This window comes from Artibeus jamaicensis, unplaced genomic scaffold, assembly GCF_021234435.1.
Source record: "Artibeus jamaicensis isolate MK-2021 breed Jamaican fruit bat unplaced genomic scaffold, CSHL_Jam_final contig_233, whole genome shotgun sequence".
NCBI classification, from domain to species: domain Eukaryota; kingdom Metazoa; phylum Chordata; class Mammalia; order Chiroptera; family Phyllostomidae; genus Artibeus; species Artibeus jamaicensis.
The window spans coordinates 48,041,841-48,110,900 of NW_026521486.1; the positions used below are offsets into that span (position 1 = coordinate 48,041,841).

Below are 69,060 nucleotides of genomic sequence, written 5' to 3' on the forward strand. Positions count from 1 at the left end.
GAGATAGGGACCGTTTATCTCAAAAGCCTGGCTTGTAATTTGACCTTTGGGGTTTTGTTTTTTTTTGTTTGTTTTTTTTGGGGGGGGCCTGACTTCGTCCTTGGAGTAGCCAGTGCTCTCGCCACTATTAAAATTTCCTCTCCAACCTGAATCTAGTATCTGCCAGTTACCTCTCAGAATAATATGCTTATGGGGGAAATGTAAAGGACAATTCAGGAAAACAAAGGTGTGCATTGTGAAGTTTTATATTTTGGAATGGACAGCTTTGTCCTTTGTTGTATTTCGGAATGAAAAACAAATTTGGACACCAACCAGGTAAGCTGGAGAAATATTTTAAGGGTCCACCTCTGGGCTTTAAGTCACACTGGTGTGTTAGTCCTGCCTCCTGGAGGCCATTTCCGGTTACAGAAGGACACAGCCACCTTCTACACCTTGCACAGAAGGTCTGTGTCTACCACTACAGACTGTGCAGGTCTTAAACATGATTCTAGTCTCTTGCGTCATAGATAGTGCTAGGCACATTAGAAATAATCATTTACTCTTTACATGTATAGGATATTAGGGCAGAAGGGATCATAAAAATGGTCTAATTCAGCTGCTCTACTTTTAGTCACTATAATAGGAAGCACTTATATAGCATATCGTGTATGCCAACTACTCTTCTAAGCCCTTCTGATTCTCAGAACAACTTCGTGATCCCGTTATCATCATCCTCACCTTAGAGATGTGAAAGGTGAGGCACAGAGAGGTTCGATCGCTTCTCTAAGGTCAGAGAGGAACTAGTAGATCCAGATTTTGAACGCCTGCAGTCTCGCTTCAGAGTCTGTGTTCATAACCACGATGCTGCACTAACTACAGAAAACCGAGCCCCTGTGATGGGAAGTGACGTGCCCAGGCCACACAGCTGGTTGGGAATAACAGAAGTAGGAGCAAGACTCACAGCCACTGACCCCCACTCATTGCTCTCTCCACTCTGCCTCACTATGACATATCCGTGCATATCACAGACACAGAGAGTGCCAGGCCTTCCCTGTGACTCCTCGGGAGCACGGATGTTCTGCTGCTGGTGGGTAGGCTTTATCCACATTCCATGCGGACGTTCAGAAAGAACCTCCTTATCCCAGGATGGAAGAGAAACAGCAAGGCAGGGATCAATGGGAAGGTTTTCAGTCTGACCAAAAAGAAGAAAAGAAGAGAGGGAGAGGCAGTGGGCACGAACTGTTTCTATTTCTCCAACTCTGACTTGGTCTCAAATGAACAGGTTATTTTCTCTAATACAGACCACAGTCACAGAGTGATGTACTCTCAACGTCTCGTTTTCCGGAAGAGGAAATTCCTACAAGGACAGGGGACTGTATGTAAATGCAAGTTCCATATAGCCATAAGTGTATCTGGACCGCACTCTGAAATATCTAGCCTTGGAAACACCCTGTAATGTAGCAGATGGACGGGCTTGAGTCTCCTGAGCCTCATTTGGGAAACAGCTAAGTGAGCCTCTGCCTACTCCCTTTTACAAAGCAAGGATTCCTTTTACAGTGCACATAACCATTCCCTAACTTTTCTTTCTTAAAGATCAGATTTCTGCCAATTACATTTTCTGAAAGTAAGAACGATGTGTAAGACAGCCCACATTCATTCAATCCAGCAAATACACCCTGTCTACTTCACCACCCCTAACATGACCGCTGCTCCCACTGCCGCCCAGGGACTCTTGGCTTCCTCTGGGCCCCAGGGGTGGAGGAAGCCTTGGCCACCACCAGCCTCACAGCCACTTACACCCGCAGCAATGGAACCACTGACTAAACTCCAGAGGGATACAAACTTCCCTCCTTGTTCCTTGGTTCCACATCCATTCTGTCCACAAATATTCATAAGTAGTTGAATATTCATGAATGTGCCTACTACATTCCAGGTACTGTTCTATTAATAGGTGCTCGGGATGCAGAAATTGAACACAGACAGGCCCCCTAGTCTGTTGGGGTGATAGTTGATGGTGACAAGTGCAATGATGACAATTAGAAATGAGGATGGATAGAAAGTGACTGGGAGAGAAACACAGGCTGGGTTGTCCAAAGGCCTCTCTGAGGAAGTGACATTTACGTAGAGACCTAAATGACAAGGAATCAGTCATGCAAAGAATCTGAGTAAAGAGCATACCAGGCAGAAAGGACAGTTCATGCAAAAGTCCTAAAGCAACAGGAAGCTCACCGTGTTCCAAGAAAGAGAAAGTCCAGGAGGCTGAAGCCTTGTGTGCCGCAGGAAGCAAGTACAAGGTGAGGCCAGAGAGGGGGGCATGCCCTAGAGCACCGCTCACAGGCCGGGGTAAGGAAGGGATTTGGATTTCATTCAAAGTGTGATGAAAAGGCTTCGGAAGATGTTAAGCTCCGAAGTTACATGATCTGGTGTATAGTTTTAAAAGATCATGTTGGCTACTGGGTGGAGAGTAAATCTAGGGATCAAGAAATGCAAGAGAAACCACTTAGGAAGCTACTATAATGGTGCAGGTAGAAAGAGGTTTGACGAGGATGGTAATAGTGAACCGAGAAGTGGAAGGACTTGGGAAATATTTTGGAGTTGGAGTAGCCTAATGACTGGCCTTTGTTCCCTCTGCATGGTTTATCTGTATCAAATAATTATCAAAAACTAACAAATATTTATCTAGCACCTACTATATGCCAGGCACTGTGCTAGGCACTAGAAGTTACGGTCCAGAGAAGACAGACCCCACCTCCTCCCACCCTACTGCCATAGGAAGCTCTAAGTTGGGGGAGCTCCTGCCCATCCCACCCCATTTTCAGGGCTGGAGGCACACCCTTCACCCCACCCCTGCAGTCTACTCCAGTGCTGAGCTGGGGTTGACGGGTGTCTAAGGAGTGTTTACAGCTGGAAAATTGATGCCATAAAAGTAAGAGTCCAAAGTTCTCCCAAGATCTCAGAGCAAAAACCAGGGGAGCCCAAGGGCTCCTACACTGGGGACAGCCAGGGCCACAAGGACAAATGAAACCTGTTGGTTGCCATACTACTGCTCATCCTTCTCTGGGTCCCCGGTGTTCTGCCTGCCAGAGTGCTGGTCAAGGCAGACTTCCTCCACTTTCTCTACCATTCCGTTCTCCCTGTATTTTCCCCCCAAGCTCCCTCAGTAGATTTCTGAGTCTCGTGTGCCCTCTGGTGGCACCTTCCTGACACTGCACCCCATAGTTAATCTCAGCTTTTCACTACTCAATCTACAAACTTCTCTGGCTACCTGCTCCAGGGAGCCATATGGGAAATCCTAGAAATTCTTGGGAGGGTTGAGAAGGCGATTGTGTTAAGGCAAAGGTTCACACCAGTTTCTAAGCCTTAGAAGCATGAGCCAGTCCTCCATCTATTGCCAAGCTCACCTCTTGTTTACTGGTTAAACAAACTATAATGTGCACCCATGTTTTAGGCCCAAACTTTCAGGAAAAAAAAAAATTGCTTTAATTTTTAATTCAATTTTGTATTTATTAATATTTAGATACTTATTTTGTAGTATAAAGGAATTTTAGCGTTTATTTTTAACATATTATGGTACAAGAAACTTTATGTAACAAATCATTACAAAACACAAGAAGAGATACAAGGTATTTCAGGTACTACCCATGTATAATGCACATCCTTATTTTTTCCCCTTAAAATTTTGGGCAAAAAAGTGCACATTATACACCCAAAATATGATATCTGAGCACCACGTGCAAAGCTGACTCCAGCTCAGATGACCAGACATTCCCCCCAGGGCTGTAAGTCTGGGGCTGGTAGTGTAAGGAAGCTAGAGCGGTTTCGAGCCCATCCTGGTCAAGGCGCAGTGCGTCCAGTGACAGCGGCCCCAAGCCAGACTTTGCCACTGCTCCTGCTGCCTGATTTCCTTTTGTCCCTGCCCCTTCATTTAAGCCTGGTAATCTGTCCTTTCCATCAATTCTGTGAGCAAGTTACTCACTATCCTTCCAGGAACTGTCTTTTCTGCTCAGAGTTGGAGTCTGTTTTTCTTTTTGTGATCAAGATAATGACTTGTGCATCAGACAGTTAGGCAAGCCTTTCTGAACCTTAGTTTCCCTCTCGCTAAAACGGAAGGACAATAGGGACTTCCATGTGCAAGGCTGGAAGTCTTGCTGCACAAGTTACCAGCTTAAAGCAGCACACATTTACCATCTCTAGTTCCTGTGGGTGAGCAGTCTGGGCCTGGCTTGGCTGGGTGCTTTGCTTCAGGATCTTACAAAGCTGCCATCAAGGTGTCAGCCCTGGACCAAGTCTCATCTGAGGCTCACATGAAGAAGAATCAATCCCAGGTGGTTGCCAACGGGACTGAGTTCCCGCAGCTCATTGGACTGAGGATCTCCGCTCCTTCCCACCTGGGTCTCTCCAACACAGCTGTTTGTTTCATCAAAGCCAGTGAGGGAGGGTCGGCTAGCAAGAGGAAAGTCACAGTCTCTGGTAGTCTAATCGCAGAAGTGTCATCGATCACTTAATGCTGTGTTCTATCAACTAAAAGCAAGTCACAAGGCCAGCAATTAAGTAAGAGGAGGGGATCACCCAAGGCCATGAACACCCAGAGATAAGGATCACCTGGGGCTATCCTGGAGTCAGCGTCCCACGGGATGCAGCTGTTAGTCATCATTCAAGGCCTTGATCAAAATCCCACTTTCTTCTTGAGGGCTTTTCAAGTCCCTCGTGAACCCAAACCCATCAAAATTAACCCCTCTTACAAAAGGGGAAACTTGAAGATGTGCTAGTTATTAGATGTGATTATTTTTTGTGTTGGGAGGATGTTATTTTGACACTATAAGATGTTCTTTTCAAGAAATACTAGTGGTAGAATATCATGATGCTCACACTTGTCTTTAAAGTATCTTAGAGTGTCCTGGCTGGTGTGGCTCAGCACACTGAGTGCTGGCCAGCAGACCGAAAGGTCGCCAGTTCCATTTCCAGTCAGGGCACATGCCTGGGCTGTGGGCTGGGTCCCTGGCTGGGGGTGTGCAAGAGGCAACTAATCAGTGTATCTCTAGCACATTGATGCTTCTATTCCTCTCTTTCTCTCTCCCTTTCCCTTTCTCTAAAAATAAAATAGATAAAACCTTTATTAAAAAAGAAAATTGTCACAAATGCCCCATTAACCAAGTGATTAAATTTAACCACACTAAAAAAGGGACAAAGTGGCCATCGTATACCCCCACTCAGATGTGCTGGAAGGACTGAACGTCGGTGCTAATCTTACCTGAAAGTCTTTAAACTGAATCCAATCACAAGGAAACAAATCGAGGCATGTTTCTAAAACGATTGGCCTGCACTCTTCAAACACATCAGTATCATGGAAGGAAAAAACCCAGCTGAGGAACTGATACAGTTTTAAGGAAACTGGACAGACAGCTAAATGCAATACATGAGGCTTGATTTGGTTCCCAGATTTGTTCTTAAGCCACAAAGACATTAATGGGACAATTGGGGAAATTCGAAATTTGAAATATGCTAGAAACATGACATAAATGTTAACGTCCCTGAGTGTGGTGATGTTTTGTGACTATGTAGAAATGCCTCTGTTCTGGGTCAACACATGAGGAAATATTTAGGAATGACGTTGATGTCACGAAGTGGTTCAGGGAAAAAACACCCATCAGCCTCGGTTCGGAGCAAACACAGGGAAACACCGCCAACCAGGGAGTCCGGGGGGAAGGTCCGTGCATTTTTTGGTGTTATTCCTGTAACTTTAAGCCTACAAAAGGGTTTAAAATTTTTCAAGATAAAAATCTGGGGAAATGCCAGACCTTCAGAGTTGAACGTCAGCTGAAAAATACTCCACATGAGCAAAGCGACAGGGCAGGCAGTTCCCCGAAAGGTCCCACGGAGGTGGGGGCGGGGCGCCGCCGCGGGTTCGGCCCAGCAGGCACCCAGCCTGCTAGCTGCCAGCAAAGCAGGAGCGCTGGAAAAATATTTATTTAGAAATAATGTGGTATTTGGTATTGTTCCAAAAACATCCAATTTGTCATGGAAATTTTTTAGCATTTTATTTGACTTCTTACATTTGTTTTACAGTCGACTTGTTTTTCACTGCGAAGGGACTGTCACAGTCCCGTTCATCCTTAAGACGTTTAAAGTCCTCCTGTGCCTCCCACCGCCCACCGGGGCGAAGGGGCCGGGAGCTGGCAGCCGGGGACCGGAGGCGGCGCGGGGACGGCGAGGTCATCGGAAGCGCTTTGGAACTGGGCAGCCCGAGTCTGGGAATCGGGCGAGAAAGCAGGCTGTAGTGAGAATGGAAACTTTATACTTCAGTCCATCCTGGACTGTTTCAGAGGCTGCACTGTTTGTTTATTTTCTTTTTGTTCTTCCTTAACATTAGATTTTTGTTGGCCGAAAACAAACGAGAGCCTCTCTCAGCCACACTGAGAAGAACCGAGAGGAGGGGGTTGGGCCCACGCCCTCCACCAGCCGTGGGCACCGCTCTTAGGGGAAAGCAGAGCCTTCCAGGGCGGCCGCCTGGCCAGGTGCGTTTTGTGGAGAAGCCGTTTGCCTCCTGCCCTCCTTCCCTCTCCCCTCCCTCCTCCTGCCAGTCCCTTCTCTGCTCCACCCACGCCACCTGTTCCTTCCCAATGCGGAACGATGACTAGGAGGGGTTGGGCTGTGAAGTCCCGGACACCTGGGGTTCAACTCAGTTGTGCCAGGGACCTCAAAACCTGTGCTTCCTTTCAGCAATACCCATTAGCGCCAAAGAGGCAGCAGGCACCACTCACCACTCTGGGGCCCCGGGACAGCTCGGCAAGTCGAGAAGGCAGACAGGGTTCCTGCCCTCGGGCAGCTTGCGTTCTAGTCCAGGGAGGCAGATGATGAACACGAGGACAACTGAGTAAGAAAGGTAAATGCCATGCGAAGTGTGTTGTAGAATCTAGCTACACGTTGTATGAATTCACCTCTCTGCCATTCTGGAAGAGGTGACACTGTGGAGGCCGTGTGGTGGTTCCCGGGCCCTGGCGGAGGAGGGTGAATAGGACAGCACAGAGGGTCTTAGGGCAGTGAGCCTGTTCCAGGTGCTGCCATAATGATGGGATGTGTCGTTATACACTTGTCGAGACCCACAGAATGCGCAACATCCAGAGTGAGCCCTGACATAAAGTCTGGACTTGGGGTGACTGAGCCATGCGGACCCAGGTTCGCAGACTGGAACGGAAGTGCCCTTCGGTGCAGGGGGGGGGAGGCTGTGCGTGGTGGGGGCCGGGGGCCATGTGGGAACTCTGTACTTCATGCTGGGTTCTGCTGTAAACCTAAAACTGCTCTACAAAATAAAGTCTATTTTTTAAAAAAGGTGTCTTGTGGGAAATCAACATGTGATCAAAGGAAACTGGAGGGCCTTGCTTCAGACAGGGTGAAAAGGAAGCCTCTCTGAGGCTTTCTCAGCTATAAAATGGAAGTAGGAGTATTCGCCTTCGCATGTATATGAAAGTGCTCTTTAAATGGCTACCTCTCAGCCCTGGCTGGTGCAGCTCAGTGGATTGAGTGTGGGCCTGAGAACCAAAGGGTCACAGTTCAATTCCCAGTCAGGGCACATGCCTGGGTTGCAGGCCAGTTCCCAGCAGGGGACACACAAGAAGCAAACATACATTGATACTTTTCTCCCTCTCTCCTTCTCTTCCCTTCTAAAGATAAATAAATAAAATCTTTTTTTAAATGGCTATGTCTGTCTCTTCCCACGTGACAAAGTCTGCGACGGCACCAGCAAGTGCTCTGACTTGGCTCCTGTGACCCCTGCCTTCTGGTGTGCAAGTTGCTCCTTCGGTCCGCACCTGCTGAGCCAGGGCCGGATCTGGTGACTTGCCTCTAAGGAATAAAATGCAGCAAGGGTGATGAAAAGCCACTTCCAAAGTCTCAAAAAGACTGCAACTTCTACCTCCTCTCTCCCTCTCAGAAGCAGGCTGCCCCGTTGTGTGTGACCCTATACAGAGGAAGTGATGTGTCTGGGCGACCCGGCGAGGACCTGTGCGGTGAGGGCTGACAGGTGCAAATGCCGAATGCAATGTGTGGTCCTGGACGGGGTACTGATCAGACATATCAGCGGCAAAAGACATTGTTGGGCCGATGGAGGAGACCCAAACATTGACTGGGATTAGAGAAGATGAAAATTAATGAAATAGAAAGGTGAAGGTCACTGACTGAGAAAAAGTAGGTTCAAAATAGTGTGCTCATTATGATATTGCTTTACTAAAAGATCATTTGTGTGTGTGTGCATTTAAAAGGATACAACCTACTCTACTGCCCAGCAATTTCATTTCTAGCCGTACGTATCCAAGAGAAATGAGTTCCAATGTCTACCAAAAGGCTCACGTTTAAGAATGTTCATAGCAATTTTATTCATTATAGACAAAATTGAAATCATCCTGAATGTTCATCGACAGGAGAACAGATAAATAAATTATGGTGTATTCCAGCAGTGGAATACTACACAGCAATAAGAAAGAACCAACTGCTGATAAATGCAGTGAGGACAACTCTCGAAAATAGACCGCCATGGGAAAGCAGCCAGGTGCAAAGAGGACACTGTGCACAACCCTCCCTTTTTTCTTTTCACTTTAAATATTTTATATATATTTTTTTAAATTTTAATCGTTGTTCAAGTATGCACAACCCTTTCACGTGCAGTTCCAGAGCAGGAAGATCTGCTCTGTGGGGACAGGAGCCCGAAGCGCCGGTCCCCCGGGGGCTGCGTCCTGACGGCGAAGGGCCTGGGGGAAGTTTCTGGGGGAGGACGCTGCGGGCCAGCGGTGTTCGACCTTTTTCATCCCGTGGCGCGCATGAACTAATTACTAAAATTTGGTGGCACACCAAAAAGTTTTATATTTTTGGCCTATCTGACAAAAATAGGTATAATTCTGACTGATTTACAAAAAGTAATATAATAATAGTAATAACCTACCCTTTTTGCTCCAAAGTGACTTTTTAAAAAAAAAATCAGGTGCCTATACTTACAGACAAGGATTTCTGGTACCAAGAATTAGGCAATCAGACACTCCTTTACTATGGGACATGACAAACAAATTGCAACTCTGTTAGCTGACCTATACACATAAGGTTCAAGACAGGACACTCGCGCCGGACAGCCATGGTTGCATTGACTGTTGTCATTGTTTTATTTGACCATCTAAGGGAACAGAGGTCAGTGCCCCTGATGAAATGGTCAGATTGAAAATCGCTGTTGTAGACCTTGATTTGAATGTGGTTACACAGATGTAGATATCTATGTCCAAAAAGATGTACTTTTAATATTTGTGTACTTTATATCATTGAGTTGTACCTTGAGTTTTTAAAGATGTTAAGAACAGCCCTGGCTGGTGTGGCTTAGTGGATTGAGCACTGGCCTGTGAACCAAAGGTCGGCAGCTTGATTCCCCATCAGGGCACATGCCAGGGTTTCGCGGGCCAGGTCCCCAGTAGCGGGTGTGAGAGAAGCAACCACACACTGATGTTTCTCTCCCCCTCTTTCTCCCTCCCTTCCCCTCTATTAAATAAATAGAAATTTTAAACAAAATTTTAAGAATGAAACATCCATAAGGATTACACTTAAAGTGTTAATAACAATCATACCTGGGTGATGGGAATACTGTGTTTTAATTTGTTTTGTCTTGTTGCTTGACTGTATTTTCTAATTTTCTACAGTCCATAAGTACGGCTTCTGTAATAAAAGGTTACTTTTTAAACTGCATTCCAAATACTTGATAATATTATTCCTGCTGCCTGGGGAGAGTCCAGAAATGTGCTTGCTGAGTTACTCCCGAAAGAGGTGGGGTGCGGCCACGGACAACAGGAGGGAATGAGGTGCTGATCACTGCAGCATCCAGGGGAGGGCACTTCCCAGGGCAAGTCCCCAGCGCTGAGCACGCGTGGAAGGGCAGAGCAAACCCGAGTTTCTGGCCCACGCAGTGTAATGGAAAGAACCCAGGAGGCAGAATCTGAAGGTCTGGGTCTGAATCCAGATCCACCATGGACTGACTATGGCCTCTGAACCTCAGCAGAGGGAAAACTGAGGGTCAGTCACAGGGCACGGGCTGACACTCCGGCCATGACCATACAGTTTCCACCACATGCTGCTCACCTGTTTACCTGACTCACCCCCTGGTAGTAACAATTAACCTTGACATGGCCATTCCGTTTTCTGAAACAAACGTTCCTGTTGAATTCTCACAGATCCTCTGTTAAGCAAGCACTGCTCTTTCCCCTTATGAAGGGTAAGAAACTCATTTGCTGAAATAAGTGATTTGCCCACAACTAGTGACAGAGTTAGGACTTGCCCTCTGGCATCAGACTCCCAATTCCTGGTTCCTTCTCCAGGCCTGGCCTGACACTGACCTGCACTCTCCTCACCTTCACTTGCTCCCAGAAGGTCTGTAGCTCTCCACTGTCAGCAGGACACTGGCTCCCGGAGGGACAGAGGCCTCTGCACACAGCATCCCTGAATGACCGAATGGCTTGCTGGTACTGACTCCAGGTCCGAAGAGGCTGCAGGCCCCTTCTGGCTCTGTGTAACCCCAGGGGCATTTGGGAGTCTAGGCCTCCAATGCTGGGGAGTCACTGGAATCAAGGGTCTTTCAGTCCCACTTCCCAACCTGGCTGCAGGGCACCCACCAGCTCCCTCTGCCCTTCTGACCCTGACAAGGAGCGAGGACTTCCCTCCCGCCCAGGGGCTCCTCGCCAAGGCCTGTACTTCCCTGTCCAGGCCCTGCCTCTCCCTGACAATTCCTCCCAGGACCCTGGGCCTCACTGACCCCTTCCTCCCACCCCTGCCCCCGACAGCTAGTGACAGAGCAGTGAGACGCAGAGCACAAAGAGGCGACAGTGGGCCCAAGGGGCAGCAGCCGTGAGCAGCTAGCGCTGGCTCTCTTCAATAATGCATTGCCAGGAAGGTTGAAGGCACATGTCCTCGTTCTGAACTGGAGGTGGCTACCACAGCTCAGACCCTTCAACTAAAAGTGGTGGGAGTGGGGGGCGGGCCGGGGATTGAGTAGGAGCCAGCAGAGGGTTAGCCTCCGGCAACGCGCCAGCATCGGCACCTTTCCCTCTACTCTGTATTAGAGAGGGTCTCTGATCTGGGCTGAGCTCAGGGATTTGGTGACAGATAAAGGAACGACAGTGAGCCAGAGGGGTAGAGAGAAAGGACCCAAACACAGGGAACACAGGGCCTCGCCCGGACTCGCTCTGGCTGTGCAGCCAGGGAGGGTTAGGTGAGCCTCCTGGGGCCAACCTCGGCCTCTCGTCAGCAGCCCCTCACCCCACAACCTAAAGGAGGCCCAAGTCCCTTCTGCCCCAGACTTTTAGGAGCTCTGGGAAGCCCTGCTAGGGGAACAACTTCCCCCAAAAGCTGTACCCCTTAGGCCTATGGTCTGAGTCAAACATTTCAGAAACCCTCGCCCTCACCTGCACCCTCACCACTCCGCCGCCCCACCCCACCTCTTTTCGAGCCCAGCTTCCCTGGCGTGTAGACATGTGGGAGAGGAGGAGAGGCAGAAACCGACCCTTTGCTGTGATTCAGAGGTTTCAAGAGTTCAGACTTTGGCCAGAGTGAAGGAGAGCAGGAGGTAAGGTCTAGACCACCCCCCTTCCCCAGACCTCCCTGGGATCTTGCTGCTAATACCCTTCCCCAACCTGGGGCAGCCCTAGAGTTCTGCTCCTGCCCCAGCCTCATTCCTCACTCTGATCCATTCTGTGCAATTGGAATCACCCATCACATTGACCCAGAGGGGAAACTGAGATCTAAGACTGAAGTAAACTTATATTAAGCCCCTACTATGTGCCAGACTGACCCAGACCGAGCCAGACTCTGTGAAGCAAGAGAGTGAGAGCCCAGAGTCTCAGCCCGCTCACCTTCCCTCCTTGTCAGGTACCAGAGATCCCCCAATCCACAGAGCAGTCGCTCAGCCAGGCCCAGAGTGGGCAGGAGTCATGGCTTCAAGCCATAGCTGAGAGCCCAGCGCCTCCAGAGAGTCCTGGTGTGAGAAGGAAGGTGCAATCTTACTGGGCACTGTCAGCAAGAAACTCTTCAGCATATTTATAGCAAATGCTGTGTCAGGGGATGGAGCCTGAAAGTGCCTCGAAGCATCAAATATCACCATGAGCCCAGGGCCCAGCCCAAAAAAAGAAGACGGAGATCACAGCAGGAGTGACTGAGGTTCGATGTTGGAAGAACTTCCCCAGAGTAACATCTGAAGTTGGCAATGGGGATTCCCTGTGGAAGTTACTTCTGAGCTTTCTCAGAAGAGACAGGCAGCCCCTTTTGGTCTTGGTGGGATAAATACAAAGTGATGAACATGGTGGTCTCTGTTCTCTGTCCTTGTGGTTCACAAGTTTGCAAATACGGTCACTAAGTGACATTGTGCAGGTTAGGCCTGGCTGAGGAGGTAAGAGGGGACTGGAACCCAACTCTAGATCGGTAGGGCAATCCCCTAGTGCAGGGCTGCGTCTGCACAAAGACCAGGCAAAAGGGCTAGCAGAGGCCCTGCCCTTTGTCCCGAGGTCTTGACAACCTGGGGACCTGGCCCATCAGAGAACAGGGTGAGCTGGCCCCAGAGAGGAAGGATGAAGGCTTCCCTGCGGGCTGCACACTAGCGTGGACCTGAAGGAGCCAAGCTAAGGCACGGCTCCCAGGACTGTGTCCAGGCTATAGGCCCCTCTTAGTGGAGTGCCAGGTCCTGTGAGGTCAGGGCCAGAGACAGGGACCCAAGGGAGGGTGAGTAGGGGGAGAGAGGGTGTAGGTCCCAGACAGGGTCCAAAGAGGGTTAAAATTCTGCCTGTCATCTCACACTGAGGGGAACAGGAGAGGACAGTTCTAGGGACCTGGGGGCTGGGCTCCCCACTCTAGTTCTGAGGTTCCTACCTTCTCTCCGTGGGGAAAGGGAGAGGGGTGTATGGTCCGGCAGCTGGAGTGGAAATGAGAAAAATCGAAGGCTGCCGAGCTGCCCTATGCACCTCAGATTCCCTCTGATAGGCTAAGTGAGAAGTCATTGCTATTTCCATTTTAAAGTAAGGGCTGGAGAGAGATGGTGTTCCAGACTGTAGGTCCTGGGAGAGTGGAGGGAGGGAAGAAGGGAGAGAGGGGAAAGCCAGGGACAATTGCTTGCCTTGGCCAGTACCCTCCACCCGCCTTCTCCTATGGAAATTGAAGCTGCCCCAAGGCCCAGAGGAGCTAGTCCATTAGCGTGGTCAGCAGGGGTGTGTGGAATGGGGGGTGGTTCTCTTCCCCCAGGTCTTACTGCCAAATGAAAGGCAAAGCTTCTGCTCCATTAGAGCCAAAAACAAAAATCAAAACAAAACAAAACAAAAAATCTCTATGCACATTTAAAAAACACACATAACCTCTTTATAGCCTCTGAATAGTTCAAGTTGAGTAACTTAGGGGTAGGTGGGTGGCGAGGGAACCCTTGGACCTGCTGGACTAAACCACACAGAAAGAGGGAGATGCCCTCCCAGCGCGCTTTCCGGGTTAAGTCCAGCCCGAGGAGGAGCTGAGAGGGCAGAGTATTAATTCTCTCCCAATTTAGCTCCCTCTGGAATGAGGCCAAGTGGAGGGTCAGCTAAACAGAGAGGGAGAGAAGTCTCCCGAGATCCCCAGGGGATGGGAGGATTAAGGGAGCCCCCAGGGGTGCGGGGGCGGAGGGAGTAAAAAGAAGCCCGAGGACAGTAGAGCGCCCTAAGGGAAAGAGTTCTAGCTGGTACCGAGAAGCGGGGGACCCCAGTCCTTCAGCTTCAGCGTGTGTCCGGGTCTCCACAGGGGTCTACTGCCCCCTCCTGCCCTCCGTGGCCACTGTCTTTGGTATGGAGAAGAGTCCAGCCTGGTGGGTGCCGGGCGTGTGGAGGGACCAATGAGAGGCAGATCCGCTCAGGGGGTGCAGGGAGAGCGCTGGCTGGGGCTACACCCCTGCTCCCCCTTTCCCCTGCCAGAACTTGGGCTTGTCCTCTTTGACGTGCCCGCGGAAAGGGGCGGGAGGGGGTGCTGACCCGGGGATCGGTCCCGAGACCGAACTCCCTGCTGCCCGGGCCCTGCCGGGTCGCTGCCGGGCTCAGCGGAGTTGCCCCAGGAGACCAGGATGGAGGTAGGAGCGCTCTAGGGCTCCAGAGGGGCCAAGTATCCAAAAGGATACCTGGGGTGGGTACAGAGTACAGCCTGGAGTCCCAAACGAGGGGTCTGGAGATGAGACTGCAGTTCCTGCAGAGAGAGGGGCGCGTCCGTCCTGGGTTTGGTGGGGGTCTGGCGCAGCGCCTCGGGCCCCTCTGCCCCGGCCTGGGCAGCGCCTCCTGCTGGCAGGGCCCGCCCCTGCGGACCAACAGACGGGACCCGGGGGAGGGCACCGCCACCTGGAGGGTGAGGGAGTCCAGGGGACGCTGCAGCCGGTCCAGAGGAGCCACCTCGCCTCCGCTTTTCGCCTTCGTGGGCTCAGTCCCGGGACGCCAGCACCCAGGGGAGAGGAGTGACAGACTCCCCGGGCCGGGCCATCTCCAACTGGATCCCGCAGAAGCCTCGGGGTGTGGACGTGGGACGGGGGGTGGACGTGGCTTCCCCGGCTCCCAGAGGGCGAGCCTTGACGCAGAGGCTAGCAAGCTGTACACGAGCGCTCTTCTTCGGTCCGTTCCCCCGCGAGGTCGGTCCGAGCCGCCGCTGGGACCGCCGCGCTCCGCTTCCTCGGATGCTGGAGGCTGGGCGGTGGCGCGCGGAGCTGGGGCCGCGGGCAGGGAACCTTCTGCCCGAAGCGCGGGAGTCAGGCGGCCCTTGAGCTACTCCCGCCCTTCTGCCTGTGACGGCGGGAGCTCCGGAGCCCCTTTTCTGGGGAGGGGGCCCTGGGAGAAACGGAGGAGGAGGGGGCAGAGACGGGAGGCGCGCTCTGCGAATGGAAGGACAGTGGGAGGAACCCTGATAAACAGACCAGGGACCGTAAAGAGGAAGAAGAGATGGAAATGGAGAGAGCAGACTGAAAGGCGACGGGAGAGGGCGAGAGTGACAAGGGAAGGCGTGAAAGGGAGAGGGAGGGAGGCAGGGAGGGAAGAAGGAAAGGGGGAGGGAATCCAGAGAGAGGAAGGGAGCAGGCGGTGGAGCCTGGAGGGCGTGGGGCGAGGCCAGACGTGCAGGCGGGAGCCCGTGTGCAGAGCCACGGCCGGGTCCTGCTCCCGCCTCGGAGCCTGTGGGCTCGGGGGAGGAGGCGAGACCACTAGGTTGGTCTATGTCTTTTTCTGATTCCAGTGCAACCTTCCTGCTGAATGAGGTAAAGGCGGGGGTCCCTCCGCAGTGGGTGGGGGGAGAGCCCCACTCCAAGCTAGGAAGTGGGCTCGAATTCGGGAGAGACTGCAGTGATGGGGAGGGAGACCTAGGTGGGGCTAAGGGTGGAAGAGGGCTCAGCCAGACTCCCCGGGTCCTCTCCCTGTGTTCCCTGGGAACAGCTAAAATGCTAGGGGTTTGGGCTTTGGGTTAATCCAGCTCTTAAACGTTGCTGAGGAGGAGGACTTCCCTGAGGTCCTAGCTCCTGCCTCAGTTTCCCCACTCAGTGCCCAGGGATTGGGATCTGTCCAGCTTCCTGGTACATTTACAGGAGCAGCTAGTTATCCTGGAGGCTCCCAAGAACTCCAACTCCCAAACCTGGTTCGGGCTGCTCACCCCTATATCCTGCTTCCATATCTTGGGTGCCTGCCAACTGCCAGACTAACAGCTCTCTCCTTAGAAAGAACAGGGCAGGAGGAGCCTCTCCTCAAATCCTTTTTTTTTTTTTTTTTTTTTTTACCCTCAACTCTCTCCCCTTATGCTCACAGAAAAGCAAAGGGGTTGGGGCAGTGACAGGCATGTGTCTTACAGGACGGACAGTCACTGGGTTGGCAGGAGAAGTGGACTAGGCAGGTGTGGGTGAGGAGAGAAATGGGGGGGGGGGGACATTGGGTTGCAATTCAGAAATAAGGGAAAGAGAGAGAGGCTCTGAAGCTCCTGAAAGACCCAGGGGATGGGCCCAGGTATGAAGAACTTGAACCTGTCTCCTGAGGTTGGTTGTCATGGCAACTCAGGCTGCTGAAGCACACTTAGACACCACTGTCCCAACAGAGGATGAAGACAACAAGGTGTGTGAGGAAGGCATGAGGCTGATGGTAGATCCACTGTTACCTACAGTATCCAGGACCCCCTGGCAGTGGGGAGGGTTCCAAAAGGAGAGGACTGGGGAATAGATTCAGGGACTAGGAGGGAAGCAGATGCCTCAGCAGGTGTCTTTTTTTTTTAATTTTTTTTAGATTTTATTTATTTATCTTTAGAGGGGAAGGAGAGAGGGAGAGAAACATCAGTGTATGGTTGCCTCTAGTGCATCCCCTGCAGGGAACTGGCCTGCAGGGAACCTGCCTGCAACCCAGGCATGTGCCCTGGCTGGGAATCAAACCGTGATTCTCTGGTTCACAGGCCCATGCTCAATCCACTGAGCTACACCAGCCAGGGCTTTTTTTTAAAAGATTTTATTTATTTATTTTTAGAGAGAGGGAAAGGGAGGGAGAAAAAGAGGGAGAGAAACATGGACCAGTTGCCCCTCTCGTGTGCATCTGACCAGGGGCCGAACCCACAACCCGGGCATGTGCTCCAGCCAGGAACCCACCAGTGACTCTTCCCTTGGGGAGATGACGCCCAAGCAACTGAGCCACACCGGTCAGGGCAGCAGCTGTCTTACTAGCGCTATCGCCCAGCACCTAGAGGGTCATATTCTTCCACGCCTCATGCTTTCTTTCTGCCCTCGGGAAGAACAGGAGGCACTGATAAGGCAGAGAATAAAAAGAGGATATAGGAACGCTGAGGAACTAGGAGAGGGCACGAAAGTGGGAAGAGGGTCTGGGAACTTCCGGTACAGAATTCAATATAAAAACAACCCCCTGTGGTGTTGGACTCAGGAGAGGGAACTGTGAAAGCCGACCACCGCCCCTAGTAATGATCAGTCCCCTGGGCCATAGAGGATCTGACCAAATCCAGCAGGAGGAAGAGGTTGGGCAGGGCTGGACTACACCACTCACAGAGCTAGACAGGCTAAAGGCAGGCTTAAGATGGTCATAGGATGAGGCTCTTTCTTTTTCTTGCCAAGGGAACGTGAACAAGTGGCTGCTGTAAGTGGAAGCCAGTTGGTTTGGGTGGTCTTTCTCTGTCATGCACAGCGCTTTTCTCCCATAGATCTCATCAGACCCTTTCAGAGCTTTGGTTTTCTAATTCCCCTGTAGCCCTGGAAGGCTGATTGATTCCCCCTCCTCGGGGTGAGAAACGGGGTGTGGAGAAAGACTGTAACCCTCCAGGTACAATCCTCTGTCCCTGTCACATCGCCCTCTGGGGGTGAGGGGTGGGGGTGGAGGGGCAGGATGGCGATCGAAATTCAAAGGAATGTTTTCGCTGAGGAGATGGGGAAAAAAGGAGGGGACCCCAACGGGTGGATCTTTGGGGTAGCTTGCTCAAAATAAAGGCTGCTGTTTGGTTTCTAATCTCAAATCTCAATGCTCCTTTGAAGGAGACGGACTAGGGCAGTGTGGTACCTGCGGTTCCAACCGGGGTACCAGCCGCCCACCCGCCCCCGCCCCCGCATCCTTTTGCTAAGGAGGGAATCTGGCCTTAAAGCTGCCGGCGCTGGGGAGACTTGCCCGTCCCCCTACTAACCCCAGTGTGGCTGGACTGCCACCTTCTATCCCAGCCACAACAATCCCCCTACCTCCACCCTCTGGTTTCTCTCCCGTCGCTTTAGGCTCTCCTAAGACAGCCCCTCCTGTCCCAGTTCCCACGGATACCTTGGCAATGCCCGCCTGGCACAGCCCTTGGCAAGGAAGTGAGGAGGGGAAGCCCCATCCCGGCCAGACTAGGATGAAATCTGCCTGCGCAACAGGTGTGGGGCAGGCGGACCCAAAACCTGCCCCTACGCGCGGGGAGGGCGGCTCCGCCCTTTGTTGGGGGGGGGGGTCTCACCCCTGAGAGGGCCGATCACCTGGTAGAAGCAGGGGCTACTTCCACGGCATTGGCCTGTAGTCGCCAATCCCATTCCTCCTCTGCACCAATGCGGGGTTCGCTTTCGGAGTCTCCGGGACCCCCAGGGCGCAGACGCGCCGCGCGCGCACCTGAGACGCCTCCGCCGCCCGCCCCCGCCCCGCCCCGTCTGTCTCCCCATTTTCCAGTCTTCCCCGCTCCGCCTCTATTCTTCTTTCTCTCTTTCCAGCCTCCCCGTAACCCGCGCGCGCGTTCGCAGCCCGGGTCTCGTCTCCGCCGCGGCTCCCCGCCGCGCCCCGCCCCCGCCCCGGCCCTTTGTTTCCCGGCGGAGTATTTCCTGGGTTGCCGAGCGTCCCTGTCTCCGCATCTCCCCTCGCCCCGCCTCCTCCCGGCCCGGGTCCGCCCGCCCGCAGTCTCTCCTCCCCTTCCTCCCGCCGCACCTCCGGCCCCGCGGCGCCGGGGGAACCCACCTTCCACGCAGCCCGGGTCCGCCACCCTCTCCCGGCCGGGTCCCGGGCTCCCCCGGTGGCCGCCGCCCCCGCCAGCTGCCGGCGGGGGGTGGGGGTCAGGTGGGCGGGCACCATTGTTTTAGGAGCCGGCGCCAGATTCTCCAGCCGCGCTCGGGGTGGGACCGGCAGGGTTTGGGGGGTGGGGTGGGGGGGGAGCGGTGATTTGAGCTCGGAGCAGCTGGTCTTCCCGCTGGCTCCCTCCTTCGCGCTCTCTCGCTCTGCGCCGCCGTCCGCAGGGCCGCAGGGCTCAGTGCATCTCCCGGGCGCGGCCCGCAGTCCTCGCCCCTGCCTCTGGGCCACTCCCGCCCCCCGGCGCCGCTCGCTTCCCCCCGCCCGGACTCCCCATGTATGACGACTCCTACGTGCCCGGGTTTGAGGACTCGGAGGCGGTGAGTGCCCGCTGTGATGGTGGGGGTGGGGAAGTTGGGGTGACACCGCCTCTCCTTTGGACCCTACTCCCAGTTCAGTACTTTGGAAAGACGCCTCAGCGTCGGGGCAGGAAGCGTAGGGGTGGGGGGCGCTCCAGGAAAGTAGGAAGATGGATTTTCGTGCCAAGGGCTACTCTGTCCCGCCGTCCTAGACCAAGAGACATCGGTTGTGTGCAGGGCGCGCTGGGTGCGGGGAAGGGCTGAGCAGGTGTCTCCAAAGCCCAGGGCAGAAGGGTAGAGGCAGGGAGGGCTGGAGGCTGAGGGCACAAGGGCTTTAGAAAGAGCTCACTCAGTGCCTGGAGTTCCCACAGGAGCGTTTATGGGGTCTGAACACAACAGCTCCAGGGAAGCTGGGTCTCTTGGGTCCCAGGGGGACCCAAGTAAAGGATAAATTTAAGGAGCCTGGGAGAACAGAGAGTCAGGTACCAGCCTCTTCAAACAGAAAGATCACAAAACTTGAAGATCTCCATTATTCCCTTCTGCTGTCCATCCTGAGCTTGCCTGATATCTCATCCCCCAGCCCAGCTTCTCTCCAAGGCTGGAAGCTGGACGCCCAGCACATGGGTGGGCCAGCTGTCTGAGCCCCATCTAGTCCATGTCTCCCACTGAGGTGTCCTCAGAGCAGCGGGCATCCTGAGCGCCTGCTCAGCATGGAGGACCTGGAGGTGAAGCCAGAGGAGCTGGGCCTGGGAATGGAGAGGAAGCTCTTTGCTCAGACAACCAGGCAACCGATAAATATTTAATTCTCCTCTTTGCTTTTATCTGCTGACCCACTGAGACAAATCAGCTCATTAGGCAGTGATTCCCGGAGCTCAGAGAGCAGGGAGAGTGCCTGGAAAGAGGGGGCAAGGATGGGGAGCAGCTTCTCTCATGCATCCTGCAAGAAGGCCTCCGCAGGAGAGAACCACTAAGTGGTTGGAAGGGGTCCCTGATAGGTGTGAAAGGGAGAGCCCTCCAGGGTCCAAAATGGAGTGATGCAGTCTTCTCCCACCTCTTGCTGCCAAGCCCGGGATGGATGAGTTCTAGGGTTCTGAATAGGCAGCTACCAGTCCTTTTCTGGGACTAGGCTCCTGCTGGGCCAAATTCCTCATTAGGCCTCTGGGACTAATTACATGGCAGCAAGAGCAGACGATTTTCAAGGCTCTGGTGGACATCTCTCTCTGACAGTTGAAGGGACAGCTGGCATGGCCCAGGGTGCCAAAGTGATCTTGAGAACAAACCTTCCTGCAGGGCTGGAGGTCCCTAGGAGGTTCTTCCTGTCCCTGGTGGGAAGGCAAGAGCTGCTGCAAGATAAAGGCTGACATAGAGATGGCTTTGGGGGCAGTCTGTTAACCCATCACATGCTCCCCAGCCCTCTCTGGTGCCTGGGTCACCCTCCCCCACTTTGCTTTCTCTTGCCTGGCTCCTTGCTCTGTCTGAGGCCCCCTCTGAAGCAGTAGGAGGGAGATCAGGCTCTAAATAAATCCACCGGCTCATCTCCCTCCTCTCCTTCCCCCGTGCCAGGCAAGAGTGGAGCTGCATCCTGCCCACACACTCACCAAGCAAGGGGGGCACCACTAGGGCACTGTGCCAACTCCTGGCAGCTCCAAAGTATTGAGCCTTTGGCTGTCTTGGTATAACAGGGTAGGGGAGGCAAGACCCCAGATTAGGCTTGGGGAGGGCATCCTGCTCCCCCCCAAGCGATACCAGAGCGTGAAAGACAGGTGAGCCCTGAGGACTTGGGAGTAACGGAGAGGGGGCTCCATTCTGAGCCCGACTCATTAACCATTTAGGGAGAGATCCCGTCATTCCCTTCCTAGGGCAGGAGGCCAGGTAACCCAGCGAGGGATATTAAGATGACTGAATTAGGCTGAGACCCTGGAGAGCAGAAAGTAAAGGCTGGACTCCTCTCCCGGCAGAGGTCCAGGCAGCTAGGAGGCATCTGATGGGCACTTATCAAGGCGAATGGTCATCCCACCTCACCTGCTGCCTCCCAGTCTGCTGGCCCTAGCCCCTGCACCCAGCCGCCTCCCGCGGAGGTATAATCTGTCCCTGAGCCCCTGGGAGGAGGCCCCCCACTCTACAGACAGTGCAAAGGTTCTTCCTGGGGCTCAGCCGTTCTTCTACTGCCAAGCCGGCCTTATGTGTTCTCAAGAGAGACAGGAAAGAACATGAGATGCTACTCCTCTGTAAAACAAAAAACCTTCCCGCCGTGGTGTCTTCATGCCTCCCGTCTTCTTCAGATACAACTTTAGCCCAGGCTCTAAGGCCTGGGATGACATCATGCTGACCAGCCCTCTTGCCCCTGGTGGGGCTAGGGCTGGGGCAGAGGGCATGGTGGGTGTGTGAGTCTGTTGTCCCCACGAAGAGTCTGGCCTCTGCTTCCTTCTGTAGGTGGTCATGCACTGTGGGCTTGTGGGAGTCTTCCTCGGTCCGAGAACATCCTAAAACCCCTTCCGCAGACATGCATACAACACACTCGCTCCCACGTGGGCTCGTGTCCGCCGTATCTCCGCCACCTGCACCTCCGAACTGACAGAAGTACCACTCAGGCCTCTGTTCATAAACAGGGGAAACTGAGGCAGAAAACAAAAAATTTCCCTTTCCCTCAACTGAGAGGGACCTCAGCCATCCTGACTTCTGTCCTCCTGTCCTAAGGCCCAACTTTCCTTGTTCATTTGGGCATCTTCCTGAAGACAGGGAAGGTGATCTTCATGGCCCTCCAAATTCACCCTCACTGCCCAGAGACCCCCACTCTGGGGAGGACACAGACACTCTCCCGGCCCCGGTTACAAAGATCCCCTCCTTAGGACCCCAGGGTCCTGCTCCTCCAGTGCTGGGTTGCCTGGCATTGACATTGCCTTCCTCCAGAGCTGATATTCCCCTGGAGAAGGGGCAGGAGAGGTAAGCCAGGTGGTGGGTGTGGCCCAGCCTTACAGGCCCATGGAAATAGCTTTGTGTTGCCTTCAGTCTGTGTCTTTTTGCTGCCCACACCTGGCAAGTTGCCCCAGCGCTGTGAGAGGACAGTGGAGTGGGGAGTAGAGAGGAGTAACTTCCAGGAGTCGGCAGGTCTGTGTCCTCTTCATCCTGGAGCGGTGGGGACTGGGAGATGAGATCTAAGGGGGTGCATGGCTGTATCCTGACCCTCAGGACCAGTGCCGTGCCCAAGGGCAGCTCTCGCCCATTCCCAACCGGCTGCACATCTGCCAGGCATTTTAAAGGGGTAATGTCTAGGCCCCTTTGCAGGCTGATGTGAACTAGAGGGCTAGGTCACCTGCATTCACAGTCCTCTTCAAGTACCTCTCCCTTCCCTCTGCCTCAGAGGAGGACGTGGCAGAGGGGAGAGAAGGGAGGGAGGGGGGAAGCCAAGGCTCTATTCAGAGCTGCAATATTAATAGGCTTGGGAGGAGGGGGGCTCAGATCTTAGCACACGTGGATTGGATGGCATTCCTACAGCCCCAGAGGCACTGGGGCCCTTCTCAGGGAAAGCGGGGGGACTGTGGGGGTCCAGCCACCCCTGTAGACAGGGAGAGCCTGGGGTCTATGGCGGCACTGCTGTAGGGTTGGGACAGTGCCGCTACACTTCCCGCCTCCAGGGTTCGGCCGACTCCTACACCAGCCGCCCATCTCTGGACTCAGACGTCTCCCTGGAGGAGGACCGGGAGAGTGCCCGGCGAGAAGTGGAGAGCCAGGCTCAGCAGCAGCTGGAGAGGGCCAAGGTATCCTCTTGCTTGTGGGCTGGGGGCAGAACAGGCCAGGCCAGGCGGAAACCTGTGCTCTGTCCCGAGTCTCTGGAGGACGATGGGCAGGATGTACGTGAGAGTGAAAGGCTGTGTGTGTGTGATGGGTGGGCGATGGGCAGTGAAACTGGAAGGGGTGCTCTGAGGCTCCCCTCACTAGCGCTGATGGCCAAATTCTCCAGCACAAACCTGTGGCATTTGCTGTGAGGACCAATGTCAGCTACTGTGGCGTCCTGGATGAGGAGTGCCCAGTCCAGGGCTCTGGAGTCAACTTTGAGGCCAAAGATTTTCTGCACATTAAAGAGGTGACCAACATTCCCCCACACACAGAGAAGCCATTTAATTTCCCTTCTCTTTCCCCAGTTCCCACGCCTCTTAGTTCAGTCCTCAGTCTATAAACGAGTCCCCAAACTCCTCAGCTCTTGTCCCCAGCACACACCTGTACACCCCTCGTGTCCAAAACCCAGTCCTTGGGATCTCCCCCCTCTGAGACCTGGCTTAGGCCCCAGTCTCCATATGTGTAAAGTGAGCAGTAGATTAGCTGCCTCTCAGGGCCCCTGTGACAGCTGTGGTGCCTCACAGGAAATCTTGGGGGTGGCTCAAACCTGGCTGCCCTTCCCTCTGGTCCCTGCCCTTGCCCCCTCCCCTTGTGCTGCTTTTGTCAGCCCGCTCTGTGCCTGCCTCCCTGGCCCTTTTCACACTGGAGAGCCTGGACAGAGGCCTGGGCCACCTCCACTCACTGCCCCTTCCTGCTCCTCCCCACCCCCAGAAGTACAGCAATGATTGGTGGATCGGTCGGCTAGTGAAAGAGGGCGGGGACATCGCCTTCATCCCCAGCCCCCAGCGCCTGGAGAGCATCCGAGTCAAGCAGGAGCAGAAGGCCAGGTGAGAGCGGGGCTGTGACTCAATGAACATCCCCCCCAACTTGGGCACTTCACCCACAATTCACTTTACTACTCATGCACACGTGTCCCACCCCGCAAATACACTTATACCAGCTACACACGTTTACACTGCACAAACACACTTGTCACACCTTCCTCACTTGCTAAAATGTAAGAAACATACAACGGTTAAGTATGGTGTAGAACATAGACACACAAAGGCGTGTACTGACCTCCCTTTCTGCTCTCAGGAGATCCGGGAACCCCTCCAGCCTCAGCGACATTGGCAACCGAAGATCCCCTCCTCCGTCTCTAGGTAGCCTCCCCTACCCCACTTGTCTTGGGTGGGTGGGTCACTGGGACACAGGGGCAGGGAGACTGTCCCCAGGTGAACTGTGAGGGAATGGTCGGCGGAAGGGGAAAGGTCAGAAGAGCGGGGAGAAGCCCAGTGTCTCCCCCAGGGAAGGGAATACATGCCCACAAGGCCTTTTCCCCCTTCACCAACTTTAATCTTTTATTTCCTTTTCTAAAAGCCAAGCAGAAGCAAAAGCAGGTGAGTCAAGGAAGGGACCTGGGCTTGGGGGCTCATGGCTCATGGCTGTGGGAACAGACTTTCGGGCAGTCACTGTGGAGGGGCAGCAGCACGGGGGAGGGGGGCCAGAACTTCTGAACCTGCCCCACATTCGCCGCACATCAGGCAAGCCACAGGGCCATGGCTTCACCTGACCTCAGGTCAATTCTGCAGGCAGAACATGTTCCCCCGTACGATGTGGTGCCCTCCATGAGGCCTGTGGTGCTGGTGGGGCCCTCTCTGAAAGGTTATGAGGTGAGAGGAAGTTTTTGACCTCAAAGAGTCACATCTACCAAGCCTGCCATGGGAAGGCCCCCGGGACGGTGGGAGGGGCTGTTCTCCCCCACACTACCCCATGTGTGGAGGGGGTGGGCTCCAGGGCTGTACCTGGGGATGCTGCCCCTCTCCAGGAGGGCCCTCAGTCAGTTCCATTCCTTCCCGCCCACCCAGGTCACAGACATGATGCAGAAGGCTCTCTTCGACTTCCTCAAACATCGGTTTGATGGCAGGTAAGCTGCACTGGCACAGGGTGGCGTGAGGACCAGGGAGAACATCATTGTCTCCTACCAAATGTCTGTAGCAAGGTCTTTTCTAAGGGGACAGTTAGGAGTTAGAAAGTCCTGGGTCAAGAGCTTGAAATTTAGAAGTGAGCTGTGATTCTGCATCGCTACCCCAGGATCTCCATCACCCGCGTCACAGCGGACCTCTCACTGGCCAAGCGGTCTGTGCTCAACAACCCTGGCAAGAGGACCATCATCGAGCGCTCCTCCGCCCGCTCCAGCATTGGTGAGAAGCCCCCAGCTCCTGCTTCTCTGCTCACTCGGGCCTTCCTGAGCACCTCCGTCCTACCTTCCTCTTCCCCAACGCCTGCTCTGCCTGCACCAGGATTGGCAGGAACTCACCCCGTCTCCTCAGTCCCCTGTTCTTCTGCCTGCCCAGGCCTTGATGAACGTCCTCTCTTTTTATTGCCTTCCCTTCCACCATTGGGGAGACCCCCAAACCCCATTGGAGGAAGAAATGGGTGGAGCCACTGGTGAGCACTGTGGCCCGCTTGCTCCCTCCCTAGCTGAAGTACAGAGTGAGATCGAGCGCATATTCGAGCTGGCCAAGTCTCTGCAGCTGGTAGTGTTGGATGCTGACACCATCAACCACCCAGCACAGCTGGCCAAGACCTCACTGGCCCCCATCATCGTGTTCGTCAAAGTATCCTCACCAAAGGTAGGCGGATGAGGTCCCTGCGGCTGCCCTCCTAGAATGTGCCACCACTCAGCTTGGTCCCTGCCCCAGAGCTCCTAAGTTCCCTTTTCCTGGTGCCAGATCACACATGAGGGATGTGCCCAGTTCTTGTTAAGTTCAGCTCTGCCCGAGTCCCCAAGACTCCAGGCCTCGTCCCGCCCTTCCCCCTCAGGTACTCCAGCGACTCATCCGCTCCCGTGGAAAGTCACAGATGAAGCACCTGACTGTGCAGATGATGGCTTACGATAAGCTGGTTCAATGCCCGCCGGTGAGTGCCTGGGGCGGGTACTCCTATGCCCACTCTTGCTTTCCCAGAGCTGGGGCAGTGACGGCGTGGGCTACTGCTGCTTAGAAGAAGCCAACATTCCCCCGTTCCCTCCCTGCCCAGGAGTCATTTGATGTGATTCTGGATGAGAACCAGCTAGAGGATGCCTGTGAGCACCTGGCTGAGTACCTGGAGGTTTACTGGCGGGCCACACACCACCCGGCCCCCAGCCCTGGGCGTCTGGGCCCTCCCAGCGCCATCCCTGGACTTCAGGTAATCATTTCCACTGGCCACTGTTGCCTAGGCTAAGCCAGCTTAACCCTAACCCTGCCCAAAGGCTGTACTTGGCCTCCAGTTTGAAGGCCAGAGGGTCAGAGAACACAGCTCTGCTTCACAGAGCTAGGGCAGATGGGCTAAGGAACTTCCTGACAAGAGAGGAGATAAATCGTTACAATGGGTTATCAGAGGTTACTTTTCTAGGGCTGAAAACAAACACTCGTCAAACCTTTCTCTGGTCTGTCTTGAAGGCAGAGCCTGAATTTTGCAGGCATTGAAAGCTACAGTTTTCTTTATCTTAAGAGGAAGAATATGCCAGTAGACTTCCCTTCCTTGCACTATTTCCTCTACCCAGGAACTGAGGGTTGAGGGGGAAGAATCCCCCATTCTAGAAGAGGCAGGAGGGACACCGAGGCGAGGTCCGTACTGCCTCACTTAGAGCTGTTGTGTTAACCCAGAACCAGCAGCTGCTGGGGGAGCGCGGTGAGGAACACTCCCCCCTGGAGCGGGACAGCTTGATGCCCTCCGATGAGGCCAGCGAGAGCTCCCGCCAAGCCTGGACAGGATCTTCGCAGCGCAGCTCCCACCACCTGGAGGAGGACTATGCAGACGCCTACCAGGACCTGTACCAGCCTCACCGCCAACACACCTCTGGGCTGCCTAGTGCTAATGGGCACGACCCCCAAGACCGACTCCTCGCCCAGGACTCGGAGCACAACCACAATGACAGGAACTGGCAGCGCAACCGGCCCTGGGCCAAGGATAGCTACTGACCACCTCCTGCTGCCCTACCCTGGCAGGCACAGGCACAGCTGGCTGGGGCACCCACTTCAGGCAGGCTGGCATTAGACTGGCATTGGGCTGGCACTAGGCTCAGCCCCCATAGCCCCCTGCATAGCCCCAGAGCTGCCTGTGGTCCCAAGGTTCTGGGAAAAGCAGGGGCCCCCTTACCTCCGGGCAGTGACTCCCCTAGGCTCCCATTCCAGGTACTAGCTGTGTGCTGCTCCCCTGGCACCTTCCTCTCCTGCACAAGAAGCTGCCCCACTGGGCAGTGCCCTCAGGCCAGGATCCCCTTAGCAGGGACCTTCCCACCAGACTCAGGGAAGGGATGCCCCCTCAAAGTGAGAAGAGGCTGCAGTGTGGGCAACAGGGCATGCGGAAGAAACAAGGCCCCCTGAGGCAGACACAAAGGCAAGGGACTCAGGGGTTATGCTTTGGGGTCCGAGGGCCTCCACTCACCTCACTGCCACATACCAGAGGAAAGACAATCAAAACCCAGCTGTGTGGCACTCCTATCCTTCAGCTGGGCAGGGCACCCGCATGCAAGGCTGGGGCCAAAGGCCTGGAAGCTGAAGCTCTAGAAAAGAAGGGCTCTCCTCACCCTGCCAGGAATTTTCCTAACATCTCAAAGGACCAGGAGCATGGTCAAGCCAAATGCTGGACGGGAGCCCACCTAAGTTGAGGGTTTGGGGAGGGCATGTGTAGCAGAGACTGAATGGAACAGCTTTGGGGCCTCTTTGCCCCGCTCATCCTTTTGCTCTTGCATCTTGTCATTTCTTGACCCTCATGCCTGCTGGGGCACATGGGCCCGATTTACTCCCTCATTCATTGCTGCTTGTTACGTTAGGGTCAGATGGGGAGAGACAGGGCACAACAGACGGCCCTCAGAAGCCCTGTCTACCCAGCTACCCTTGCCTTACGGCTCTAGTGTGTGACCTACAGAGCATGCTCCACAGACCCTGCCCCACCTCACTGTCATCACTAATAAACACCATGCACAGTCCCTCAGGCTCCTGTTCTGTCTGCTGGCTCAGGTGGCTGGTTCCTTACCGTGTGGCCCAAGTCCGGAGGAGGCCAAGAAGTCTTCTGGCCTCCTTTCTCTCACGAAGGACCCACTGAGTGGAAAGGGACACAGGAGAGCTGGGGAAGAAACCATTCCCCCGGGCACCCCCAGGGGCCCCCACACACCCAGGTGCCCGGAGGGCAACATTCAGCTGCGCAGAAAAGATGCATTCTGAGAGGTGGGAAAGGTTTAATCGCAGCTTTCCCTGCCTCAGGCCCTAGTAGTTGCAACTTGAACTCCACAACAAATTGCTACTTGCCCAACAAATTGCAGGGTAAGGAAGAATTAAGAGCAGTGTTCTGGAGTGGGGGGAATGACAACAGGCCCGACAGCCTTCTCCCCACACCTACCTCAGCCAGGCCCAGCTCCCACTGCTTGATGCAACTCATGCCCCATCTTTGCCCCACCCCCCGCCCCACACTGGGGAGCCAGGAGCAAAGGGACTGGAGACTGGGCACCAGGCACAGTGCACCAGGGCACGAGTGGTCCCAGTGGTGCCTCGCCTGCCAGTTTCACAACTGCTTTCCTTCCTCACCCATGCAAAGCTCCCCAGAGGTTGTGCAGGCCAGAGCAACAGTCACGTGAGGCTGGAGAAGGGGAAGAAAGAAGCGTTAGGGTGCCACTCTCCACGGTTCTCCTGCCTCTCGCCAAGGGCTTCCTGTAGACTCAGACCACCAGCTGAGACCCTAGGCTCTGTCTGGATGGGTTGGTTTTTTTTTTTCATTCCTAAACCTGTTTTCTGTGGTTCCATGAGAGATGAATTTAGCTGTAACTAGACACAGCCTTAATATTCATGTATTTATTCTCAGAACATACAAACTCATCTTTTCAGAGAATAGAAAACAAGTTTCACTCAGCGACTTCAAGATGAGCACAGCCAGCTCACCCTGTCCCACACCTACTAAAAAATTCTGGGCGAGGGATGCCTGGAGCGCACAGCACCCCTCGGCACGGGGGTGCACAGCTCTATAAACAAGGCTCTCATTTTGTCTTATAATCCCAAAAGGCAAATGCTATCAAAATGACAGTAAGGGTCCAAGGTCCACGACCCTCACAGTGCCAGAGCCCCTGCCTGAGTCCCCCAGGGGAGGGCGCAGCTGCAGCTCACGAGGTCGAGTCTGTGCTGCAGCGGTGCCCGCCTGGTGGCAGGTTTCTCTTCAGATGAGGGGCAATGCCAGTTGGCTACCCCACAACTGGCAAGAGCCAATGACCCAATGCAATCCCGGTGCCCTCCAGAGGCGCAGAGCTGGGCCAAAATCCACGGCCACTTGTTCTCCCCGCCTCCTGCAGGGCTTCCCTCCTCTTGCAGCCCCACACTCATGCCTTCAAACCGGAGGGTCCAGCCAAGGAGTCTGTTTCCTAAGCCCCCATAAGGGTGAGGACCTGGAAAGACGACTGTGAGGGTCCTGAAGAACAGACTTTGGAGTCTGCCCTTAAACCCATGGAAAGAGTCCTGTGTCAGGCAAAGATGGTCTCTTCCCGGCGCTTCTTGGTAAGAATAGTGCCTGGCTTGTGCTGGGCGTCTGGGTGGTTGGCTAGCTCTGGGGGGCAGGAGGACACTGGGCTCTCGAGAATGGCTTGCTTCAGTTCGTAGAACACAGCAGAATCCTCTTTGGTGAGGAAGGTGATGGCCACACCACTCTTGCCAGCTCGTCCCGTGCGGCCAATGCGGTGGATGTAATCTGGGCAAAAGGTGGGGGAGCGATGTCACTCAGGGCACCCGGCCAGATGGCCTGGTGAGCGGTGTCTGAAGCCTCTACTTTGAAGATGCCCTCCTTCCCACCCCTCCACGGGCAGCAGGTAGGTAGAACCCCGCTGCCTGAGCCTGCAGTGCCCACAGTGCTCTCCCCACGACCACTACTAACAGCGTCCCCCAACCACACAGAGAGGGATGATTCTTCCCACTTCCATTCTTTCCCACACTCTGGAGACAGAGAGCTACCCCAGGTACAGGACGACACTCCCTATGAGGCAGAGTGGGAGCTCTTCTCACTGGGACAAGCGATCCTAGACTCAGAGCTGTGAGCAGTGGCCGCGGTGGTCTCCTCGGCACAGCACTCCAACTTCACGTGGAGAGAGACAAGGGGTCTCCCCTCACCGAGACTGCAGCTGCTTTCCTCCCACTTACCTTCAATGTTTTTGGCCATATCATAGTTGACCACCATAGACACATCTTGGATGTCGATACCACGGCCCGCCACATCTGTAGCCACCAAGATGTCCTTGGCCCCAGCCTTGAGGTTGGACAGTGCGAACTCTCGCTGCTCCTGGCCTTTTCCACCATGCAGCGTACAAGCATTGTACTGTTGGGAGAATGGTGGGACAGAGAAGGTGCAATGGGATCACGGAAAGACACAGAAGTTAAGAGGAAGCAGGGACAGAGAGAGCAGGTTTCAGAGAGTAACAAGGGAGAAGAGGAAGGAGGCAGGAGAAAGAATGGGTGCAGTGAAGGTAGGGGGAGAACAGGTGAGCGGAAGACAAAGTGGGGGAGACCAGATGTGGCATGGCAGAGAGAGCCAGGGCAAGGTCAAAGGTAAAATCAGGGGTGAGATGTGGAGCCAGACACATGAGAAGTAGTCAGAGAGGATGCGGGTGGAAAGCAGGGACCAAGAAGTTCAAGGAAGTTTAAGCACTGAGTAGAGAGGACCCTCAAACACCAGTCAGGAGTAAAGGATACTGACCCACATCTCCTGACCACAACATTCCCTCTCCCAAACATACATAAACACAACAAACTCCAACCAGTTCTATTCCTCATCCTCAGATCCTGCCAGGATGTGCGTCTCAAACCTCCCTTGGCCCCAGGCCACTCAGAGGAAGACCCAAGGGCAGAGCTCCAGCTGCCACTGCTGGGACAGATAGTCATAGCGACTGGTCCAGTCCTCCTCATCTCCACCAAACCTCCCTTCCCTCCAGTCCTGACCTGTTCAATACTGGAGAAGTTCAAAATCGAGTGAAAATTTAAAGCAGGGACCTAGGGGGCCCCTCTAATTTCAGAAAGCAGCACCAAAGAGAACAAACTCTGCCCTTCCCTGCCAGACACACCCCCATCTTCTCCAGGGATTTGGCCAAAACATCACAGCCCTTCTTCTGGTTGACAAAGATGATGATGGGTGGATCGAAGCCTTGCTCCAAGATTGCCAGCAGCTTTTTCCTGGGAAGAGGAGAGAAAGGAAACAGCAGCTCCTCAACAAGGCAGAACAACTGCCCTCCAGCAGCCACTCACCCTGAAAAAGCCCCCTCTCGGCTGCCTCCCTGGCTCAGCTGCCCCTGTACCTCTTCTCTGACTCCGACATGAGGAAGACCTTCTGCTCCACGCGCTCATGGGGCTTGCCCGCAGAGCCAATGTACACCACAGCAGGCCGCCGCAGGTAGCTCCGGGCCAGACGCTCCACAGCGGGGGGCATAGTGGCCGTGAACATGACCGTCTGTGAAAACAGGAGGCTCAGCCTCAGGCCCAGGAAGACACACTCAAGAACCCCACCACCACCACCACCATGGGGAGCACAGCCCAAGCTGAGACTCCGCAGCAGGCCACGGTGTAAACTCTCACAGCCACCACCTTCAGAATGTGTCCTTTGCCGTCCCACTTCTTTCCTCAGTACCTGTTCCTGACATCTTGTGACGACAGGAAGGGCTGGGAGCACTCATTAGTGTCTGTGGTAGGCAGCACCGTGACTGTCTGGGACCACTTTTCCAGAGCTAAGCTAAACGGTTATACTGTTAGGGATGTCAGAAGCCCGCACCTAGGCGGGCCCTGCCATTTGGGAAACACGTACTCTGGGACCACCTATGGCAAGAAGGGCCCTAAAGCAGGTTTGCTGACCTGCCCAACTCTTCCCAGCCCAGGGAAGCAGCCTTACTTGGCGGTACTTGTGTTTTCCTGACTCAAAGTTGGCCAACATCTTCTCGGGGTCCTCAGCCTCATCCGTGTCCGGCTTCTGGTTGCTAACAGGCATGTGCTCCAGGATCTTCTGGACATCTGGCTCAAAGCCCATATCAATCATTCTATCTGCTTCATCCAGAACCACATAGGTGCAGCGGCTCAGCACCAGGTAGCGATTCTCCAGCACATCAATCAGACGTCCTGGGGTAGCGATCACAATCTGAGGGTACAGTGGAATCATATGTAGCCTGAGTGGGCACCCCCTTCTTCTCCCTTCTGTGGACTATCCACCCACTTGGACACCAGAACCCCAATGCTAAGGACCTTGGATCCCAGCATCTAGCTACATTTGACAGTGAAGGGTCCTGAGAACTGACACAAAATCATGTGTTGCTATCTTGGATTTTTTTCAGGAATAAACAGGGTCTCTGAATATGATACAGGACTTAGAAGAGGAGGCAAATCAAAAGGAACTTTCTTAGACGGAAAACAGACTAAGGAATATTTGTGGAGGGGGCTATATAAAATGATTACACTAAAAAGCCTGCAGAACACCCCACTCCTATATCAGAGGTCTTATACAAAGCTCTCCCCCCGCATCCTGAAAAGGAGGCAACACACAAAGTCAACAATTCGGTCTGGCAGAGTGACCAAGAGCACAGGGTATGAATAGGATCTCAGTCCTGCCCATCGCCAGCTGTGTCTGACTCTGGACGAGCCATTAACCTGGGCCTCGGCTTCGTATGTAAAATGGAGTCCCCTGTCTACTCTCACATAACTGAGAATTACTGATGTGCACAGTACAATCCCTGGTATGAAAGTTCTCAACAATAATAGCTCATCTGCACAGACCAGCCCTCTTCTTCAGCTGACTGAGTGTCTGAGGCAGGACTAGAAACAGAGCCCCAGAACAGAACAGCCTGAATGGCGGGCTGGCTGCCGGCCAGGTGCACAAACCTCACAACCCATGCGCAGCCTGAAACCCTGGTCCTCTCTGGAGATGCCGCCAATGACAGCCACAGTGCGGATGCCTAGTGGCTTCCCAAACTTGATGGTCTCTTCCTCAATCTGTTGAGCCAGCTCACGGGTGGGGGCCAGGATGATGGCATACGGGCCCTGGTCTGACTCTTCGATCCTGTGGTAAATGGGGCATCCCACAGTTTCAGGAGCTTTGCTTCCCATCCGACCGCAAACAGGAGCAAGCCCAAGTCACACTTAAGGGCGGCTATGGGAATGCAGAAGGTGGTGGGAAGAGGGTGCAATGATCTCCCTTAAAAATCAGAGTCTCCAGGAGAGCCACGCTCCCCAGGGAGTGGTCCTTGCGAGCAATAACATCATACATTTCTTCAATATTATGATCCAGTTATGCTCTAATATCTGACCCAGACTACAGAAGAGGCTTATGATAAGACTTCAAAAGAAAACCACTCATTTGCCACTTTCAATATTCCTACCCAGGCAAACCCACTCCAAACAGTGTCAAGTGACCCCACCTGTCAATTTTGGGAAGAGTGGTGATCCAGACGAGCAACGGGATGAGGAAGGCTGCTGTCTTGCCACTGCCAGTCTCAGCCACACCAATGATGTCACGATTCTGTAGCCCAATGGGAATTGCCTGACGCTGGATAGGTGTTGGCTCCTGCAGTGGCCCAGAGAGAGTAATGGGTAAAGGCAGAATTATATACCACCTGGGCTACCGCTGACAGAGTGGGCACACACGCTAGCACAACAGGAAGACACCAAAAACCGTTCACAGGAATGAGAAGAAACACAATCACCAAAGGCCAATACTGCCACCACAAAGGAACAATGTCACCCTGGTACCCCTGGCAGAGAAGGCACCAAACAGTCAAGGAACAAAGTCTGGTCTTCTGGACCAATCTGCGGCCCCTTACCTTGTAGCCACACTTATCGATGACCTCTAAGATATGTGGGGGCAGAGAAGAGTCTTTCCAGGATCGGATGGGATTAGGGATCTTGCCACCTTTGGTGGTGATGCTGTAGTCCTCACGGAATATCCGCCAGTCCCTGTCTGTCATCTCATCCAGCTTCTTCTGAGACCAGTGACGATCATCCCAGCGCTGCTTGGCTTCCTTCTTACGAAGTTTGCGGAGTCTTGCCCTGGAGCAGGATCACAGAAATAAGTAATAATTTCCCAGTTCCTTTCCACACACTCTGGGCTCTGCCCAACTACCCCAGTGACCACTCACTCCTCCTGCTCCTTCTCTTCCAGTGTCCGCCTCTTCTCCATCAGATCTCCGTAGAAACGTGACTGCTCTCGTTTCTGCTGCTTTAAGTCAATGCCTGCAATGAAGCCTCGCCCCAGCAACTGTACCTGGTGCCGCTCTTTGTACCTGAGATTGAGACAGAGGAAGAAAAAAATAGAGCTGTAGCCCTGGCTTGTGTGGCTCAGTGGATTCAGTGCCAGCCTGCAAAACTGATTCCAGGTCAGGGCACATGCCTGGGTTGCAGGCCAGGTCCCCAGTTGGAGGCATGTGAGAGGCAACTGATTGATGTTTCCCTCCCTCTGTTTCTCCCTCCCTTCCTTTCTCTCTAAAAATAAATAATTTTTTCTAAAAAAAGGAGCTGTTACAGAAGGAAGGAAGGGCAGATGACCAATATGCATCAGTTTCCCCCACCCAGAGGACTGGCTGACTACCAGTTTTCCAATTTCCCATCCCAGCTTACCTTACTTCTATTTCTGTAGTCATTGGTTCTCCCTAGGAACTGCCTACTCTAAAAGACCTAGTTTAGACTTCCGCCAAGATGGAGGCATAGATGGAGACGTCGTGCTTTCTCACACAACCAAGTTTAGAGACAACAAAATATTGGCAGCGGAAGGCACAGCCAAAACACAGAAAATCGAACTTTTCGGAAGTTTGATAACAACAAACTCTTCAGCCTGACCAGTAAGAGGGGCGAAGCCAGAAGCTGGCAGAGCAGGGTTGCACAGGAAAACTCGGTCAGATGGACTCAGGCACGTGGAACCCAGGCGTGGGGTTGCAATGGGCGGACCCAGTGAATGACTCAGTGAGCGACCTGCAGACCCAGCAAGGGCGCAGGGTGGTGAGACGGGATCGAGCAGGCCCCAGTGGCTAGAGGCAGCAGAGGGGGCTGCCATTTCCCTGCTCTGACCCCGCCCTCACATACAGAGTCACAACCCAGTGACCTGAGCAGCCCCGCCCTGGTCGACACCTAAGGCTCCGCTCCTCATACTTAACAGGCGGGAACAGACCAAAAATGGCTCAAGAAGATCTCAAAGCCCCAGAATCCATAACTCTAAGTGACGAAGAAATAGCCAAACTTTCAGATGCACAGTTCAAAACACTGGTGATCAGGATGCTCACAGAACTGGTTGATTTTAGTCACAAATTAGAGGAACATATGAAAGCTAAACTAATTGAAATGAAAGGAAATGCACAGGAAACCAATAGTGATGAAAAAGAAACTGGGACTCAAATCAATGGAGTGGACCAGAAGGAAGGAAAAATGACCAAACAGGAAAATATGAAGAAATAAGAATTCAAAAAAATGAGGAGAGACTTAGGAACCTCCAGGACATCTTTAAACACTCCAACATCCGAATTATAGGGGTACCAGAAGGGGGAAAGGAACAGCCACCAGTGGAAAACTTATTTGAACAAATAATAAAGGAGAATTTCCCCAATCTGGAAAAGGAAATAGACTTCCAGGAAATCCAGGAAGCTCAGAGAGTCCCAAAGAAGTTGGACCCAAGAAGGAACACACTAAGGCACATCATCATTACATTAGCCAAGATTAAAATGAAGGAGAGAATGCTAGAAGCAGCAAGAGACAAGGGGACAAGTCACGTACAAAGGAGTTCCCATCAGACTGTCAGCAGATTTCTCAAAAGAGACCTTACAGGCAAGAAGGGGCTGGAAAGAGGTATTCCAAGTCATGAAATCCAAAGACCTACATCCAAGATTGCTCTATCCAGCAAAGCTTTCATTTAGAATGGAAGGGCAGATAAAGTGCTTCTCAGATAAGATCAAATTCAAGGAGTTCATCATCACCAAGCCCTTATTACATGAAATGTTAAAGGGACTTATCTAAGAAAAAGAAGATAAAAAAAAGATGAACAGTGAAAGGACAGCAAACCCATAGTTATTAACAACCACACCTAAAACAAAAGCAAACTAAAAAGACAGCTATATCAGGAGCAGAAACATAGAAATGAAGATCTCATAGAGGGTTAGCAACAGGGGAGTGGGAGGAGGAGAAGGGGGGGAGAAGGTACAGAAAATAAGTAGCATAGATGGCAGGTAGAAAATAGATAGGGGGGCAAGAATAGTATGGGAAATATAAAATCTAAAGAACTTGAAACACGTGTTCATAAACTAAAGGGGGGATGGTGGGGGAGGGGATGTGCAGGGTGGAGGGGAATGAAGGGGGGGAATAGCACAACTGTAATGGCATAATCAATTAAAAAAAAGACCTAGTTTAGACAACCTACTCAATGGGAGAAGATATTCACCAACAATATATCCAATAAGGGGTTAATATCCAAAATATATTAAAAACTCATATAACTTAACACCAAAAAAGAAACAATTTGAGTAAAAAAAAGGGCAGAGGACCTGAATAGACCCTTTTCCAAAGAGGATCTAGAAATGGCCAATAGACATATGCAAAGATGTTCAATGTCACTAGTCATCGGAGAAATGCAAATCAAAACCACAATGAGGCATCACCTCACACCTGTCAGGATGGCCATGATAAAAAATCAACCAGCACTGGGGAAGATGCAGACAAAGGAAACCCTCACACACAGTTGGTGGTATTGCAAATTGATGCAGCCACTATGGAAAATAGTTTGAAGGTTCCTCAAAAAATTAAAAATAAAACTACCATATGACCCAGCAATCCCGCCTCTAGATATGTAACCAAAGACATACAAAACACTATTTGGAAGAGGTACATGCAACTCTATCTTCATTGCAGCATTATTTACAATAGCCAATATAAGCAAGCAACCTAAGTGTCCATCAACAAATGACTGTATAAAGAAGACGGGGTACATATATACAATGCAATATTACTCAGCCATAAAAAAGAATGAAATTGTACCATTTGCAAAACATGGATGGACCAAGAAGGTGTTAGGCTAAGCAAAGTAAGTCAGACAGAGAAAGACAAATATCATATGATTTCATTTATGTGTGGAATCTAAAAAACAAAAGTAAATGAACAAAACAAAACAGAAACAGACTCACAGACACAGAGAACAAAGTGCTGACTGCCGGATGGAAGGGGGTGTGGAGGGAGGGTGTGGAAAATGGGGACTGAGAATTACAGACCGGCAGTGACAAGAGTCACAGGACGTACAGTGCAGCACAGGAAACACAATCAGTATTATTGTAACGACTATTTGATGTCAGCGGGGCACTAGACTTATTGGGGGGATCACTTCATAAGTTATATAAATGGCTAATACTTTGCTGTACACCTGAAATTTATATAATACTGAACGTCAATTGTAATTAAAAAAAGATCTAGTTCAGGCCTGAAGCCACTCACAGTGGGTTGTAGTCGATGGATGTGTCCTCAGATGCATCCCACTCAAAGACAAACTTGCGGTCATTAAGGTGCCTCGTTCGGCGACGCTTCTTAATGCCACCCAGGTAACGCTCCTGTCCACAGACAGAACACAGAGTCCATCAAGCTCAAGGCCCAAAGCTCGAATGCAGAGATGAGAACGGCCAAGTAATTAAACCTCATCTTTGCATGTGGGGCACATGAAGACAGAGCCAAGGCCTGCACCTTAATGGCGTGCAGTTCCTTGCTCTTGTCCTTCTCCTCTCGGATCTTCTGCCGCCCTTCCTCATCCTCATTTCCATTGGTCTCCCGCTCCATCCTTTCCCTGCGTTCCCGACGTTCCCGTTCCTGAGGGTCTTCTGCAGACCAAAGAAATCAAAGCTGCAGAAGAGCTCAGTGGAAGAAAAAAGAGAGCATGGAGCGATCCAGACAATGGGCACCAAATAAGAAAAAAGGGGGATTTATGATACAAGGGAAATGGAACTATAACAGAAAGATGCTTTTCTCATAAACTTCCCCCATGCTTTCCTTTTCCTCCAGAACAGAGCAGTTTCTAGCTCTCCTGAGTGACACTGTGACGCCACCTCACCCTTTCACATCCCACCTAAGGGCTATAGCAGGTAGGAAAACGAACCCAACATTTTCCTGCCCAAGTCTTGAAACTGTTTCCTTTTCTTCCTCTCTTCTTCAAGCATCCTCTGTCGCTCTTCCACCTCCTGCTGCCGTCGCTTCAGGGCTTCAGCCTCTCGCTCTGCTTTGGAGAGAAACTTGGGCTACAAAACAGATTGACACTGTAAACAGAGGATCTGGAAGCAGGGTATAATCACATCACTGATCCAAGATAGTAGGGAGCCCAAAAATATTTGCTCAGGCATTAAACCTGTTAAGAAAAACACAAAGAGGCCTGGGATCCTGTTATAGGCTGAATGTGTCCTCTTCAAAATGCATATACAAAAGCCCTAACCCCCAGTACCTCAAAATGTGACGGAATTTGGAAACAGGGCCTTTAAAGAGGTATTTAAGGTAAAATGAGGCTCTCGGAATAGGCCCTAATCCAACCTGACTGGTGTCCTTGTAAGAAAAAAACTTGGAAATACAGAGATACACTGGGGATGCACATGCACAGGGGAAGACCATGTGAAGACGGAGATGTCCATCTACAAACCAAGGAGAGAGGCTTCAGGAGAAACAACCCTACTGTCACCCTGATCTCGGACAGCGAGCCTCCAGAATGGTGAGAAACTCCATCTCTGTTAAGTCGCCCAGGCTGCCGTTTTCGTACAGCAGCCCAAGCCAGCTAATACAGACCCTCAAATGCTTACTTTTGCCTCAGCTTCTTCTTCAGCCTTTTTCTTGGCCAGGAGTTCCTCCAGGGATAACGGCTGGGCCTGCAGATGAAACACAGGACTTCATTCCATGAAGGCTCTCTCCCTTTGAAGAGCACAAACTCGGGCTTGAATTCAAGAGGAAAATGAAAAAACACTTCCTCTTGCTTACCTTAGGCTTTTTATCGCCATGTTCATCCTCTTCATCCTTCTTAGAGTCTCTGTCTTTTCGGGATTTAAAATCTTTCCCTCGTCCAGGAGATAAACTTTAAGATGAAGGAGAAGAAAGGGGTCCATATTGCTGCTGTCTTACCCAACCCCTGAATGAGGTTCAGGCTGACCCCCCAAAGAGGAGGGAAGTTTCCCCATAACTCAACAAGACTGGCCCACGGCCACCCGTCAGGGCCAGAGCTCCCTGTGCAGGCAGGGTCGCTCTGCCTGCTCAGAAACCTCACGACAGCCTTGTCTTGGCCCCAGTCTACTTGAATCACCTTTTCTAAAACTAGTTTCTTGTAGCAAGTGGGTCTTCACTATTGACATCAGAAGTATTTTCTCCAGACAGCAGTTGCACATTGAAGGAAAAAAATCCTACTCTGTAACACACGATGAATTTAGCCCACACAGCCACCCACACCCCCTCCCCAGATACTGCTATGTCTGTCCCCTCCTCCTTTTCCTCCCTGCCAGTCCCGGCAATCCTTTCCTCACACCTGCTATAAGCCTAACCTACAAGGGATCTCAACAGCTCCACCTGTGTTTGTTATACGAATTCTGCTCTTTGTCCTGAATTTCAACTACACACTCAGGGCCAAATAAAAAGTTGAACAAAAAATTTCCAGAATAAAAACATCCAGATACTGGGGTATTAAGCTCTACCAACAAATACACGCTACGTATTCTGGGCAGAAAACTAAACGGGTCAGTAGAGCTAAAGAAATGGTGTGTAGGCTGGCAACCTTCCCACATTAATTTCTAAATTCTAAGGACAAGCTAGCCCTCGGGGGTTGTGACCTCACTAACTGACTACACTTTCTAAAGACACATGCCCCCTGAAAAAGACAACTAACTACCACTCGGGTCCACCCAGACAATTCTACTTTCCTACAAAGCTGAGCCAGCTCAGGTGCAGAGAGGAGGAGCTAGGAGCATTTCCCCAAAGCCCCCCTCACTCCCTCACGTACCTGGATCGTTTCCGGTCCTTGTCCCGTCTGTGCCCGTCCTTGTCCCGATCTCGGTCCTTCTTATTCCGATCCCGCTCCTTATCTCGTTCTCTGTGCCGTCGTTCTCTGAAGGCAACGAATTTAAGAAATCTCTTGACAGTTCCAGAGTAACCCACTTCACTGCAGCCCTAAGAAGGGTCTCATGATCTTGTTTTTTAATTTACTGATTGATTTTTAGAGAGAAAGAGACATCGATTTGTTGTCACACTTACTTATGCACTCATTGGTTGATGCTTGTTTATGCTCCAACCAGAGAGCAAACTGCTTATCAGGACTATGCTCTAACCAACTGAGCCACCCAGCCAGGGCCTGACCTTTTCTCCCCAAAATGAATTTTAAAATTGGGGAATATGTCTCTTGGGGGAAGTATGAGGGGATCCTAAGATCTTACAGCTCAGAGCTGTACTGCTAAGTATTAATGGCAATATTCGACCATCACTGGACCTTCATCTTATAAGTTCATTCTTAACTGTTTAAACTAAAAATCAGTAGGTGTAGAGACTGATGTCTTAGTCCTGAAGGTATGAGAGGAACCAAGAATGAAGAAGTCTCAAACACACTCTCCCTTCCTGTGTAACAGACACAGTCACTTCACCTTTCCATGGACTTGGACCGGGAGCGGGAGCGAGACCGGCTGCCACCTCGTCGCCGATCCCTTGAGCGATGCCGCTTCCTGTCTTTAGATGGGGAAGGTTTCCGGTCCCGGTCTCTGTCCCGCTCTCTCTCAGGTGTCCGAGACCGCTTCCTTTCCTCCTTGGAAGGTGACGCATCACGGTCCTTCTTCTCAGCTAGCTCTCCTGCCATCTGTCATGGGTAAGAAGAGTTCTTATCATGCACTAAGTACTGCTCTGAACTGTTCATGTATAATGGACTTAATCTCAAAACAACCTTATGAGGCACATACGTTGCTATGGCTCCTTTACAGATGAGGAAACCGAAGCACAGGTATATAAAGTAACTTGCTGAAAGACACGGAGCCGGTAAATGGCAGAGTTCCAGGCAGCCTGGCTCCAGAGACCCGCTTTTACTCATTATACGACACTGCCCTTCTGTGATTACTTTTATCTATTTTCAGTTCTAAAAGTATACAATGAATATACCTTATTTTTCTAATTAGACTGCAAAAGTATGAAAAGGTACGTTAGTGAGCGAACGGTGCACTAGCTGTTTCCAGATACAGCCTGCACTGAGCATCTGAGGAGCCTGCCAGGTCTGCCAGCCCCCCGGGTCAGTCAGCGCGCGCACACACACCTAGGCGAGATAAAGTCTCTGAAACTCATAAAGAAAGCTCAAGGGTGGGGGGTAACTTTGAGATTTGGCATTATAATCAGCATTCCAAGGAAAACTAAAAGGGACAAACAGAAAGGCACCACTAGTCATGCAATGGAAAAAACTGGTGACAGGCACACAGAACCTCTGGGAACTTTCTTCTTTTTCTGCAACTCCCTGTGAGTCTATAATCATTTCAGAAAAAGAAAGGTAGATGCCAACCACTACAGGTCACACACATTCTGACCAACACTCCCCACTCAGATTTTCAGTCCCATGAAAGGTGTAAGCAGGAACTTGTCCTGTTCCCTCTTGCCTGGGAAACACTGAACACACTGTCAGCTGTCTTTCAGACTACAAAATCTACTCAGCTTCATTTGCTAAAACCTCAGCAAGTCGGAGCCTGCCTCTCCCGCATCACCGCTGCCATCACCATCCCTACCACCTGGGATACATTTCTCAGACCTTATTTTATCCCTAAGTGGTTCAGCTAGAATATCAGTCCCCTACACTTTAGTTTGCAATCCCCCTTTCCCAGGTCATTTCCTGCCATATATTGTTAAGGAGGAAGAACTTGTAATGAAAAGAAACAAGTAGCACTTTCAAAAGGTGGAGAAACAACCCATTTTATCTCACAAATGCCTGAGAAATGACTGAATGTTCTGTATCAGTACATCATGCATTGTCACATGGAAATTACACTGATATCTCTTCCACATGCAGCCCTAAGAAAACATGCTAGCTCTGGCTGGTGTGACTCAGTGGATTTAGTGCCAGTCTCGAACCGGAAATTCACTGGTTCAATTCCCAGTCAGGGCACGTTCCTGGGTTTTGGGCCAGGTCCCCAGTTGGGGGGGCGTGTGAGAGGCAACCGATTGGTGTATGGTATCTTTCACACACTGGTGTTTCTCTTCCTCCCTCCCTTACCCTCTCTCTAGAAATAAATAAATAAATAAATACTTATTAAAAAAAGAAAACACTCTAGAAGAAAGGCTATTTTCTCTGTAAAGCATCCTAGACATCATGAATTCTTTCAGTAAATATTCACTGAGCACCTGGTAGTTGCCAGAAACTGTTCTGTGTACTAGAGATGTACCTGTAAACAAAACGAAGTCTCAGGTCTCCAACATTTACATTCCAATGAAGCAGACAACAGCTAAGCAGTAACATAAGAGTATTTCAAATAGTAATTAGAACTAATGAAGAGAATAAAACAGAGTGAGCCCTGGCTGTGTGACTCAGTGGATTGCACACCAGCCTGCAAACAGAAAGGTTCCTGGTGTAATTCCCAGCCAGGGTAAATGCTGGGATGCAGGTCAGGTCCCCACCTGGGGGTGTGCGAGAGGCAACCAATAGATTTCTCTTGCACATCAATGTTTCCCCCTCTTTCTCTCTCCCTTCCCCTCCCTCTAAAAATGAATAAAATCTTTAAAAACCTTTTTAAAAGTAAAAAAGAGTAATATAATGGAGAGGGGTATAAACAAGAGACAAGAAAGCTCAGGAAAGAAATTTTTAGACAACATATAAGCTGAGATTTGAAGGATGGGAAAGAGAGAGCCTACAGAGATCAGGGAAAAGAACTTACTAGGTAGAAGCAAGTACTAAGGCACTGGGCAGGAACTAGCTCACTGTGTTTGCCAATTAAAAACAGACCTGTATGGCTGAGGGGCAGTGACTGGGGAGAAGACTGATTCAAGAGTTCAGGGAAGCAAGCAGGAGTTAATCACGAAAATAAGTTTTAGGCCAGGGTAAAGGAACTTGGATTTTAATCTAACTGCCATGGGAACATTAGAAGAGTGTTAAACAGGAAGTGATATGATATACTTTTACATTTTTAAAGGATTATTTTGGTAACTTGCAAGAAACTACATAGTAGGGAGGTCAAGAATGGAAACAGAACCACTGAGAATTATAGTAGTCTATGCAAGAGATGACAGCGGTCTGTTCTGGGAAATTAGCAATGGAGATGGAAAGAAGTAGACAGCTTCAGGGTACACTTTGGAGGCAGGGCTAACAGGACTCACTACAAAGGGAAAAAGGGAGAGGGGACACAAAGACAGCTCCTAAATTTATGGTCTGAGGAACTGGTGGGTCATGGTGCCATTAGTGAGTGAAGAAGACTGGGGGAAAAGAGATTTGGGAGGAAATCAAGTTTCATTTTGGCCGTGTCAATAAGAAAGCCAAATGGAGACTGCACGAAGGTGGTTGAAAATGCAATTCTGGAATTCAGAAGAGAGACCCTAGAAACAAAAATCTGAATGAATACATAGAAAGCTTTTAAAGCCACATGACACTAAGTGATATTGCTTAGGTAGGCAGTATGGTTAAAAAAGAAAACAAGCAAGAAAAGAATGAAGAGAATGCATGACTGAGCTCTTGAACATTGTAGCACTTAGAGGTCAAGCACAGGGGGAGCCGTAGGGAAAGATGCAAGTAGGGAAAGATGCAAGGAAGCTAAATCCAGTGAGAAAGAAGAAGAAGGAGATAAAAGTAAAGTAAAAGAAAGGAGGAAAATGTGATTTCCAGATCCACAGAAGCCAAAACGCATTTCAGGGAGGGAGTGGTTCACTGTGTTGATGGAGTAAGACTAGGAGCCAGAGGTGTGATGATCCTTGCTTTTGGAAAAATGGAGATACTTGGTAACCCTGACAAGAGTTGTTCAAAGTCTGAGTGGAGTGAGTTTAGAAGAGAACACAAAGCAAGAATATAGTAAACAGAGGCAACTTTTATTTTAAGTTCTACTTATCACAGGCACACCCCAGCCATTCCTTCCCAGCAGCCTTCCTTGCAAGTCTCCAGATCTTCGAGCTCCTCATTTCTTGTCGGGCAGGGGCACATTCCTTTTTTGAAGTTTGTGTCAATCATCCACTACTTACAAGGTACCGTGCTAGGTACTGCGTGAGTTACAGAAGGAAATCAGGAAGACTCTGTCCACAGGAAGTTTACAGAACAGGACAGGGTATGAGACACATATCAAGATGAAGACTCAGATAAGTATTTATTACACCAGTTCAAAGAAGTTTCATTTGTGAGATCTGCAGAAGAAGTGGCTCTTGGGCGTTTAAGTATAGCAGAATTTAAAGACGTGTAACTAAGAGTGCGGAAAATAAGTCATTCCCAGCAAAATAATACAGGAGGGGCGGAGGCGGGAAAGCATGACTGGTTCTGGAAGAAAAGCCTGAGTTCTAGTTTGGAGCAAGGGCTACTCAAAACAAGAAAGAATAAGGTCAGACTGGGGATATCACAGGTGCTGTGCCAAGGGCAAAGGTCTGGCTGTAACATCTTCCAGAGACCTGGCCTGAGCTCCCAGGAGCCAACACCACCCGCTTGGGGCCCTCACCCCTTCTCTCCTGACCGCTAGAGCTTTTCGGGCTTGTGCCCCTTCCCTGAGGCGTTCTTCCCCGCCTGACCCCGGAGGCAAGGGTCAACGCCATGCCTACACTCTCGCCCTTTCAGCAAACTTGTGGGAACCGCCTCCATCGCCCAACACTCACCACTCTTGAGTCTGAACCGCCCAACGCGGCCTCAACGTCGCCGAGCAGTCGCCATCTTTCCCTTTTCCTGGTCGCCGAAATGCAACCCCCTGGACCGCGCGGCGAGCTGGGAAGGCGAGTTCCCGATGCCGGGCTGCCCTGGCCAACAAGGGGCACCCGAAAACTACCAATCCCAGAATTCATAATGCGAGCGCCAACCCTGAGCCGCGAGGTCTGCTGGGCAATGTAGTTCGCGAAAACATTTGAATCTGTAGGCGGAGGCGCTTTCCGTGGATAGACTTCCTGCAAAAAGTCCTCTCCCGGTGCAGTCATCTCGGAATATGCTGGTCTTCCTAGAAATTGCAATTAACGACTGTAATGGCTTGTGGCTTACATCCCTCTGTGGGAAAACGTTTAAAAAAAACACTGAGAGATGAATTATTAGTCTTTTTTTATAGGTGGTTACAGGCGTAGCCGAGTATTTCACAATGAAGATGGGACTTGTGTAGGACTTCCCAGGTTTAGGAGGACATTCTAGCGACCCACGATAACAATCCCCAGTTACTGTGACAACTCAAAATGAGGCCATACAACGGATTACAAAGACTTCCAGGAACGATGGTGTCTCCTGGGCAGTGGCAACCGTTTTTTCTGCACTCCAGATAGGACCCTCGCGTCCTCATTTTCTTGCCCTTTGGAATCTAGCGTGTATTGGACTACCTTCATACATTTGCTTCTTTCTTCCTCATATTTCCCCCCTCTTCAGTTCTCCACTGAGCCTTCTTTTTTACCCCAAATTGTATGTTCACTTTGTTTTTCTTTGGTCTTATCATCCATAGTTCTTCTCTCAACCCCGCGCCAAAACAAAAACGTTGCTACTTCTAGGATGGGTTTCAATAGATACCCGGAAGTAGCAAGGCCTCCTTCCTTCCCATTTTTCCATCATCAACTTTTTTATTTCAATTCCATATGGCTGAAGTCTGCCTTTTTTTTTTTCTGACTATATATGTTCATTTCCCCTCAAACAGAGCTTCAGATAGACCCAAATAATCGTAAATCACTGAGCACCACGTACTATGGCCCCAAGCACTCCCGGGAGAGGTACCCTCCGTTCTGGTACTGCAGCCTTTGACCCCGCTTCTACCCCAGAGAGACAACTGAAGGGAACAACTGAAGGGAAAGTAGTCATAGCTCCACTATGTGTAATTCGCCCAGTGAACACTGGAGGGCTCTCCACTCACAGACTGGAACCCCAACTAACAATCAGATCAAAGCTGTAGACTGGAACCTTGAAGAGCTGCGGTTATAATTTACTGAAAATCTTCTAAGTGCCCAACTCTGAGATGGACACAACTTCCGTTACTTATTTTACTGGGTTAAAATAACAGTATGAGGCAGGCATTATCTCCATTTTACTGGTAAGATTGTGTCCCAGAAAAATTGATTATGCCTTCAAAGGCCACATACGGGTAGTTAAAAGAATGAAGCCAGGATTCAACTTCAGAGTCCATACTCCTTCCCTATTTTCAGATTACCATTTGTCATCATCTTCTAATTTTTTTACTGATTGCTTTTTAGAGAGAGAGAAAGAGAAATATCAATTCTTTCTTCCACCCATGTATGCATTCATTGGTTGTGTCTTGCATGTGCCCTGACCAGGGATCCCACACACAACCTTGGCATATTGGGATGACACTCTTACCAACTAAGCTATTGGGTCAGCACTGTCATCATCTTTAAAGATGAGTAAATTGGAACCCAAACTAGTAGTGAAGCTTGTCCAAATTCATAGTGGCAGAGTTCCCTGAGTACTTGTACACACCTCTCTCATGAATGACATATGTAAGACATTCAGCATAAAAGATACACATTGCTTGTCTTAGCCTGCTAGGTTTTTTTGCAAACATGCATCTTTGAAGATGGGGACAAAGGGACTATGTTCTAGTAAGAATCAGAGGTAAAGTCTTCTTTTTAGGTACAACATGGCTAGCAGTAATGAACCCATGGGATTATAGTTAGTGTTGATACCTATTTTGTGAAATACTTTATTTATTTATTTATTCATTCATTTGTTTGTTTGTTTATAGAGAAGGGAAGGAAGTGAGAAAGAGGGAGAGAGAAACATTAAAGTATGGTTGCCTCTCACATGCCCCCTACTGGGGACCTGGACAGCAACCCAGGTATGTGCCCTGACTGGAAATCAAATCAGTGACACCTCAGTCTGCAGAATGATGGCCAACCCACTGAGCTACACCAGCCTGAGCAATATTTTTTTAGTTAAAGATTTGTATTTGTTTTTGAGACCTAGTTTAAATCTTGACTCCACTACATACAAGCAGTATGATCTAGTGCACATTATATGGCATCTCTGGCTTTTCTATCTCCTCATTTAAAAAACAGGGATATTAATAATAATGTGACTTGCCTCACAGGGTAGGATAGCAGAGCAGTGAAAAGTACATGTTCTGGAGCCAGGTTGCCTGGATTTTCATCCAGGTTCTACTACTTTCTGGCTGTGTGACCTTAGGCATATTAACTAATCTCTCTGAATCTGTTTTCTTGTCTGTAAAATGAGGTAGATAGTTATTATTCCTACTCATTAGGAATAAATAACATAAAGAACTCATAAACATCTCTGCCTCACAGTAAACATTTAACAAACATTATCTACTATCATTCATGAGGTTAAATGTGATAGTGTTGGTAAAGCTAATGGTGCTGAGCACACAGTAAATACTAAATACTTGGTAGCTCACTATTGCCAGCACACTATGAAACTAAAAAAAAAAGAGCTATAAGTTACTGAAGAGAAGGGAAGTTAAGGCCCCTCAGTTGCCATCAACAGGCAATGGAATTGGAAGGTCAAGAAAGCTGAAGAGGGCTGACTGGAGTAGCTCAATGGATTGAGCACAGGCTGCAAACAAAGGGTTGACGGTTCAATTCCCAGTCAGGGCACATGCCTGGATAGCAGGCCAGGTCCCCAGTACGGGGTGCTGAGAGGCAACCACACACTGATATATCTCTTCCTCCTTCTCTTTCCCTCTCTAAAAAATGAATAAATAAAAATCTTTAAAAAAAAAAAAGAAGGAAAGCAGAAGAGCCCTTGCTGCTGTGGCTCAGTAGTTGAGTGCCAGCCTGTGAACCAAAGGGTTACTGGTTCGATTCCCAGTCAGGGCACAGGCCTGGGTTGCTGGCCAGGTCACCAGTAGGGGGTAGGTGAGAGGCGACCACACACTGATGTTTTCCTCCCTCTCTTTCTCCTTTTCTTCCCCTTTCTAAAAAATAAATAAATAAAATCTTAAAGAAAGAAATCCCTTTCTGAACTCAGAGGAGACCAGAACTCCAGGAACCTCCCAAACTTGGCTTCAGTGTGTCCTCCTGCAGGGGCTGGGATCTCAGCAGCCTGGATCCTCCGATCTCACCAAACCTGCCTCTCTCCTCTAGACTCTCTAGGGCAATGGTTCTTCACAGGAAGCAGTTGTGCCCCAGGGGACACTCAGCAATACTTGTAAGCATACTGACTGCGACAACTGGGGTCGGCAGGGCCACTGACACCAGGGGGCGGAGGCAAGGGACGTGGCTGAACCTCCTCCGATGCACAGGGCAGCTCCCACAACAAAACATGGCCTAGTCTAAGTTGCTATTAGTTCCAGGGTTGAGAAACCCTGCTCTCGGGCTAAGGAGATCTCCGTTGGCTTAGTAGGGCTTGGGCAGGGTTGGAAGCAGAGGGAGGAGACCTCGCTGGAGGGGCCAGGGAACAGCAGAGGCAACCACTCTTACAACCTGTATAGAGTGGGCCCCAGGGTGGCTTTTTCCTCATTATCAATGACTAGAGGAAACGGGGAAAAAACTAAGAAAACAGAGCCAACTTCTTTATACGTGTTATATTTTTCATTAATAAATAGGTTTTCTTCTTCAAACACAGAACATGTAACAGATCGAAACACTCCCCCCTCCCCCCATTCCAAAGACAAGAGTCTATAAAACAAATGCCAGCTGTACTGCCCTAAGGGCAGAAAGAGTCTGGTGACCCCCACCCAGCCCTGCCTCCTGCAGCACCACCACCCCCACCCTGCAAGAGAAGGGGGTCTGGGGCTTCTCCCTTGGACCCTGGGGACTGAGGCGAGAAGCATGTGAATGTATGATGTCACCTCTCCATGAGGCATGGGCTATGCAAAGATGAGGTTTCCTTCTCATTGGCTCTGACCAGCTCCTGCCCTTCTGATTTCAGTTGTGAAGCACCTGGGCTCAGCTCCCGAGGGAGCTGCCTCACGGCTTCCCCACTCTCCACTCCTCGGTGGCCTCCTCAGAGGAGAAGGGAAGGGCTCAGACACCCCTCCCATCCCCTGGCCTGCATGGAAACGCTGGGTAGAAGAGGCATGATGGTGAAGGTGAGGCTCCTATAGGCCCCTGAGCCCATGAGGCCTGCATGCCCCCCATACCTTTCCTCCCTCTAGAGAGGGGGGCACTGGGGCCACCGCCCCTCCACCACCTAGGGCCTGGCTTGGGGTGTGATGGTTCTTTCTCAGTGTCAGGTCCTCAAGCCGGGCCTGGCTCTTTCCTCGTCCCATTCTTGTCTCCTTCCAAGCCCTCCTCGTGGCCGTCTGAAAAACTCATTGTCCAGTGTCCTAAGTTGTCTCATCCTCCCTCTCCCCGTGCCTCTGCAACCCAAGGGAGGAAGTGGGAGGTCATCTCCCCTCTCCAACCCCCACTTCACATAATGGAACAGCTTTTGGCCTTTTCCTTCTTGAAAGTAGAAGAGATGAGTTCAGAACGACTGGGGAGGTGGAGCAGTCGCTTGGAGAGGCTTCGGACAGGGCTCTTTGGGGGTATCAGGCTGGGCTTGTTCAGACACACCGTGGATGCCGTCCGGAAGATGCTGTGGATGCTCTTTTCTGAGGTGAAAGCTGAACCTTCCAGGTAGATTTCTGCACCCAGCTGCTTGGCTATTGCACAGCCCTGCAGGGGGAGAAGGGAGTGAGGTCACCGACGCAATGGTCCAAAATGGCTCAGAAAGACTACGTCCTACAGTTAGTGGTACTGCGGAGGCTACTCCGTGGGACCCACCTGCCAGCCTCCCACCACCGCCCCCTACTGGTTGTATTCTGAAGGTGAAGCCTGACAGCACATTACAATCACCTGGGACACTGTGAGAACCATTTGACACCAGAGTAAGTCAGTGAGAATTTCTGGTGAGCCTGGGCATTAGTATTTTTAAAAGCTCCCCAAGTGAATCTAATATGAAATACTAGTTTAAAAGAAATGAACCTTTACTCCCATGTGCATAAGAAATTATCCAGTAATTTCATTATAAATGCAGTTCCCATACCTTTCTCCCAGAGTGGCTCTATAGACATGGAGTGAGGAATCCCAATAAGCACCTTGCATGATTCTCATGCAGGTGCTGCACAAAAACTATCTGAGAAACACCGGCACACCCAGGAATAGCGCCCCTGCCAACCTACAGCATAAATCAGGGTAAATGGGACCACTTCTATCCAGGTAACTGGTTGCTGATTATAGATGGCCCCCCAAGAATACCAATTCTCTCTTGCCATATTGAGAGAATTTGAATAAGGGCCATGTTCCATGTCCTTCACCTGTAGCCTTCTCCACCCCACCCCTGCACACAGTGGCGTACACACACCTGCTCGTACGAGATGGGTGCCTGCTTCTGGTGGGACAGCTCCATCAGAGTGCTCAGGTCTGTTCGCAGGTCTGTCTTACAGCCGATAAGCAAAACCCGGGTGCTGGGACAATAATCTAGGATTTCTGTCCTCCACTGAAGAGCCATGCAAGAAGGTTGGAAGAAGGAGGAACAAAGGGCAATCAGTGACTAACAGACACCCAGAGAAGCCCAGTTGGCAACATCACACACACCATACAGCTTGTCACCAGCCCAGCCATCCCTCTGAGTCACAGCATCACCACTGCATTAATTACATCATCTTCCTGCCGTGAGGCCTTTGGGGTCACAGGAATGCTGGCCCAAGAGCCTGTCCCCTCATTCAACAGCCCAGTCACCAGAGAAAGCACAGGGGTAAATCTCCCCCGACTCTCTGCCAAACATATGGGGCCTGGATCTGCCCCCTCCACCCGGTCAGAGGGCTCCACAGGTCCAGAACACCAGGAGGAAGCCAACCAGTCTCTTCCCAAGGGAGGGAGATAGTCCCAGAGCCTTCTCAGAAACGAGGCTTAGTTCCACAGCGTATCCTCAGACACCTCAGTTTGGTCAGCCCTTGCCCGTCAGACCTAGGCATTGCCTCCAGCAGCTCTGCTCAGGCTTGCCTGGCTTGCCCAGACCCAGTGGGCCTGGGATCGGGGTCTGTAGAGGCTGCCTCCAAAAGACTGCATCCCTGACCTTCAAACCAGATCATCATAAGGTTCTCTGACTCTTGATCTCTCGTTTCCAGAGCCTTCAGCGCCACCCTCCCTGGCTGGGCCTCAGGAAGAACAGTATGGGACAGGGGCAGAAGATCTGGGCTCTAGTCCGGTGCTACAGGTAATGGTGTGGCCTTGGGCAAATTTCTCCTCTCTCTAGACTCTGTTACTTTCTGTTACACAAGCGAGGGTTAGATGATAAGGTCCCCAAGATTCCTTTCTGTTCTCAAACTGAGCCAGAGGTCGTAGAGCTTATCCAGACTCACCTTCTTTTTTTTTTTTTTCTTCTTCTTTTTTTTTTTAATTAAATAAATTTATTTTTTTTAATTGTTTATGCTGTTACAGTTGTTCTATTCCCCCCTTCATTCCCCTCCACCCTGCCCCCCAACCCCCCCATTACCCCCCCTTTAGCTTATGTCCATGTGTCTCAAGTCCTTTAGGTTCTGTATTTCCCATACTATTCTTGCCCCCCCCATCTATTTTCTATCTACTGTCTATGCTACTTGTTTTCTGTACCTTCTCTCCCCGTCTCCTCCTCCCACTCCCCTGTTGCTAACCCTCCTTGAGATCCAGACTCACCTTCTTGAGTGCGCTGTCCACTGTCTCTGGACGACTGATGTCAAAGCACAGTAACACTGCGTCGGAGTCGCTGTAGCAGAGCGGACGGACGTTGTCGTAGTAGGGAGACCCTGTTAGAGGGGAAGGAGAGCTGATGCTAGGCGATGGCATTTTCCATGCCCCACAGGCCTGAGCCCAAAGAGCCCTGGGAATACCATTCTTGGCCCCCCGGGTTAGTTGGCCCCACCCATCTCCCAGGGGAACCTGCTGCAGCATGGAAGCATGAGACCTGACCACCTGCCAGAATATCACCTTCCTTAGCCCTGAAAAAGGCAAAGGAGGCAACATAAAAGAGGGGTGGAGCATAATTTGACCCTGTCTTGGTCTCCTACTGTGGGCTTCATTTAAGGTCTGCCAGTTCGGAGTCCCAGAGGAGGGTGCTGACACCCCTGCAGAGACCAAGGCTTGTTGAAGGTTTCCTCTTCTCTAGAATCTGTCTGCTGCCTAACCTCTGCTCCAAGGTTCTCCCCAACGCAGAAACAAACCTGACTGTTATGTAACTGGCCGCCCTGCTTCTTTGCCATGGGGTCAGAACTCTAAGAGGCTGGTGGAGATTCAGTGGCCCGCTCCTCCTCCACCCAGATCAGCTTATACTGAAAAGGGCAAAAAGAAAGCTGTAGCTCCTATGCCCCCATTTCTCAGGGAGACCATCTCAAAGGCAGCAGCACCACTAGCTGGGGGCTTTGAGGCTCCAGTAAAGGTCCTTCGCTGAGGGGGCAGCAGGCCTCACAGGACCAGGTGGTCTAATAGGGGAGAATGCTAGGGGCTGAGCCTGCCCCCCTCCACCCTGGGAAGGAAGAGTAGCAGATTTGGAACCCAGACAATCCGTGCTCAGAATAGCAAGCAGCCCCTCTCCCTGCACCACAATCACCATGGAAACTGGGGGGAATCCAAGTGGGGAGGGGGTTGGTTGTTAAAAAAAAGTAAAGGGGAGTTGGGATAGCTGTGTGCTCCTTCAACAATCTGTCCCCTTCCCCTCTCACAGGTGGGGTCTCATCACCATCACCGCAGCCCTGAGCAGAGGAAGCACTGCAGCACAGGGAAGGGGGAGGGGAGGAGGCCACCATTCTGGCTCCAAGCAACCCCCCTTTCCTAAGACTTGCAAGCGAATAATGAGAACAGGTCCCATCCTGGCCCCAGTGTTGGGAAGCCCCATCCCACACTTGGCTACCACTTCCTCCTTCCTTATGGGCATCGAATTTGAAAGAGGGACTTTGAGGACCACTGATAGCCTGCATCCTTTCAGATATTGGGGGGCTGCGGATGCGACATGAGAAAAAGAAAGCACCTTGCTGGTTTTCCATTATCTGGATCAGGATTCAAGGGCTCCATTCTGACTGTGGGAGGAAGGGGGAAACGGCGGGAAATGGTGATGGTAGGGGAGTGGCGCTTTAGGGCGGTGGTAGTGAAAAGAGATGAACTGCAGTAAGATTCTGGGCAGATTGAAAGGCGGGCAGGGTACAGCAGATGCAAAAGCATACATCGTACAGCCAACTGCATTCATTCGCATCCGGCCAGCACAGCAGAGTCTAGGATAACCAGAGCCCTGCCTCCCCACCCTTGGACTGCAGTGGGAAAGCATAGCAGGTTGAAGGATTTTTGTTTTGCTTTGTTTTGTTTGGAGGAGGGGGGATTAAGGGAGAATCTCATTTTCTATTTATCCATCACATCCCCTACCCCAAATCTTTCCAGACTTCAAAATTGGATCATGAGAACAACAGCTCTTTGGAGGAGCCCGACAGCATATTTATTGCATGTAACAGGAAACCCCTAGTGATTTATAGAGTTCTCCTTTAAACTCAGCCTGAATATGCATATTCTGAGTAGAGCAGATTTTATTTTCTTTCTCCTATTCCTGGCTTTTAGTCCTCAGTGACGACTCTGAACCCAGTCTATTTAAAAGGGACTAGGGGAAAGAGGTCACGGTAAGAGGTCATAATCAATGAAAGCAAGGGGCAGCCTAACACTGAGGGTTTAGGGCTGAGTGGGTGGAAAAATATTGCTTCCTTCGTTCCAGAGAGACAGGGCATGTCCACGCCAGGCCGGCGCAGGGGGAAATGGCCAGAGCCAACGCCCCCTCCTGCTGCCGCTACAACGAGGTCGCTCTGCTGCTCTGCCCCACACGAAGCTGTCTCCACCACCCTCCAAAGCACGGATGCTGCATCACTTCGGCCTGAGCTGCTGCGATATGATGAGCGGAGCTGAGCTGAGCTGCGGCAGGCGGACAGCAGTGGCCAGAGATGGAATGCAGGGCAGAAAACTGACTCAGGAGCAATACTTCCCCCAAGGCAGGCTTGTCTCCCTGCCTCAGCCACAACTGCCTCCAGCAGCACTGCCTTCTGCTTTATTTGGCTTTGCTCTGTGGCAGTAAAAGGCTGTGTATGTGGTGTCAGGGAGTGAAAATGGAGGGCCTCTGTCTGCCCCCAATAAATATTCAGGGGTTTATTCACCTCACCTCTGGAGGATGGGGCTAGACCCAGAGAAACGAGCAGCTTCTGGGGTTCATCCATTCTGCACTCCTGGGCCAGCCAACTGAGTTGACCAGGCCCCTCCCCCTACACCCAACCAGGGAATCTTTGGGTCCCTGTCTTTCGGTTCCTGGCAAGCATCCTATTCTTCCCCCATCAAAGAGGAAAACAATTCCTTAAAAAAATAGCAGCTGCAGCAGCTCAGTGGAGCTGGGAAGGAGACATTTGGGAACAGCAGTCTTACCTGAGGTGTCCCAGAGACTAAGCTCCACTCTCTGCTCCTCCGTCTCCAAGCAGGCTGTGTAATTCTCAAACACGGTGGGCACATAAGTCTGTGAACAGGGAGGAACTATTCACACCCTGGCCCCACCAGCCTCTGGTTAGTACTGCCTACACAAGTAACTACTCACCCTAGTGACATATTAAAGTGGCTGGAGGAAGGGATACTTGGGGCAGGAAGGGATACTTGGGGCAGGAAGGACCACATGGAGCAGGAGGCAGGGGTATTCAGAGGTGCAGGCACTTTGCTCTACCAAATTAAGAAACGGGAATGACTTCCAGCGAGGGACAAGCCCCCCAAGTTTTAGATGATGAGGGGTGTTCACACACGTATTCCTCTCAGCCCCAGATTTTTCTGTCTTCCAATTTTAGAGCCACGGCCAATCCCAGCCTTTGATCTTCTCCCGACAAGCCCCCTGGACCAGCAGAACAGCAGAGCCAGGCAGTGGAAGGCTGCCTGGAGCCATGCTCACAGAATCTTTAAGGCTGCGGTGAAGGGGCGAGCGGGTATTGCGTCAAGAAACCCCAGATTCTCAAATGCCTTCAGGTCCCTCTCCAGATAGCTGACTCCAGGATGAAGGGAGGTAGGAGGGGATTTGATTGGGGCCTATGGGTGAAGAGGTGAGGAGGAGCCAGCGGGGCGGCAGAAGTGGAACAGGTCTCAGGGGGAAGCTAAGGCAGGGCGGTCCTCCAGCCAGAAAGAGGCTAAGGATGGGGTGAGGTGAGGTGGGGAACGCAGAGACAGCTCCGTCCCCACCCCTGGGCAGGTGGGAATCTACCCCGGGGCAGGGGGCAGGCAGGCAAGGAGAAAAGCTGGCCAGGGGGCGGGCGGGCTGCTCACCTCGGGATAGCAGTCCTTGGCTAACACCTGTAACATCGCTGTCTTCCCGCATTGCACGTCCCCCACCAAAACGAGCTTACATCTGGCCACAACTGGCTGAGGGGCCCGTCTTTCCTTCATGGCTGCAGCCTCCTCCGGACTTGGACTATGGTTCAGGAAGGAGAGGGTTGCGCCAGGTGCGTTTCAGGACACAGAAGAGAGTGAATTCCCTGCTTTGCTCCAACTGATCAGGAGGCCGGCACAGCCCCTTTATATTGGCCTGGATTAACCAATCACAAGAGGAGGAGGCCTCTATCAGGACCAATGCCTGAGGTGGGATCCCCTCCACCAGCCAATGGTAGGAAGATCTGAGTCAGCGCCCTCTTCCTCCCTTTCCTTTCTCTTAAAGCGGCAACCGTTGCTTCCTCTGAAAGGGGGATTCCCACGTTTTGCATTTGTATTAGGGAGGGAGGAGGAGACTTGAGGCAAAATTTAATAATCTTGAATATCCACCAATTAGTGTCAAAAAACAATAACTAGCCGCGAATGCAGAAAGTGAAGGCAAGCTGGAGTTGTCCCAGAAGAGCAGGACCTGCTTGTACTAGAGACAGGTGGCACCCCTGGAGATGGGGTGGGGACAGAGATTTCTCACCTCTTTGTTCCCTCTAGTCCCCATCCAAACCAGTTCCCACTCTTGGTTTTCCCTCTCAGATGCTTCTGCTCTGCCCCTCTATCAGCTCCTGCTGTTCCCCTTTCAATTCCTGAGTCTGTTTCTCAGGAATCACCTTCTCCATAAATAAATAAATAAATAAATAAGTCTTCTCACATCATCTAGAAAAACCTCCCACAGCCCTTGACCCAGAGATTGGCTGGAGAGAAAGGAATGAGAGAGTCTGGCAAGTGGGTTCCGGAGAAAAGATGAGAACAAAGCACACAAAGTCTCCATTTGTTTGGCCAGACAACCTCTCACCCATGCCTGGCAGGAGCTGCGTAGGGGTGTTTGTTCTGCAGCCTGGGTTCAGCTTCCTGGATGAATCAGGCACTGGTCCAGTTCCAGGTGACACTTACTGATGCTGACACATCTCGTGTGCCACCTGACCAAAGTTCAGACGGGGCCTGGGACTTTAGGATTAGAAAACTGGCGGGCAACCTAAGGTTGGGATGAGCTACATAACTGCATCCTACGTAACCTGCCCCTCAGAGCACTTGCAAACTAAGGCACCAACCACTAGACAGAACCATGGAATGCACACAACTAGAACAACTCACTGCTTATTCAGGAACCAAGACAGCCCACATAAGGCATTCTGAGGATCCGGGATTAAGTAATCAGTCCTGGCTGATTGGGCTCATTTAGTTGGCAAATGGGTTTGCCACTAACCCATTTGGGGTTAGGGCAGTGGCATGGGTTTGTGTTAGGTCAGAAGGCAGTGGCATGGGTTTGTGTTAGGTCAGAAGGCAGTGTGGCAACATGAAAAGAGGATGGTGTGGTTCAGTGAGCAAATGGATTGAGCATTGGCTTATGAACTGAAAGGTCACCAGTTTGATTCCCAGTCAGGGTACCTGCCTGGGTTGCAGGCCAGGTGCCCAGTTGAGGGTGTGTGAGAGGCAACCAATAGATGGGTCTCTCATACATTGATGTTTTTCTCCCTCTCTCTCTTCTTTCTCCTCTTTCTAAAAATAAATAAAATTAAAAGATACACATATTGTATGATTCCATTTGTATGAAATGTCTAGAGCAGGCAAATCCAAAGAAGCAGAAAATAGGTTAGGTGCTGTCTAGGACTGTAGGCATTAAGGGAATGGAGACTGACTGCTTTTGGGGATGATGAAAATCTTCTACATTTGATTGTGGTGATGATTGTAAAATTCTGTGACTATTACTAAAAACCACTGAGCATCGGTTTAAACTGGTAAATTGTTTGCTGTGTGAATTATACTTGGTAAAGCTATTACTTTGAAAAATAAGGTTATAGTTCCAAATCTTCTTTACACAATCCCCTTGAACTTGTTTTTTAAAAAGCTTTTTTATTTTTGATGTGGAAATGTGCAAACATTTTAAAGGTAGAAAGAATACTACAACAACCCCTATGTATCCATTATTCAGCTTCAACAATTACCAACATAATTTTACTTCATTTATATCCCAGCCTCCTTCTCCCCACTACACCTCCAGGACTGGATGAATTTAAAACAAATTATAGACATCATATAATTTAATCCATAGATATTTCAGTACTCATCTCTAAAAGAAAAGGACTCTTTTTAAACATAACCACAATAACATTATTAAAGCTAAAAAGAAGTAACTAACTCAATATCCCCAAATATCCAGTCAGTGTTAAAATGTCTCTAATTGTATCATACATTGGTTTATTCAAATCACAATCTAAACAAGGTCCACACACTGAATTAGACTGATATGGCTCTTATGTCTTTAATTTCATAAGTTCCATCAACCCCTTTCTTTTTTTCTTGCAATTAATTTGTTAAAGAAACCAGGTTGTTTATTCTATGATGTATTCCCTTTTCTGGATTTTGCTGATTACATTTCCATGATGTTGTTTACGTGTAGTAAAGTCCTTAACAAATTAAGTCTTATGCAGAATCTCAAAACACACCCCCAAAAAAGCAAACAAAAATCACTCTGGTTGAAAAAAAAATTGCTTTGGTTGAATCAGAATGAGGGACTTGGAGAGGGGCTCACTTAACCCCCAGCTCATGGAACAAACTCCAGGGATCACAGTTCTAAAAACACTAGCTGAGAGCCCTGACTGGCGTAGCTCAGTGGATTGAACATGGGCTATGAACCAGGGGGTCGCCAGTTCAATCCCCAGTCAGGACACATACCTGGGTTGCAGGCCAGGTACCGGTACAGGAACGTGAGGAGCAACCACACATTGATAGTTCTCCCCTCCTCTTTCTCCTTCTCTTCCCCTATCTCTAAAAATAATAAATAAAACCTTTTAAAAAAAATAAAGAAAGGCTTTAAAAAAAAAAAGCAAACCACTAGCTGAGAGAGGAAGATAGAGAGATGGAGAGAGAGAGAAAGTACCACATGTTCAAAGCTCAGGGCTGCCCTATCTATTTTTTACTCCGATTACTCTGATAAAGCCCTAATCTGGGACAGTGACAGAGCACACAAAGGCGTTCAGGGCAATAGCAAATCCAAATTCACTCAGACTCTTACCAAAGGGTACACAGGCCTGGTACTTTCTGTGCCCCAGTGATCCTTACAAAGAGCTTCCGGGCCCCGCGCCGCCTGTGTCTCCCAGGAGTCTGGCAGGGCCAAGCCCATTCTTCCTTAATATGACTCAGGTGCTCCACTCCTCCCTCCTAAACCACTCTTCACATGATTTCAGGGATCTGTGGCCCCTGGCACTTCAGAACACCAGAGCTTTTAACTGGTCAAGCTGGAGCAGCTACTAGAGTATTAACCAAGTTTTTTTTTTTTTTTTAAGATTTTATTTATTTATCTTTAGAGGGGAAGGGAAGGAGAGAGGGAGAGAAACATCAATGTGTGGTTGCCTTTTGTGCATCCCCTCCTGGGAACTGACTAGCCTGCAGGGAACCAGCCTGCAACCCAGGCATGTGCCCTAACTGGGAATCAAACCGCAACTGTCTGGTTCGCAGGCCCGCACTCAATCCACTGGGCTACACCAGCCAGGGCTTAACCAAGTTTTTAAGGCTCAGTCTTTCTTCAGGGAATTTGCAGCTATCTGAGGGGATAAAGCAAAAACCTTGTGGGTAATTAAAACCAAGGGCAGTAGGAGCGCTGAGGAGGGAGGAGGTCAGATCTGGTCAGCTGATCATGGAAGCCTCACAGATGAGGGTAGTTTCACCTGGGCCCCCACGGTGACCCCAGATTAGTTGGGGGAGAGTATGAACACAGGAAAATGCTAATAAGCACACCCAAGGACTAAGGAATCAATCTGATCCACTGAAACAGACATGAGGAATGCAATTGGCCTGAAAACATAGTTAGGAAAGGAAATCTGAGGCTATAAAAGCATAAAATGCAAAAATAGTATCAAATTCCAAAATATAGGCATTGGTAGTTTAAGAGAAAACCTCTGGTACAAAATGGCATTGCTCATGCTAAAACCCCATGACACCAAACCTAGATTTAATATCGGATCTAATTACAGTTTCAGCTCCTCCCAGAAATGGTACCATAGTCACCAGGCTGGACTTTTCCGGGCAACACCAACAGAGCAGTCTGTCCCGCAGGCCCCTCCGTCCCTCCCCCAGAGAAGAGAGGTGATCTGCATGCTACACGCCCCCAAGAAAAAGCTGTCTCAGCCCAAAATAATCCTGTCTTTTGTTAATACCTGCCTTCCACAACCCTTCTTCCTACAAAAACCTTCTATTTTGTACAACCTCTCCTAGTGCCTTCTAGATGCTAGACAGGGTTCAGTCTGATTCATGAACTGCTTCATAAAGCCAATCAGATCTCCCAAAATTACCGGTACTCAGCTGAATTTCGTTTTTTAGCAAGTTTTTAAAATACATACAAGTATACCTATACGTTGTTTATTCTATTATTTTTAAGATTCTTTTAAAAATTATTTTATTGTTGTTCAAGTATAGTTGTCTGCATTTCCCCCCCCACCACTCCCCTCCACCCCAGCCATTCCCATCTCCCTCCCCTGCTGCCACCCGACCTTGGCTTTGTCCATGTGTCCTTTATAGTTGTTCCTGAAAACCCTTTCCCCCTCATTGTCCCCTCCCCCCTCACCTCTGGTTATTGTCAGATTGTTCTTAATTTCGATGTCTCTGGTTATATTTTGTTTGCTTTTTTCTTTTGTCGATTATGTTATGGTTAAAGGTGAGATCATATGGTATTTGTCCCTCACCACCTGGCTTATTTCACTTAGCATAATGCTCTCCAGTTTCATCCATGTTGTCACAAAGGGTAGGAGCTCCTTCTTTCTTTCTACTGCATGGTATTCCATCGTGTAAATGTACCATAGTTTTTTGATTCACTCATTTACTGATGGGCACTTAGGTTGCTTCCAGCACTTGGCTCTCGTAAATTGTGTTGCTATGAACATTGGGGTTCATAGGTTCTTTGAGTATTTATTTATTTCTAGAGCAAGGGGAGAAGAAGAAGAAAGAGTGGGAGAGAAACATCTATGTGTGGTTGCCTCTGAAGTGCCCCCTACTGGGGACCTGGCCTGCTATTCAGGCATGTGCCCTGGCTGTGAATAGAACCAGCAACCCTTCAGTTCACAGGCCGGTGCTCAATCCACTGAGCCACACTACCCGGGGCCTTATATGTTGTTTATAATTGTCAATGCCCTCCAGCCAAAGACCACCAGCAGATACTAGTAGTTGGACAAAACTGGGTTTGTGTACTCATTTCAACAAGGAGAACACACGCCATGGCAGAACTGTGGACCATCCAGTAGAGTGTTAGAAAGGACCTAAGGATTTGGATTTACGCTTGGTGGTTTGAGGAGAGGTCAAAAAAGAAGGCTTTTCTCTCAGTAGGATGCTATCAGGAAGCTGGGGAATTCTACAGTTGGGTACCTTAATAAGTTTTATATAGCCTTGGCTGATATGGCTCAGTGGATTGAGTGCTGGCCTGCAAACTAAAGGGTCACTGGTTCAGTTCCCAGTCAGGGCACATTTCTGGGTTGCAGGCCAGGTCCCCAGTAGGGGCAGATGAGAGGCATCCACACATTGATGTTTCTCTTCCTCACTCTCTCTCTCTAAAAATAAATAAATAAAAATTTTAAAATATTTTTATATAGAAGGTGAGAGGAATGAGGCAGGATGAAAGCTCTGATAGGTAAAGAGGCAGCAGCCACTCATGTTAGCTAGGAGAATGGGGTATTTAGTCATTTTCGTGACTTGGACAATGTTTTTATTTTTGTCTGAGTTTGGACGTGACTGCAGAGAGGTCTCGTTCTTGATCTGTCATTATCATGGTCACAGAGTGGCCTTGCTTGATGGCAGTGGTCTGTGAAGTTATTTACGCTCCACAGGAGCACAGCCAAGTCTAGCTATGAGAGTCAGGCTGGTTCCTGGGGCTTTTCCTTTCTTGTGCTTTTCTTCTGCTCCTCATCCTGGGGACTGGGGACTGCTACATGCGTCTGCTGAGAAATCGGAAGGAGAAACAAAAGCAAAGAGGAGCATTTTCCAGGAAAACTTTCTGGAGGAATAAGATGCTGAGAGGTGGGCCAGGGTACAGGGAATGTTCTTGGGGAAGGGACTGGCATGTGAGAGATGGAGGCCTGGGAGGAGGACCAGCGAATGCCTGTGTGTGTGTGTGTGTGTGTGTGTGTGTGTGTGTGTGTGTGAGTAAAGGTGTTTAAAGGAAGAGAAAAGACCTCTACCTCCAAAAAAGCAACCTGAGCTAGACTAAGAATTAGGAAGAAAGTATGAAGACAGGTGAGGGTGGACAGGAGGGAAAACAGAGGGAGGCAGTAGTAAAGATGGTGGTCCAAAGGAGCCCGTATCCTGTCTGGCTCAGGCTGAGTTGGAGGGTGGGAGAGGGGAGAACAGAGGAGCAGAACATAGCCAGCAGGAACTCAACAGCAGCTGTATGCGGAGCAGGCCCTTGGAGTCTGGGGGACTGGCAAGACCACAGCTCACAGGCCTTCTCTTGCCACCACCCAGGGTTTGGTGAAGACCAAGACGGCAACTTGCAGGGTGAGTGCAAGGGGTCCTCATGCTAAGGGGACTTCTAAGGGAGGAAAGGACCTCAGGGATTTGGAAGTCAGCTGGGAAATGCTGTGGGCCCAGAGCCAGACCTACTTCCTCTCCCATCTCCCAAGCCCGGATACTTCCTCATCCTCTCCTGTAGTGACTCCTACACCCTCCGCTCTGTCCTTCTGCTCACCCTTCATTACAGCCTCCCCGGGGTCTTTGTGCTTCTACTCCCCTGGGCCCCTTCAAGAGGTCCTTCTTGATCTGGCAAAGATCAAAATATAAATATAACTCTCCCTGCCTGCCCCCAAATTTCCTGCCAGCGAAACTGAGGCAAACCTACTAAGGAAGAAAAATGACCGTAAGGAGATATCCAGGGTTTGGCAGAAGTAAGGCCCATGTGAGTGTGGTTGGTCAGGTAAGAATATGGGTGGGAAAATATATAGTTTTAATTGGAATATTTCACCTAAAATGGCATATGGTGTGCTTGACTGTGATACTGTTACAGAATTACACACTTACAATTTTGTAATAAAAAGGGGGCATTATTTGTTCTGGACCCTGTCGTTTCTCTATTTGTAAGTGGCTATATTAAAAACAAAGACAAGAGCCCTGACCGGACTGCTGTGGCCCTGTTGGCTGGTTGGGCGCACATCGTTCCACAAAGTGAAAAGCCTCCGGCTCAGTTTCTTGTGTTCAGCGCCTAGAACAGTGCCCAGGGTATGGCAGCCATGCAGTGTCTGAACGTTAAAGGAATGGTCCTACTCAAGATTCTTCTCGGCTTTGGGCCCCGGCATTCTCATCTACAGGATGCGAGGTCAGACTTCACTGCCTGAGAGGGCTTCCAGCTCTACCTACAGCGCAATTTTCCAGGGTGCTCCAGACGACCAGAGTCCAGCAGTGAGTGAAACAGAGGGTCAGACAGTCACCTGTCTACCGGTAATGCTGCATACAGTCTGAGGACAAATACTGAAAAAGAGCTTTGTCCCCAGGCTTCTGAAGGCCAAGGGTATAAACACAGGCACAGAGCAAACAATGGAAAGGCAGAACTAGAGCAGCCAGACATAATGAAAACAACCTTGGTGGTGTGCCTCCTGCTTGCTGCGCTCCATCTCGCTCACCCCTCAGTGCTCTGAGGGCGGAAGAGCGGGCACAGAACACATCGGCATTCTGGCTCAGGGGGCTGCTGGACCGGATTCAAAACCTGGCACTTTCAGAAGCAGCACGGGTGGAGAGTACAGGCTCAAGCCACACAGCCAGTCTGATCTTGGCTCTATCAGTTACTAGTTGCATAACCTTGGGAAAATTGTTCAGCCTCTCACTGAGCTTTCCTACGTCTCAGATGGCACTGATTGCATCACCTTCCCTCCTTCCTGGCACTTCCTGGGATTTGGGAATCTTAGGCAAACTAGGAGTGTCCCCTGGGGCTGCCATTCCACCTGACCCCGTGGGGCATCTGACCTCTCGGGGCTCATGGTCTCCAGGTACAGCATGGCCCTGAGAGCCTTGGCTCCTCGCCTTGAGCAGGCTGAGATACCGGTGCAGGGCCCAGCACTTACTAACCGGTGACTTTAGACAAGCCACAGCCTCTGCGAGCCTCAGTTTCCTCAGCGAAAACTCTGGGTTTCCTGAGGCAAGGTTTCATTCACAGCTGGGCCAGTCTTCAGAGGGCCAGCATCAGGCCCTCCAACCCCACGCTCCCTCTTTCCTGAGGGAGAGGAAAGAGAGTTGCCGGAGAGAGTCCTGAGCCCTGGTTATTACTGAGTCTTTTCTTCCCCCTTCCAGTTTCCTCTGGATTAAATGACCCAAATCCCTTTCTTTGTCCTCACAAAATAATTCTCAGCCCTTCCCCCAGTGCCCCCTTTATCACCTGTGCCTTCTCACACTGAGGGCACCAAGTGCAGCTCCTGACTCTGGCTGGGGCGTGAACAGAGTCGTGCTAAATAGGGCTGAGAAGTCACCCTGCATCCTTAGGACCCGCTGGTCCAGAGAGCATCACCTCCGTTCCTGACGCCACCACCTGCAGGGCACTGTGCTCAGCACTGTCCCAGCACTATTTCCCTGGCATCTCTGATACCTCTGTGAGCTAAGCACTAGCTTACTGATGACGAAGCCTGAACGTAGAAGCCTGAACGTAGTCGGTGGTCTTCATCTGGCTCCCCAGCTCCTCCTTGGAGGCTACCATAGTGGGGCAGGCCAAGAACTGCAAACTAGAGCTGCCTCTTCTAAAGGGAGGGGAAAACACCACAGTGGGGGAAGTTTCCAGGAGGGAGACAAGATAAAAATATAAAGAGAATAAAAGACCCATCCAGTTCAGAATTGTGTTAGGATCTTCATTTATCTGTATGGAGGGGGTGGGAGAGGCCCAGTGACGAGAGATGGGTGGGGCAAGTCTGGGAATTTTCAACAGAAGTAAGGACGTGGGGGACGCTCAGGGGAAAGAAATGCGCGCCCCCTCCATCCTGTGAAAAACCGAAAGATCAGGAAGGTGCTAGTGTGTGAACTGTGTTTATTTTTTCCAAAGTCTAAAAATACCGTGAAAAGGAAACACACACACACACACAAACTAACGTAACCAGAGACGGGGAAAGTGGTCATGGCAACATGATGAGAAATCAGAGACAGGAATTTCAGGAACTGGGATAACTTGGTGACCGGAGCTTGGAAATTCCACACCCATGACGAGGTTCTTGAAAGGTGCCAGCTTCCGATCAAAGTCTGGAGCACTTTCCAGAAGCCTGGGGTGGGGCAGAGAGGGGATGAGAGCGGGGAGGAAGTAAAGGCCTCCCACCTCGAGGCAGACCTGCCACCTTGGGGGAGTGTGGGTGAGGAGTGGGCGAGCTGTTGGGGTCTCCATTTAGCCCTCTCTCACAGCAGTAAGAACTGTAACAACAACAGTCCCTTCCTGAGATACCCGAGATCTTGTGCAGTATTATCATCCTCAGTTTATAGCTGAGGACTCAGGCAGAGTGGCTAAGGAGTTTGCCTTGGTCTTCCAGCCGGCAGAGGCAGAACTGAGGACCTTTTTGAGATTGCTCGTCCCTGTAGTGGATCCGATGAAAGCTATCAACCCCATACCCAAGAAAAACTTACGATGAGTTTATATAAAACATTTTACATTCAATTTCAGGGAGTACAAAAAGCCCCCTCAACCCCATTCCATGGTAAAGCAATTGGATGGGAGGCCAGTGCTGAATAATCTGTCACCCCACCTCCAACCTCATAGATAAGCCAGTAAACAAATCAACCACGTCTATGACAGGGGTTTACAGCAATTGCCTGTCAAACCCCTGCTGTCCTGGGACCCCAAATTTGCCCTAGCTGATTTGAGAGGTCTTCCCAGCCTGCTCTGATGTGAGTTGGGGACAGGGGTGGCAGGTGGGAGGGGCTAAGCTGGGCAAACTATATAATGGGCTCTGTGGAGAAGCCAGAATTAGAGGACAATGCTCTTCCCTCACCCCCTCAGGGCATCCTTTTCGGGTAGAGATTTGGAACTGCTGGGACCAGAAGAGATGAAGGCCTCCTCCCTTAATTAAATGCCCAGGGGTTGCTATGGAAACCAGAGCTTCCAAATCCTGGCCAGACAATGGGGAGAGGAGCTGCCTCCAGCCTAGACAAGTGAAGCTTCAGGGGCCTCACTGGGGACAGGATTGGGAGCCCGAGGGTGAGAAAAAAGGGGCGTCGGTCGAGGATCGCAGCCTCCCCTCTCCCTGGAAGTGTGGGAAGGGGCCTCTCGGAACCAAGGGGGTCTGCCTGAGACAGAATGGGGGTGACACTCCTGGAGAGGGAAAGGGAGTGGGGATGGGGCCGCTGGAGCCAGGCACTGCCCAGAACTGAACGCCTCCTTTGTTCCCAGAGGAGAAAGCCAGCCAAGTTGGTAAACAAAGGGAAGAGGCCAGAGGGCAGACAGCTAAGCGATAAGGCCTGGGACCGAGAAGAGCTGAGTAATGAAGCCGGAGAGAGGGAGGGGAATCTCCTGAATCCCAGTGACAGGCAGAACATTTCCATATATTGTCACATGAATACATACAATCCCCAGAGCCACACAGGAGCTGCACAGACCCACGCCTCTGGGGAAAAGCCATGTGCTGAAGCACCTGTCCTTGGGGACACTCAGAACCCCTCTTCATCCCCATCTTTTGGAACGTCTCTGTAGAGAAGGCAGAGGACAGTGTAATCAGCTCCGCCATGGGGCACTTCACCAGGCCAGGAATCCTGTTACCTCACATCAAGGACAAAGACCTGATTTTGAAGGCATGATGGCACCTATCATCCATCGGCAGTCAGTGCAGGGCAGGGCTGGAAATATCACAAACACTCTCTGTTTAGTGGCCCCTCCGACTCTGCAAGTAAAAATGATTGCCTACTGGAGAGAGAAATCTGTGGGGAAGTAGGGAAAGCCAGCGGGCCACACAGCCAGCAGTAGCGGACCTCGGTGCTGAACCCAGGTCGGTCGCACGGTGTCCATGCACCTTCCTACTTTCTCCGTCTTTGCTACAAAGACTTCCTGGAAACGTTTCCCAGCAAGCCCACTCTGTTCTCACCCCTTCGCTCTCCCACTCGGTGTTACCTAAATACTTCTGTAGAAGCAGCTCCCGATTTGTAAGCTGGTTATCTAAAGGGTTTATATATAACTTGGCTGTTTGGAACCCAAACACATTTTTCCCAGAGAAAAGGTATTAAAAGGGCCCAGAAAAGCCACTTGACCCAGAATACAGCTGACAATGGCACATCTGGTTCAGGACTCGCTTGGGGCCCAGCCATCATTAGTAATATTATTTCCCGGAGAAGTACATTCCCCAGTTGCATTGAGGAGGAAGAAACAGCTTTCTTTCCTCCCTCTCCTCCTGGACCTGTACTGCAGTTTCCGGAGTGTCTCGGAGGGGTGGTACTAATTCATAATTCAGGCTATGTTCCGGGTGCTGACAAAAGCCATGTGTTTCTTGAGGGGTGGAGAACAGTTAGGGAACCCAGCCTCCCAAAGCTGGAAGAGTGTTTCAGGTGGCGGAGAAAAGGCCTGAGGGCGGAGGGGTGGCAGCTGTCCGCCACTGTGCAAATGATGCCTGCACTTCAAGAAGCGTCAGAGGGCCACACTAGGACCAAGAAGGTTACTTCTACCATCCACCAGCAGAGTTCACCATCCACCCATCCACCAGAGGAAACTCAGCATGTCAGAGTTTCCTTTGGTGAGAAATACCTTTCTAATTATTAAAACTCTTCAAAAGTGGAATGGGCCTCTTGATAAGGTAGTAAATTCTCTGCCACTGGGTATTCAAGGACAAGGTACGTGACCTCCTACTGAGTGTATGGAAGAGGGAAAGAAGCATTGGACAAGTGGACCTCTGAGATCCCTCTAAATGCATGTACTCACTTAGCAAAATGTTACCGAGTATCTACACGTGCCCAGCCCTACGCCAGGAGCAAGGCTGACAGTGGACAGTAAGACGGGGCCCTTGCCTTCAGGAGTACACATTCCAGCGGGAGAGTCAGGCCTTAAGTTAATAAGTACAACTGAATATATAATTTCAAATGATGAGATGGGCGATTAAGGAAAATAATAGGGTACTTCTGTGAGAATAACACAGGGATCTAATTCGGAGATTAGATTCAAGGGGGTCTCTCTTAAGAACCCACAGTGAGGCTGAGAATTAAAGGCTGAGGGGGAGTCCTAGATGGGTAGTTTAGTTAGTTATAGTGCCATCCCAACATGCCAACGTTGTGGGTTCGATCCCGGGTCAGGACACATACAAGAATCAACCAATGAATGTATCAATAAGTGAAACAACAAATTGATGTTCCTCAGGAGAGGGGGGCTGGGTGGAGGAGGGCAAAGCGGAGAAAATTGGGACAACACAATAACATAAACAGTAAAATATTTTCTTTTATATTTTTTAAGATTTTATTTATTTATTTTTAGAGAAAGAGTAAGTGAGTGAGAAAAAGAGGAAAAGAAACATCAGTGTGTGGTTGCCTCTTGCACACTCCCACCTGGGGACCTGGCCTGCAACCCAGGCACGTGCCCTGACTGGGAATCAAACCGGCAACCCTTAGGTTTGCAGGCCAGCACTCAATCCACTGAGCAACTCCACTCATGTCATAAACAATAAAATATTTTAAAACACACACAAAATTGATATTTCTCTCTTTCTAAAATCGATGAATAGAAAACTTGTTAAAAGCTGTTACTGAATAGCATTTGTAAACAAATAAATAAAGACTGAGTGGAGGCCAGCCTGGGAAAAGGGGAGGAGTGTGTGAACTCACAAGGGTACTCAGGGCAGAGACAACAGGAAGTAAGAAGTCCCTGGGAGAAGAAAGAAGAGTGTGACTAGAAAGTTGTGAAGAGAGAATGGCAAGAGATGTCACTGACCCGAGAGGCAGGAGCTAGGTATCATGGGCCCCGACCTTATCTTTTAACTTGTTTCCCCTCTCCAGTCCTGGACCCCTAGGCCTAGGTCTCTGGCAGCTCCCCCAGGTACAAGGCCTCACCATTCCTCCTGTAATAGCCATTAGTAGTAGAAGCATACAAACAGCCGTTAGGCATCTGCAGTTCCTGAGACTGGGTAATAAATAAATGTCAGGGAACGGCTGGGTTAAAATTCCTAGCCAAATAAGGTAACTGACCAAGGCCCGCCAGATAAGACCCCCAGCTCCAATTAGAGACTTTCGCCGTTTTTTTAACTTAGCAACCTGGCTAATAGCTAACTGCCACATCTGCTTCTGTAACCCCGCATTCGCTTGCTCTGCCCTATAAGAACCCCGTAGTCTGTGAGCCAGGCGCGACTCTCATCTGCAGCCCTTTGGGCACCGTGTCTCTGGACACCCCGAGAGTTCGCCCCTGCGCAGGTAAAGCTTGGCCACCAAATTTATAATTAGACTATTATTTTGTAATCAATAAAATTAGAGATCTTTGAAACCTATCTTCATCTCCGAGAGCGTGCATTGACTCATCTGTTGCCTACAACACCTCCCACTGACCTGGGACCTCCTTAGTGGTGCTCCTCCTACTTTATCAGTGTCCCAAGAGGTGGATGGTAGAATTCCACATCTGTCTTGTGTGGAAGGCCTGGGTTCAATTCTTAACCCTTGCCTTTGCTCTCAAGAGGTAGCAGAGTTTAGTGGGGCTCCACTAAAGTGGAGCCCCACTTCCGGAACCAGATTGCCTGGGTTCAAATGGTGGCTCTGTCACTTGCTTTTTGATCTTGCCAAGTTACTTCACTGCTCTGTGAAGTCACCCCATGTGTAAAATGAGGAGGATGATCACACCTCACTCCTAGGAGTGTTATGGATTAGTATTTATTAAGTGTCTAGGCTGGTGTCTGGCATGTGTAAGTGCTTTATGAGTGTCTGTTAAATAAGGTAAATCACTGGCAATTGATCATTGCAACATCTGCTCCCCTTTCTCATCCCACACTC

General features: G+C 50.7%; 3 protein-coding genes across 5 annotated transcripts; 1 reads left to right on the forward strand and 2 right to left on the reverse strand.

Annotated features, from left to right (window-relative positions):
* The first annotated feature begins 13,990 nt into the window (after positions 1–13,990).
* On the forward strand, positions 13,991–27,635 carry CACNB3 (calcium voltage-gated channel auxiliary subunit beta 3). 3 transcript variants are annotated; one of them, XM_037135827.2, is made up of 13 exons: positions 13,991–14,080; positions 22,477–22,599; positions 22,803–22,925; positions 23,390–23,505; positions 23,756–23,820; positions 24,038–24,057; positions 24,250–24,330; positions 24,526–24,584; positions 24,752–24,861; positions 25,142–25,293; positions 25,484–25,579; positions 25,700–25,849; positions 26,311–27,635. In XM_037135827.2, exons 1-13 carry the CDS (start codon positions 14,075–14,077, stop codon positions 26,623–26,625), a joined length of 1,416 nt encoding a protein of 471 aa, XP_036991722.1. In that variant the 5' UTR covers positions 13,991–14,074; the 3' UTR covers positions 26,626–27,635. The 3 variants fall into 3 exon arrangements, with proteins under 3 accessions (XP_036991722.1, XP_036991712.1, XP_036991701.1); XM_037135817.2 differs by lacking the exon at positions 13,991–14,080 and adding an exon at positions 15,145–15,244; XM_037135806.2 differs by lacking the exon at positions 13,991–14,080 and adding an exon at positions 18,637–18,862.
* Positions 27,636–28,479: 844 nt separating this feature from the next.
* Positions 28,480–44,529, reverse strand: DDX23 (DEAD-box helicase 23). The gene is made up of 17 exons (XM_037135842.2): positions 44,446–44,529; positions 40,278–40,486; positions 39,644–39,748; positions 38,635–38,728; positions 38,460–38,525; positions 37,772–37,910; positions 37,363–37,496; positions 37,120–37,232; positions 33,792–33,935; positions 33,477–33,702; positions 33,075–33,220; positions 32,539–32,716; positions 31,559–31,801; positions 30,972–31,123; positions 30,741–30,849; positions 29,824–29,998; positions 28,480–29,377 (listed from the first exon to the last, which is right to left on the reverse strand). Exons 2-17 carry the CDS (start codon positions 40,484–40,486, stop codon positions 29,154–29,156), a joined length of 2,457 nt encoding a protein of 818 aa, XP_036991737.1. The 5' UTR covers positions 44,446–44,529; the 3' UTR covers positions 28,480–29,153.
* A 3,785-nt stretch (positions 44,530–48,314) lies between these two features.
* RND1 (Rho family GTPase 1) lies at positions 48,315–55,220 on the reverse strand. Its single transcript, XM_037135856.2, has 5 exons — positions 55,012–55,220; positions 54,136–54,223; positions 51,385–51,494; positions 50,072–50,206; positions 48,315–49,383 (listed from the first exon to the last, which is right to left on the reverse strand). Exons 1-5 carry the CDS (start codon positions 55,129–55,131, stop codon positions 49,138–49,140), a joined length of 699 nt encoding a protein of 232 aa, XP_036991751.2. The 5' UTR covers positions 55,132–55,220; the 3' UTR covers positions 48,315–49,137.
* Positions 55,221–69,060: the final 13,840 nt, after the last annotated feature.

Coding starts and splice junctions, on each gene's coding strand:
- RND1 (XM_037135856.2), bottom strand. CDS start 55,131: ATGAAGGAAAGACGGGCCCCTCAGCCAGTTGTGGCCAGATGTAAGCTC. Junction 54,224..55,011: donor CCAAGGACTGCTATCCCGAG/GTGAGCAGCCCG, acceptor CCCTGTTCACAG/ACTTATGTGCCCACCGTGTT. Junction 49,384..50,071: donor CACCCATCTCGTACGAGCAG/GTGTGTGTACGC, acceptor CTCCCCCTGCAG/GGCTGTGCAATAGCCAAGCA.
- DDX23 (XM_037135842.2), bottom strand. CDS start 40,486: ATGGCAGGAGAGCTAGCTGAGAAGAAGGACCGTGATGCGTCACCTTCC. Junction 31,802..32,538: donor GGCTGCGCATGGGTTGTGAG/GTTTGTGCACCT, acceptor CTGTACCCTCAG/ATTGTGATCGCTACCCCAGG. Junction 29,999..30,740: donor AATCCCTGGAGAAGATGGGG/GTGTGTCTGGCA, acceptor TTCTCCCAACAG/TACAATGCTTGTACGCTGCA.
- CACNB3 (XM_037135806.2), top strand. CDS start 18,818: ATGTATGACGACTCCTACGTGCCCGGGTTTGAGGACTCGGAGGCG. Junction 24,058..24,249: donor CCAAGCAGAAGCAAAAGCAG/GTGAGTCAAGGA, acceptor TCAATTCTGCAG/GCAGAACATGTTCCCCCGTA. Junction 25,580..25,699: donor AGCTGGTTCAATGCCCGCCG/GTGAGTGCCTGG, acceptor CTCCCTGCCCAG/GAGTCATTTGATGTGATTCT.